Genomic DNA, 72,089 nt, shown 5'->3' on the forward strand with positions numbered 1-72,089 from the left:
TGCTGAAAGGCTGCTGTGCTAATAACTGAGCCACCGTGCTGCGGTTACTTGTAAACGGGTCCATTGTATTATGGGGAATAAATGTACTCAGAAAGCCAGAAATGACAGGAGAAATGAAAGATTCTTTTTTTTTTTTTTAAGTAACTTGAAAAGATCAGAGGATGATCTCGGTTCCTCTAAGTTCAGTTGTGATGTTATAGTCATACATTGGTGCAGGGCTGCAGAGTGGGTTGTATGATGGATTCAAAGTAAAAATCGGCATGTAAACCCATCTGGTGTAAAAGGGGGTGTCCACTACTTGGACATCCCCCTTCTTAACCCCTATGTTTACCCCTTGTAAAATAATACTTATACTCGTAGTGAACAACCCCTTAAAATGGAAGCCATCGTCAGAAAATGTTTTTACATATGTTTTTACATATGCATCTATTATATGCATCTATCATATGCATCTATTATAACACATTTTTTTTGCCAATTTTTTTTAACATTGCAATTGTCAAAGCGACCACTAGTTTTGTTTTTTTTGGTGCATACTTCCTATTTTTCAGAAAGTTTACAGCGGGCTCCACATCAAGTAGAGGCAGGATTACAGCGCCGGGGTAACAACTCCATAAACAGCTGACAACACAGGATTTAGCAATCGCAATAGTTGATGTCACAGTTCCCTGCTCCTCCTCCCTTCTAATGCCACCCACGTCTGTCATCTGATGTCTTCTATGATGGCCAGTCTGTTGTTAGGTATCGTAGACAGTGCCTTTACTATACACAGCAATGCTGCGTCAGTATGGCTGTACATAATGCAATCAATGAAACACTAGCAGGCTCAGGTCCCCTAAGAAGACTAACAGTGTTTGTTTTTTTTAACTTTTTCCTTTACTTTTAAAACATAATAAAAAATATAATCATTTGCGTCACCTCCCTTGTCCCCAATTAGTAATACAGAAATGAAGGAAAAATGCAAACATTTAGTATCGGTGTCCAGAAAATTCAGATCTATCTAAATAGAGAATTAAAGGGAACTTGTTCCCAGTGTTTGTACTGTGTGAACCAGTGCCATCACATTTCTGAGTGCCTGGACTTCATTACACAATTGTGTCCATCATCCCCTAAGGCTGTGTGCACACGCTGCGGATTTTGCTGCGGACCCAAAGCAGTTTTTGCTGCGGTGTACAGTACCATGATTCCCTATGGGAATCAAAAACCGCAATGCAGACGGTGCGGAATTTTCCGCGCGGATTATCTGCGGTCTTCAATCCGCAGAAAGAATTGACATGTCAATTCTTTCTGCGGATTCTCCTGCGGTTTGCCATCTCCTCCATTTGAGGAGATGAAAAACCGCAGGGCAAAACCGCAGAGCAATCCGCAGGTAAAACCGCAGGTCTTTTGACCTGCGGTTTCACATGCGGATTTTACAAAATCCGTGCGGATGAATCCGCACCTAATCCGCAGCGTGTGCACACAGCCTAACTCCCCCTGTATACCACCAAAAATACCTTTTTATTTTCACCGCGTTGTATGTAAATGCTTTTAGTTATATCCTCCTTACCTCGGGCTTTGATTGATGTGGATGACGAGTCCAGTGTCCTCTACATAGCAGATCTTGTGCCTATGCATTAGCATTGTCGGCTCATGCAGGCGCACTTTGCTCTGCCCTGCTGCTGGCAGACCGCAAATAACTGTGCATCAGCCCAGAAGATGTCATTCTGGTGAATAAGTTCCTGTAAAAAAAAAAAAAAAGCTAGAAAGATGATTTTCGGGTGCATGCGCAGTTAAATTTTGTGCTCTGCCCCCAGTAGGACAGAGCAACATGTGCCTGTGCAAGCTCACAATGCTAATGCCTATGCCCGAGAGCTTTCGGCTATGTGGATGATGCTAGATGCATCATCCACATCAATCAGTGCCCAGATGACTGCTTTTGGGAGCAAGGAAGGCAGCACAGATGCCTAGTAAATGACGCCCATCTGACCGAACCAAAACCGTTTACACACAGCACGGGGAAAATAAAAAGGTATTTTTGCTGGTATACAAGGGAATGATGGACACATTTGTGTGGCGCAGTACAGGCGCTCAGAAACGTGGTAGTGTTCACACTAAAAAAAAAAAAGTTTCCTTTAATCAGATCTGTGAAAACTATAAAAGGGGGAAAAAAACGAAATACCAGAATTGCAGATTTTCATGTTTCCACAACTCCACAAAAAATGTAAAATATTTCACTTTATCCACTATAGATTTATCTAATGATTTGCTTGGTTTAATAGTTTAATATCAGGAGAAGTCTTGACGCTTTTTTTTATTTTTTTTTTTATTATTATTATTATTTGGAAAATACAAACCCTACACTTGCAGACTGAACAAATTTGAATTCGAGAGCCTAGGAGGCACGTGTAAATTTTTTTTGGAAATGCTTTTCAAAAGTTTGCATTTATCTGTGTGGGTAAAATATTAACAAAAATATTCTTGTAACATATCTGTTGAAAGCCTCTACAGTTCTGAGTTCAATGATGTTTTTTCCATTTCTCTATCTTGGTTCTGCCCTGAGTTATGAGGAGAAACGTAAACAGCATGCAACTCAGAAATTCATATTTAAAAAAAATAAAATTAAAGATTAATATTTTTCTTCACATTTTGCATTCTCACACACTTTCCAGAGAGCACAATTACAAGATAACTAAAAATAAATAGAGGAAACCTGTGTCTGAACTCTGGAGTGCCTGACCCAGGGCTAATAGGTCTGAGAATTTCCCTTAAAACGAGGTTTTTGAGTTAGCAGTTTTTAGCTGGCATTACATGGGGGTATACGGAGTATAGAGTTGGGTATATGTAATACAGTAATATACCATTTATGGTAATGGTGTAGTAAAGCTCTTTATCTTGCATTTACTGGAGTATGTGTTGTTTTTACAGAAATTCCCTTGGGGAGACGGAGTGAAGAGCCTTTTCCACAATTCCCACACAAATGCTCTTCCCACCGGCTATGAAGAGTCTGAGCACTCCGAGCATTAGCCCTTGGACTCCTTGTTATCTGGACCAGTGTGGTGTATGGGCCCATAGAATGAGCTGGGATCACGCTATTGTATTTAATGCTGTACATGCCCACTAACCTTCTACTGCTGCGGTAGAAGTTGTCTAAATAAAGTGTCTGGTTGGACCTCTATGCGTTGAGTGATCCTTTAACTATGGAGCCTGTGCTTTGTAATGTCTAAATCTGCCTCCTTTCAGTATTCTGTCTCAGTGGGTGCCCGCTCTGGTGGAATAGACTGTAGCAGTTATTTGAAGTTACAGAGACACCAGGACAGACAGCGAGGAGTTACGAGAAGCTGCACAAGTCTGTAAGTATGCACATTATTAATTTTTTTTGGCGCCACTCTGCTCTCGTGAAATGAACGCAGGGAGATGATGTGATGCTATGACAGCTGGACATCAGCTGAAGGCCCCTGTGCCTGTCGTGATCTCTTCCGTGGCTGGCTTCATAGAGGTCTGTGATTTTCACTAAAGATAGTAATACTGTGGTAGAACCGTCACATCTTCAGGTCCCCTAAGAGTAACCAATTAAAGCTTTTAAACAAAAATTTGTATCTCCTCCCCTCCCCCCTTTTCCAATTCACAATAAAATCAAGTTGCCGGTAAATGCTGTAATAAGAGAAACAAAACAGTTTTTTTTTTTTTTTCGCTGTTGCAATAACGCTAAGTCTATGTGCACACATTGTGTTTTTTGTGTTTTCGCAGTGTTTTTCCGCTGCGGAATCGCCGCGAAAACGCAAAAAAAAACCCACGCATCCCATGCAAATCCTATGGGATTCCGCAATGCTGTGCTAATGCTGCGGATTTTTCCGCTGCGGAATCACATAGCGGAAAAATCCGCAGCATGCCCATTCTTTTTGAGGAATCGCGGCGATTCCACACCCATAGGAATACATTGGTCAGCTTACTTTCCGCATGTGGCTATGCCCACCATGTGCAAAGTAAGCGGATCATGTGCGGATGGTACCCAGGGTCTGGAAGAGGGGAGACTCTCCTCCAGGCCCTGGGTACCATAATCCTGTAAAAAAATAAAAATAAAAAAAGTGATATACTCACCCTTCGGCGGCCCCTGGAGTCCTTCCCGCCTCTCATCACGCTCCTGGCATCTTCCGGTCCTAGTAATGCTTTGCGCAAATGACCAGAAAGCATTACTGTGACCAGAAGATGCTGGGAGTGCCGCAGAGCAGATCGGGGCCGGTCTGAAGGTGAGAATAACAATATATTTTTTTATTATTATTTTAACATCCTACCTATCGCATTTCCAAGCGATGCTAATCGCTTCCAAAGCGCAAGCATTCCACAAGCGAAACGCTTGTTTTCCGCGGGAAAAGCGCACGCGAATTCGCATGCGTTTTACCCACGGCGGGAGTGCGGAAATGTGGAAATTTCCGCAGCATTTCTGCAACGTGGGTACATAGCCTTAAAGAAAAAAAAAATGAAGCAATCGAGGTATAGTATGTAACATTTTATTTAAATTCTATAAATTTACCCCTTCCTTACCGATGACGGAATAGTACGTCATCGGTAAGGATCCCCTGCGTTGAGGTTGGGCTCCAGCGGTGAGCCCACCTCAAAGCCGCGACATGTCTGCTGTTATAAACAGCTGACATGTGCCCGCAATAGGCGCGAGTGGAATCACCATCCCCCTGTGCCTATTAACTCAGGGTTTCCCAACTCCAGTCCTCAAGGCACACCAACAGATCATGTTTTCAGGATTTCCTTAGTATTGCTCAGGTGATAATTGCTTCACCTGTGCAATACAAAGGAAATCCTGAAAACATGATCTGTTGGTGTGCCTTGAGGACTGGAGTTGGGAAACCCTGTATTAACTAGTTAAATCCCGCTGTCAAAGCTGACAGCGGCCTTTTAAATAGCATGCCGGGCTGGAAGTGAGCTCATCGCCGACCCCAGTCACGTGATCGGGGGTTGACGACGCGTTGCCCTGGCAACCAGAGGTCTCAGACCTCTATGGTTGTTGCAGGTGGATCACTTTGAGCGCCGTCCGGTGGCCTGTGCTCAAAGCACTGCAGTAAATCTGCTACATATGGGCGATCTGCTCATCGCCCATATGTTGTGCATGCTTCAAGCCTCCTATAGAGGCTATTGAAGCATGCCAAAAGTAAAAAAAGAAAAAAAAAACAACTTTTAAAATACCCCTTTCACCTCAATCAAAATAAAAACATTAGGTATCACCGCTTTCAGAATCGCCCGATCTATCAATAAAAAATACATTAACCCGATCGCTAAACGGTGTAGCGAGAAAAAAATTAAAAAGCCAGATTTACGTTTTTTTTTTTTTTGGTCGCCGCGACATTGCATTAAAATGCAATAACAGGCGATCAAAAGAATGTATCTGCACAAAAGTGGTATTATTAAAAACGTCAGCCTGGCACGCAAAAAATAAACCCGCACCCGACCCTAGATCACGAAAAATGGAGACGCTACGGGTCTCGGAAGATGGCGCAGTTTTATTTATTTTTAACAAACTTTGGAAAAAAAATTTTCACCACTTAGATAAAAGAGAACCTAGACATATTTGGTGTCTATGAACTCGTAATGACCCGGAGAATTATAATGGCAGGTTAGATTTAGCATTTAGTGAACCTAGCCAAAAAGCCAAGCAAAAAACAAATGTGGGATTGCACATTTTTTGCAATTACACCGCACTTGGAATTTTTTTCCCGTTTTCGAGTACACGACATGCTAAAACCAATGGTGTCATTTAAAAGTACAACTCGTCCCTAAAAAAAAAAAAAAAGCCCTCACATGGCCATATAGATGGAAAAATAAAAAAGTTATGACTCTGTAAAGATGGGGAGGGAAAAATGAAAATGCAAAACCTACCCCTGGTCGTTAAGGGGTTAAAGTATTGATTACTAATCTCTGTCCCTCACATTATACAATCTCTAGTGTTGTGTATATGCCCCCCTAAATTTGTTGCCATTAGTTACCATCTGAAAGTTAATTTTTAATTTTGTGTTGTCTCTATAATACAAACTAAACATGCCATATCCAGTGAAGTATGAGCCCTGAATTTAGCATTCATGCACTCTTCTTCCCATTCATGTCTATGAAATTTCTGAAAATGGAGTATAAAAAAAGTCTTATCTAAATGAAGAAGAAAGGCTTAATCGTTCCAAGGTTGAGGGTGCGGTATGTTCTCAAATCTTGCTATTATTTTAGAAATGCTCAAGCTGTGATCTTGATGTAATTTTTCTCTTTCACATGTAATGCCTAAATGCTTCCCATAAATAGTACTAACAAGCGACGCTATAATAATAAGTGTGCTATTCGTTGTCTGTTTCATTATAGGAAAGGACAAACTAAAGTAACGGTAGTGATGAAACTCACAATAGACTCCGTTGACCTTAATGGGCTGGACTTCTGTCACTCTTGCCATTTTAACATCAGCTCAAGTACAGGTGCTTCTCACAAAATTAGAATATCATCAAAAGTTAATTTATTTCTGTTCTTCAATACAAAAAGTGAAACTCATACACTGCGTGCAGAATTATTAGGCAAATTGTATTTGAGAGGAATCTTTTTATTATTGAACAACTATGTTCTCAATCAACCCAAAAGACTCATAAATATCAAAGCTTAATATTTTTGGAAGTTGGAGTGGGGTTTTTTTTAGATTTGGCTATCTTAGGAGGATATCTGTTTGTGCAGGTAACTATTACTGTGCAGAATTATTAGGCAACTTAATAAAAACCAAATATATACCCATCTCTCGTTTATTTTCACCAGGTAAACCAATATAACAACACAAAATTTAGAAATAAACATTTCTGACATTCAAAAACCAAAAAAAAAAAAAAAAAAAAAAATCAGTGACCAATATAGCCTCCTTTCTTTACGATGACACTCAAAAGCCTTCCATCCATAGATTCTGTCAGTTGCTTGATCTGTTTACGATCAACAGTGCGTGCCGCAGCCTCCCAGACAATGTTCAGAGAGGTGTACTGTTTTCCCTCCTTGTAGATCTCACATTTTATGAGAGACCACAGATTCTCTATGGGGTTCAGATCAGGTGAACAAGGGGGCCATGTCATTATTTTTTCTTCTTTTAGACCTTTACTGGCCAGCCATGCTGTGGAGTATTTGGATGCATGTGATGGAGCATTGTCCTGCAGGAAAATCATGTTTTTCTTGAACGATACCAACTTCCTGTACCACTGCTTGAAGAAGGTGTCTTCCAGAAACTGGCAGTAGGTCTGGGAGTTGAGCTTCCCTCCATCCTCAACCCGAAAAGGTCCCACAAGTTCATCTTTGATGCCAGCCCATACCAGTACCCCACCTCCACCTTGCTGGCATGTGAGTCGGAGTGGAGCTCTCTGCCCTTTACTGATCCAGCCTCGGGCCCATCCATCTGGCCCATCAAGAGTCACTCTCATTTCATCAGTCCATAAAACCTTACAAAAATCTGTCTTAACACATTTCTTGGCCCAGTCTTGACGTTTTATCTTATGTTTCTTGTTCAAAGGGGGTTGTTTTTCAGCCTTCCTTACCTTGGCCATGTCCCTGAGTATGGCACACCTTGAGCTTTTTGATACTCCACTAACGTTGCAGCTCTGAAATATGGCAAAACTGGTGGCAAATGGCATCTTGGCAACTTGACGCTTGATTTTCCTCAATTCATGAGCAGTTATTTTGAGCCTTTTGGTTATCAACACGCTTCTTGCGACCCTGCTGGCTATTTGCCATGAAACGCTTGATTGTTCGGTGATCACGCTTCAAAAGTTTGGCAATTTCAAGACTGCTGCATCCCTCTGCAAGACATCTCACAATTTTTGACTTTTCAGAGTCTGTCAAATCTTCTGACCCATTTTGCCAAAGGAAAGGAAGTTGCCTAATAATTAAGCACACCTTATATAGGGTGTTGATGTCATTAGACCACACCCCTCCTCTTAACAGAGATGCAAATCATCTGATTTACATAATTGGCAGTTGGCTTTCAAGCCTGTACAGCTTGAAGTAGGACAACATGTATAAAAAGGATCATACACAAACAGAGAGCACAGAATGACAATTGTGCAGAAATATCCTGCAGTAAAACATATATTACAGTAGTCAGCAAGTGCTGATGAAAAGATAACAAATACAGGGTATTTAGTCGATATACTTTTTTTTGCAAAAAAATGTATCAAGCTGCTTCACCGCGTCAAGGTAACCCTATTGAAGCAGTCCCTATCTAATGTATTTAAAACCTGAACATGTGAACAGTGTATAAATGAACAGGATGAAGATAGGCCACTTCCTAGTATGGGCACGTGGTGTAAGCCAGCTCTTTATGTGCATGTCACACAAGAGAGGGGTGGGGTCTCTCAAATCATGCATAGGCACGGAAAAAACTGGATTAAAAACACATATGAACAAGTCGGTAGGACACTGTTTATACCACCCACGGACTCAAACACAAACCGAGAGCACAGAATGAAATTGTGCAGAAATATCCTGCAGTAAAACATATAACAGTAGTCAGCAAGTGCTGATGAAAAGATGATAAATACAGGGTATTTAGTCGATAGGTTTTTTTGCAAAAAAATATATCAAGCTGCTTCACCGCGTCAAGGTAACCCTATTGAAGCATATGTATAAAAAGGATGATGTGATCAAAATACTCATTTGCCTAATAATTCTGCACACAGTGTATAGTCATTACACACAGAGGATCTATTTCAAGTGTTTATTTCTGCTAATGTTGAGGATTATGGCTTTTGTGTTGAACTGAAATTATCTTTTTGATATTCTAACTTTGTTAGAAACACCTGTATTTCAGCACGCTGCTCTTTGAAGGGTGGACACCTGAGTCTGCGTTCCCAAGATGAGCTTTTGAGATTGCAGGTTTTCTGCACCCATTAATTAAAATGGGTTACTTGCATTCGAAAAAACGCAGCGTCAAATGCTCACCAAAAACTCATCGTGGGAACGAAGCCTAACATTACATAGGAAATTAAAGTTAATGTATTACAGAAGCCCTCCTTCCGTTAGTGTTTTTATCATCTTAATATATTTCAGCCATGGTACTATGTAGCACTGTGTACTGACAATTGCTCATTTTGCCTTTCTGCCCAGTTAATTCTCGCTACTCTATGTAGAAACAATAAATCTCTTTTCCTTGCATTTATCTTTCCCCTCTTCAACTGCTGACCGAGCTGCCTTTTGCAGTGGCTCATAACTCCACAAGTAAAACTTACCTCCTGTTTCTACACAGAGCTTGCAAATTGTCTCTTCAGAGAGGAAGAGTAGAAATCTAGTGTCACTTATAGGAAGTAGCAATTATAAAAGTCAATGTCGAACCTTTATCCAGCCTTGTTACATGACTTAGGATAAAAGCCTAAACCAGAATTTCAATTTGCAGACACTGTTTTGGAGTACTGTCCCTCATCAGTGCAAAGTGTGAGAGCTTAGGATGATTCAGCTTGTCAGTTTTTGATCATGTAAAGGCATAGACCAATGGAATGGAAATGGAAAACAAAAGTTTACTGCTTAGAAAGGCAAAATGAGCAATTGTAAGTACACAGGTCTACATAATATGATGCCGGCAATATATTAAGAGGATAAAAAGTTTGATGGGAGGAGAAGGGCTTCTTTCAGCATACATAGGTGTAATGTACTAGTGCACCTCTAAACATGTTAAATAAAGTTATGGCCACTAGGGGGCAGGATAAAACTATTCCAATACACAGCACTTGGCTATGTGTTTCCAGTATCTTCATATGTGGTTGATTTAACAAATGTCAGCTTGTAGCAATAGCAAGAAAACCGGTCAATGATAAAGTGTGAACACAGCCACTATACACATGAAGGGATGAGTCCTTGTAACTCCAAAGTAAACTTAACTAAAAGTTAAGAGCGAAAGTGTTCCGATAAGGTGTTATCCGAGCACACGCAGGTGCTAACCGAGTGACTTCAGCGTGCTGGAATCGTATGTGTGAGTCCCCTAGGCTGTATGTCTTGCGGCGGTTCGATAATTGCATCACATGCAGGGATTGCATACCGCAGGGGCATCCCTGCATATGTTGCGGCTGTCAAACAGCTGTGGGGCATGCTGGTGCGGGGACTTAAACATATTATTTGCGCACGTTCGATCATCACTAGTTATAAAAACCTTCCTGACCCTACTGATTGGGCCACATTCAGCTGTATCGGAGCATTGGTGGGAGAATGAAATGTGATCATCTCGTTATATGCAGAAAATCATCCTGAAAAGCCTTTTCTGAATTGTTAGATGACCTACTGCACTAGCCTCAGGAGGCCTATATATGCGCACAGTGTAGATCCACTAAGCTCATGCACAAGACTATTCCAAATCAGAGCTTATTGTCCGCTCCATGACTGTTCCATATCTCTGCATGCCTCCGATTATACCTTGAAGCCAGCAGTGTAACTTTTTACCCAAGAGACAATGCAAAAATCTCCTCAGGGTCCCCAACTATAATGGGGTTATTAATAGTATTGGTAGTCACATATGGGCCAAAGGGACCTTTTGGGTCTCCATAATTTCTTCCCCCAGGTGCAACTACAACCCTTGGTCTCACTCTAGTTACACCACTGCTTGAGGCACAGTGTTTTGGCACACAGCATCACAAATCATATTACAGGTATTCGTCCTGTCCATGGGCATTACACAACAGCAAATATTGCCAGATTACAGATCTAATGCAACACTAATGGGCTCAATTACACATTTTATACAGAATGTAAAAAAAAGCACCCGTGTTCCTTAGCTGCCAAATAATTTAGGCATTTCCCCTTAAAAAGTAATTTTATAAGTGTGGTCCAAATTGATTTGAACACCCATCAATCTAAAAATTGAGTCAATTGATGAGGTTGTGAAAGCGTGTGTTATTCTGCAGAATTACATCCTGGTAAAAGAGCGACCCAACGTGGAACCTCTTCATTCCATATTGCAGGATTACCAAGGTCACCCACTGAGGACAACAGTGGAAGTTGCCTGAATGAAGGACAAATTTGCTGCCTACTTTGTTTCTGATATTGGACGTGTGGCATGGCAAGATGAAATGGTTTAAGCCGCTAATAAGTAAAATGTACCTGTAATGTTTGCTGACTTTAATACTAAACACCTTGACTATATCACCTGTTAATACGTCACTCAACAATACACACATACTAAAATAAAGAGATAAAGAAAACACAGGGATTGTGAAAAATAAGAATTATTAACAAAAAAAAAAAATTGTTTAATTTAACACTTCCTGGACCTGCTCATTCATGAAGAACGTTCCCATAGACAGTAATGTGTTTTGACGCACTTCATCTGCATGCGTATGGCTGCACATATTTGAAGCCTCAAAAAAAATGCAACATGTTGCGTTCGCCGCACACCGCGAAACGATGCATGCATCCGCAAGCAAACGCATGTTCCTGCGTACACCATGCTAAAGATATGTACGCATGATGCATGCGGATCAAATGCTGCGCAGATATGCAAATGTGAAACCAGCTTGAGGTAGGATATACAAGGTAAGGCAGAGGAACCACAAGCACGTCATCATGCCCCCATGCACTTCCAGACTTAACTTCACAACATGATTTCTCACTGTTTCAGCAGCACTTTGGGGGTCATAAAGGGATAATTACCTCATCTTTTAACCCCTTCCCAATATTGTACATACCCCATGTATCATAGCAATTTTGAGCGCTCAGAAGCTGACACCTGGCTCTCACTGCCAGGAGCACCACACCCAGCAGTTTAACCACCTAAATGCTGCATTCTACATTAATTTTAGCATTTAGAAGGCAGGGAGCTCCTTATCCCCTCCAATTGTTGCCCCCACGATGTCGAGAGGGTCCAATTGTTGCCATGGTTACCCCGGGTCACGAGGCTAGTAAGCTTGTTAGGTTGAGTTCATACTGCGTTAGGGGGGGTGCGTTTAACGCATCCATTACATAGCAGCGTTAACGCTATGTAACAGATGCGTTAACGCACCCATAGATGGCAATAATGTAGCGCATCGCTAATGCATGTCATAAGCGGCACACAATAGCAATGTGCTGTCTTTTGGTGACGGACCCTCGGACATGGTCTGCAGCGTTCGAGGGTCCGTCGCTGCTAGCGCGATCGCGTTAGAGAGTAGCGTCAATGCAGTCCGTCAACGCTATGTGTTGAACGGACTGCGTTAACGCTATGTGAACTCAGCCTTAGAGCATGTTCAGAGAAAGGTCTAACAAGCTTGTGTGTCAGTGCACAACCGAGTTATAACACATTGTAATGCAAGTGCACTGCTGTGCTTTATAACTGCGAGCAGACTGAAAATAGTTCTAATACAAACGTAAACTTGTCCTGCAAAAAACAAAGCCCTTACATGACTGTCAGCCAAAATATGTAGACGTTATAACTTTTAAAATATGGTGATGAAGTCTTTGTGTGTGACAGGTGCCAAACAGAAAAAATCCGAGCTTAATCTGGTATCGCTGTAATCGCACCGACCCGAAGAAAACAGTTGCCTAATCACTTATACTGCAGGAGGAACGGCGTAAAAAATAAAACCAATTCTTCACCTGCTGAATTGTTCATTCTACCGCCCAAAGATCACAAGTAAGGCTCGGCGTACATTTATCCTGTGCTCTCCGCTGAGTGCTTACACCGCGGTTTTCGTGTAAATCTCTGAGATACGCGATTCAGGCGGAACCTCTGGCGGAAGATTCCCTATAATGATGCAGATAATGCTGTCTGGCCTATGAGCATGCGATGTCCGTCTTTATTAGATGAGCATAAAGTGACGTTGGCTACAGTTTTGTGCTCTTCTAAAAAGGACAACGCTGAACAGAGGCCAATCATGGTCCAGAGTAAGGCTATGTGCACACGCTGCGGATTCTGCTGCGGTTCCGCAGCGTTTTTGGCCCTGCGGATCCGCAGCAGTTCTGCAGACATGGTACAGTACTATGTTATCCTATGGGTCTTCAAAACCGCTGTGCCCACGCTGCGGTTTTTTCCACAGTTTTGGTGCGGTTTACAGACCGCAGCATGTCAATTCTGCAGATTCCGCAGCGGTTTGACACCTGTTCCATTGTCCAGGTGTCAAACCGCAGGTCACTTTACCTGCGGATCCACGCGGAAAAACCCGCAGATGAATCCACAGCGTGTGCACATAGCCTTACTCTGCTGCCTCATTTCAGTGAGTGCCTTCCTCAGGGGGGTTTCATCTAAATAACGTCACTGGGAGACTTAGCGCGGGATAAACGTGATCCAAAATGTTATGTAAAATGTTCCCAACAAAAGCTTCAATTCAATCCACAAAAAAAAAAAAGCAAGCCCTCACTCAGGTCCGTCATCTGTTAACAAAAATATAAGGGGCTTCCATGTTAATGATCATACAAAGGCTCCTCACCGTTCAGCAAAATTCTACACTCCCAAATCCAAATGCCCTCCTCCCTTCTGAGCCCCAGTGTGTCTAAACCATATTTAGCATACACATTTTTGAAGTGTTAAGAGTCCACCAGATTTATGGGTGCGTATCTCCAGAAGCACGGCTGCGTATACTCAATTCCCAGTAGAGAATGTAAAATCTGGGGCCAAAACAAAATTTTGGTGGTAAAAATGTAGTTATTTTGTCTTCACTGCCCAATGGTATAAAATTCTGTGACACACCCATGGTGTCAATATGATCACTGCACCCCTAGATGTATTCATTGAGGTCACTTATTTGGGGGGGGTTTCTGCTGTGTTGGCACCTCAGGGGCTCTGCCAATGTGACATGGCACCCACAAACCATAACAGTAAAATCTACACTATAATATGGTGTTCCTTCCCATTGGAGCTTTGCACTATGCCTCAAAAGTAGTTTACAAGCACATATGTGGTAATGGTGTACTCAGGACAAATTGGACAACAAATTTTGGGTTCAAATTTTCTTGTTACCCTTGTGAAAATAAAAAAATTTGCTGATCAATTTCTAACCTTTCTAACTTCCTAACAAAAGAAAAACTATGTTTCAAAAATGAAGATTTAAAATAGACATGTGGTAAATGTCAATTAGAAACTATTTTGTGTGACATTTCTGGTTTAAGGGCTTAAGAATTAAAAGTTTGGAAACTGCAAAATATTCCAAATTCCCTAGATTTTCACAAATAAACGCAAGTCAATGTGAACAAATGTTACCACTATCATGAAGTACAATATGTCAATAGAAAAAAAATCTCAGAATCAGTTGAAGAGTTCAAGTTATTACCACATAAAGTGACACTGGTCAGAACTGTAAAGTTTGGCATGGTCATGAAGGCGAAAACAGGCTTGGGGGCTGAAGGAGTTAAAGGGCTACATTGTCAAATTTTTTGGTGGGAGTTGGGCAAGCCGTCTTCCCTTACACCTGGTCGGGAGGCCTCGATACACTGAATGGTTGGCGGGTTCAGATGACTTGGGAGAGTTGCTTCAATTTGCATTTAGAAAGAAAAAAAAAAAACTTAACACATCTGCTGTACATATGATCCTCCTATACAATATTACTAAATAACAGCACTAGTAAATAAAACACCGAATACTAACTTTTAGGTTTCTGCTGTTCAGAGAATTAGCTGTAACAACCCCTGATGTGTATTCGAGCATGGGAATCAACCGTTCAATCTAAAGGAAGGATTTCACAAAGGAAAGCAAGTATATTCAGGGGGCTCTGGAGCGGAGACCCCTCCACACAGGGCAGGTCCCACCTCTAACAGCAGCTACCAGAGCTAGCTCGGATCAGCGCAGCTTAACCACTTAAATGCCACTGTCAGGAAAAAACAGCAATATTTAAGAGGCAGATCTATTCTGGTGAGAAGTTATGATTGACGCCTCCCCATCCCACCCATTGCAGTGATTATGCCCCCCCAGTTAATTTGTCAGGGGACAAAATCCCCCCCCTCCATTAGCTGGGCAGCCTACTTTTATCTAATACACAAGGGGGTCTTTACCAAAGGGGTGACCCTTCACACACTGTTGCTTTGTACAGTGCTGTGTGTTACCCGGACGGTAGTGACACGAGAAATAGAGAGGCAAGGACTTACAGGATGCCGGGTCCAGCATCCACTCTGGTACCCTATGGCAGCCGGGCCAGAGAAGATTCCTAGGTTGGCACTCAAATACGAAAATCCTGGGCCGCTCTGGGGTTTACCAGACCCCTGCAATGTCGCAATGTTACTAAGCGTTGCAGGGGTCTTGTAATCGCCACAGGCGTCCGGGAGGAAAGATCCGGCCACCATGGATTACTGGCGTGGACGCCGGACCAGGGTAGTGCGAATCTTAGGAAGGGGAGCAGGAGCGGCAAGATTCTAGAGAGGAAAGAAAAAGTGCATAATTTATGTATTAAGGAAGCCACCAGTACATAAAAAAGTAATTTATTCTTATATACAGGGAGGAGTAGAAAGCTGCGCAGTACGAGGAGGCCGCCCGGCGGCGTGACCTTACATCGGCCCCTCCAGAGTGACCTCAATAGGGGACAATCCACAGCCCCCATTATAGTGTGTACTGGGGGCAGGCAGAAGCAGGAGGCTGAGGCCCCAACACTAGGACCCTGGTGCCAGTCACGACCCCGTGTTAGACTCCGGTTTGTCTTTGCTCGGTTCCATGAACTCCACTCCGTCTACAGGGATCTCCTTGTCCTTAATGGCTTTCTGGAAGAAAAAAAAGAGACAAGTTCTAGACAACTGGGCCGCCGCCACCGCCGCCGAGAAGTCAGCACCGCTGCCCTCACCTGCACACAATGCCGGTACCGCTGGAACAGCTCGCTGCACGGGTCCCCGCTGCCTTCCCCTTTAAGGAACTTCTCCGCGAACCACCGGTTGAAGCACTGGTCGTACTCGCGCTTCATTTCTGTGCATTCCTCCCCAACACTGTTCATAATGTCAGGAGAGCCCACGGCTAACAGGCAGCACTTCAACTATCACCGACACCGCACTCATGTAGGTCAGGACGCTGCGGACGCCATCTCATGTGAGGGCGAGGCAGAAGCCGCCCTTAGTAAACATGGCCGCCGCGCTCATCAAGGTCACGTTGGTGTAATGGTGGCGCATGGGCTCTGACGTCACAAAAAAAAAACAAGCATGTGGCTGCAAATGGCAGCTGCTCGCTGCTGGCGGCCGACGGCGCTGAAGCGGTTGCTGTCCCTGCACACTAAGGTAAAGGCTTGTCGGGTAAGCAGTGTGCCGCCGGCAGGGAGCAGCAGTCCGGTCACCATGTGAACTTTGCCTTTCAGGTACCGCAGAATCCGACTTGGAGCATTGAAGCCGACACAAGCAAGCAGGTAATGGCTTCCTTATGAGCCCAGCCTCCATCATAACCGGGGCATGGACGGATAATACAGATTGCCCAGTAATCACCTCAGTGTGCTGAATAACATGACAAATAATCTAGACTTACTGCTTCCACCAATCGGTATCTTATGTAAACTTCGTCAGATTCTGCTCCTGGAAAAATGCTTATATTGCTTGTATTAGACCAGCTGGGAGCATTGGCACTTGTCTGGGAGGCAAATATTGTTTCTCCCCTTTATCTAGCAATCTGGGCCATTAATATTGTGTTGTCCAGAAATTGACAATCCCCAAAGAGTAATAAAATGATCCTCGTCACATAAAATGACAGCATGTCCTAGTCACTCGTCAGAATGGGCTGGAGTCAAAACACAGCTCCCGAGACCCGTGTCTCAACTGTCAGAGGAGCTGAATCTAAGCACATACCAGTCAGCGCTGTGACAGGAGAAATACATGTCTTCGGCTGGGTGAAAAACTCCTTTGTGCCCAGTCAGCTGAGAAGATTTATGTCTTCTCTTCAATACGTCCAGCTTGCCCTGGAATTGTGACTAAGATGGGCTACTAGTTGAATTACATGACTCTGGCCATTTTATTACATTCTTGGAGACCCCTTTTAAGGTTTTTCTCTTTTTTTTTTCCCCATCTCATCTTTTCATGGACAAGATGGGAATAACTGCTTTTAGGTCCTGGCTGCACGAAGCTGTCTCCCATAGAAATGAATAGTAATTGTGGAAACAGGGTAGCGCAGCGAGCGATGTGATTGCCTCTCCTGAGCAGATATGCCAACTGCATGCTTTGTGGCAATGTTTGTATAACGCCCGATCATTTCTATGTGTTACGCCAGCAGTGCTCTACAATGTTTGTATTGCCGACTCTGGTGGTCAGGACATAGAAGCAGTTATTCCCGTCTTGGCCAGGAAAGGCACAGATGTGGTTAACCCTTTATCACAGAGATCACAATTTGTTACTGACAGGACTTCAGACGTCTTATGTGTCATGACCGCCGTTCTTCTGACCCACACTCAGCAGCCTCACATACCCATGATCCCGTCAGGAGACCCACAGCCCGTTCATGTACGGTGGTCCGGACGTCTGAACTTCGCCTTAGCTAGCTTACACTAACTTGTTCTGGAAGTTACTTCAATGGTGCTGCTTTGTAAAACGAAAACCAGCTGATCTGTAGAATGTGAAAATTAATAAAAACTGAGGCGAGGTTCTTGTACCAGTGGAAACTTCTCTTGCTCGCCAACCTTATCAGACGGCCCCATTCCCCCGAGAGAGGCAGTAAGTGTGGTTTTTGCCTCCATTAGGCTGGTATACCTTTTCCGCCGTGTGGAATTTTGCAGCACACTGCTCTAGTGTCAGACGCATTCTGAAGTGCAAGGGGGAAAAAATGCGTAAATATAATATATTGTGCTTAGCGGTTTTTTTAAATAGCCAAAATATAAATGTTACAAATGTTTGTGCCAAACAGATGTGAAAGTTGCATTTTTTTTAACCAATAAAATGTATTGCGTTCAGATTAGTTGTCACTTCTTCCTCTGTGTGATCGTTCAACTCAAGTTAACCGTAAAATTACCACCAAAAGTTAGAAATGTTAGTTATGCTTTCCTGATCTCCACCACACACACACACGGCGCATGTCAGGTGTGGGAGTATGAAGTGGGCTCATGAGCGGAGCCTGTAACAACCGACATAGGAGCTGGGCTCCAATCGCTACTGTTAACCCCTTCAAACATCAATTTCTGATGGCAACATTTTAAGGGAACTTGTCACGTCTAATGATGCTGGTAAAGGAACTCTTCTCAACTCAGGATGACTGTTGAAACAAAGTACTTCTGCTCGGTGCTTCACAGCGAGGCCAGTCATTTATATACACCTTCCCACATGCTTCTGGCTTCATAGGGCCGTAGGACGGATATGGAGTGAAAATGTATATAGATGATTGGCCCTGCCGTCAAGCACTGCATGTCTGAACGTGATTAAACAGTGAATGTCCCTTTAAATGATTGGCCATGGCATGAAGCATTGACCAGCGGGATTTCATAAGTCATCCTGTGCAGACAGTCCTTTTAAAGGGAATCTGTCACCCCCTGGGATGTGTATAACCTATTGATATGGGCATATAGGTAATAGAAATGTTACACTAGTCCTACCTGTCTGCCACATAGTAATGGTTTTGATAAGAAATGTTATTCTTTGTTATTGATTTCTTCCAAGCTGCGGTGGCCTTGATGAAATCCCTGCCTCCAGTCTTCATTGTAATACTTGCCCCCTCCCATTAGCATCGGTTATGGCCCTGGAATTCCTCAAGAATAGATACCTCATCCTCCCTTCTATGAGCACTAAGTATTACAATGAAGACAGGAGGCAGGGATTTCTTCCAGGCACCATGCGCCCCAGAGCCTGTAAGAAATCATTAACAAATATAACATTTCTCAGTATCAAGACCAATGAGGCATACAGGTAAGACTAGCTTAACATTTCTATTACCTGTATGCCCTTCATTTGCACAAGGAAAGACTAGAAGCAATGGGATGAAACTGACTGGGACGAGACAGATTAGATTTTAGAAAAAAACTTTTTGACAGGGTGATCAATGAGTGGAACAGGCTGCCATGAGCGGTGGTGAGCTCTCCTTCAATGGAAGTCTTCAAACAGAGGCTGGACAGACATCTGTCTGAGATGATTTAGCAAATCCCGCATGGAGCAGGGGGTTGGACCAGATGACCTAGGAGGTCCCTTCCAACTCTACCAATCTATGACAAATTTAAACTACATATGGATCTAGCTATTTGTAGCTACATAGGTGTACAGCTTAAATAGCTTCAGGTTGTGTTACAATCCCTGATGGTTAGATAATGTCGGCAGTCCTTTTGCTTGTCACTACTTATACAACTTGAGGCTATTTGAGCTGTACACTTATTTGTTGCCAAATAAGGACTCCACTAGTGCAGCAATTTGCTTATGATACATTTAACCAGGCAGGACCAGTAAGTTTAATGTGCACCTTTATGTATAATTTGCACTCTTGACTCATTTTAAATAAGCAGTTAAGTGTTATTTTGGATTGGCTACAATTAGATTTTTTGGGCCTCTGGCTACTGGAAAGTGCTGTGGAATATGTTGGCGCTATAGAAATAAAATTGGATTTAATTAGTCCCTACAGACACCATTGAGCAATTTTGGTGTGATGAAAATGACAGCTTGCGCTGTAAAAAAAAAAAACCTCCTACAGCTCAATTACCAGACGAGTAAAATAGTTGTCTTTTTCTAACACCTTAAATATCAATTTCAGATTTTTAAGTAGATGCAGCTTGGTAGCAGCATGATCACATGGAACTGAAAATCATGATTTTAAGTTACTTTTACAATACAATGAACACAATGTCTGCAATTGCATCATTGCTTTTTTTTTTTTCTATAGATTAGTGCTATTTTTCCCTGCATAGTATTTGATTAAATCGGATTCAAAACCTCAACTCTTGCTTGCTGCAAAATACAAGTCCTTGTATTGCTGGGAAAAAGTTGCTTAAAAAAAAAAAACTGCAGTGGGAAGGGGTTAAAGTTAGTATTAGATGGTATAGCATTTTAAAGGGAACCAGTTAGAGTACTAAGCATTAGACAGACCGGAGTTTGCCTTAGTGGAGCAGTGAGTACAGGGAGAAAATGAAATTTTACTCACCCTGCGGCTGCTCGCTACCAGTTAGTCGCCGCTCACTATACACTTAGCACATTACCCCTATATCCACAGGTTTGTGATCACTGCAGGTTCCCTTTAATTGGATCTATTTTAATGAACATCTGCCATCTTGCTCACTTATGGCAGCATAAGTACAAATACTATCTTACCCTTTTCTATCTATAGAGAAAACCAAAAGCAAAACACAAAACAAATATCCTGGAATAAAAAAGTATATTGCAAAAATTGCATGAAGGTAGTAATAATAGTAATAAGGGTATTTAGTTAACATAATTTTGATCAAAATAATGTAGAAGCCATCCCGCCACGGCAACCCTTGTGGGACAGTCCTAACTCTTGTATTTAAAACCTTTCCACTTGTCAAGTGACGTAAATGTGAACAAGGACAGAGGGACTGAACCACCAATAATAGTATAGGCCAGACAGGATGGATTTTCCAACTCAGAAACAGGGCGGTCACACCCTTATATGCACAGAATGCACAATGAAACAAGTGAGAAACTGGGTCTGAGCAGAAAAAGTAAATTAATGTGCATGCACATTAATTTACTTTTTCTGCTCAGACCCAGTTTCTCATTTCCCTTTTCTATCTATATAATATACTCTTGTTCTGTATTAAGTCTATCCAGCATGCTAATGCAAGTCATTTCAGGAAACCTTATTAGTGTGAAAAAATACTTATTTTTTTTAGGACTGTCATGTGTCTACAGCTGTAATAGATCACCTAGAACGACTGGCATTAGTTGACTTTCGCAACCAAGAGGGAGTAGAGCGCTTGGAGAGAGCAATTCATTTTGCCAATCAGCTGCACCATGTGAACACAGAAGGTGTTGAACCACTGTCATCAGTGTTAGAGGACAGGTATAGTATAAAGTAGGGTCCTCCAACCTACCAAATGAGTTAACTAAAAATCCTGCTTCTTTTGTAGGATACTTTACATGAGAAATGACGCAGTCACAGCTGGGAACTGTACAGACCTACTACTAGAAAATGCAAAGACTGTTGTTGAAGATTATTTTGTAGCACCTCCCGGTATTCATATATAATATACTATGTAAATGTAGAGATGTAATTGTGCAGTGGAAGCTGATATATTCTTCTATGCCAACAGGAAACATTCCTTTGCCACCCCAGGACCATGTATACCTCTCTTCCACCAAAGATGATCCGTGACTTGTGTGAAAACAAAGAATGCCGCACTAGGAAACCTCACTGTTTTATTAGGACAGCTACAGATGTTTATTTTATCCAACTGAAACACTTTCATAATAAAAGGAAACACATACAAACTTGATCGGGGATTAAAAGTTATTTCAAATAATATCGTTCTAACAAATTTGTGGGAGTAGATCTATATAGAAGACAAACATCAACATTCCCTTATGTTTGTCTCAGCGCCACAGCATTCCACCTTGCTATATCCCGTATACCTATCATTCACTGCACACTTACTCAAACATCAGATCAGGCAAAATACTGTGTTGCCTCCTTAAACGATGACAGAAATTGAAAGAAACCATAAACGTCTGATGTACAGAGCACACGACTCCTAAAAAATCAAATAAAAACAAAACGTAATACGGGCAGAAAATAATGGTATAAAAGACAGTTGATGAAATCCATCAGTTGTGGAATGTAAGAGCAGATGGTCTTCAGACTTAAACGCATAGAAAGTGTCCCTGCGTGGCAGCTCAGTACTGTCGGAAGGGGGAGGCATAACGGGGGGAACGACGACTTTGATAGGGAGAATCACGGCCCCTAGAGCGGGATCTGGATCGGGAATAGCTGGCATTCCTCTCAGCACAGACCCGGATGTAAGAAGTTTCACCCTAGAATGGAAAAAAAAAAATCATAAGATTCCTCTCTGTACAATGGTTTACAATATAAGGAAATACATATAAGCCACCTTACTTCATGAGAACGAAACTTTGTGTCATCCAGCTTCCTCAAAGCATATTCCATGTCTTCCTTGCGAATAAACTCCACAATCCCCATTCCATCCTTGTGTACATCAGCATAGCAGACATCTCCAGCTTCTCTCATATGATCTTTCAGATCCTGCCAACTCCCTGATGGGGGAAGCCCTGAAACAAGAGAATTATATTGTTTTTATGGGTGTGGAAAGAACAGGGGTTGTTACAATGGGAATATAGGTAGATGCCAAACAGGAAGGATAAAAAGATGGCTGCGTCTACATAACAATATTCACTCATGATCACTTGTATGCTACAATAATAATTTGCACTTAAAAAAAGTACTGGTCTGGTCTCTAGTCAAGAACTCAAGAATCCATGGCATCTCTTCTGATTTGTAGAGTCAGCATGACTTCATAGTTGCTGGCATAATAAATAATCAGACGAGGCACTGGGGATGGCAGCAGGTAAGAGGTCAATCACAGGGCTCCAGGCCAGCATCCAGACTACTGATGTGACCACGGTCTACCTATCAAGAGTGCAGTTTGAACTGTGAAAACTGACAGATTTAGTTTAAACAGAAAAAAAACAAAACAAAAAAAAAAAAAAAAACACATTTGGGCTTCTAAGGGAGTGGTTTTGCCTTCCAAATAATTGCTGTACTGTGTATACTTGTAGGAGTAGTAGAGGTAATTTAGGACCATGCCAATGACACTGCCAGTGAGCACAAGCAGCAGAGGGATGCTACCAAACAGACCATATTTGGAAATTCTCTATCCATAGAATAAGGGATAGCTTGTTGATCGCTGGGGGCCCAGGCACTGTGCTCTGCCATCTGTGGCAGTCCCATAGAGAATGAATTGAGCAAAGTTGCGTATACTCAACCATAGCTTCATTCAGAAGAGGCTCAGCGGTTGAGTACGGTAGTTATTTGACTTCCAAACTTTAAAAAAGGCGCATTCAGAATATGTACAAAAACAAAGGAAAACCTGATAGTCAAGCTGTTATAACACATTTAAAGACTTATATGGGAGTCAATGGACATCTTGTCCTGATCTGTTCTAATATTGCTGAATTTATTCTGAAATTTACATTTCATTCAAATGTTTACATGGCTCTCTCCTCTACTGTAATGCCTGGTGTTTGGGGAACCTCTAGTTTAAGCTCTAGGGGCTAAGATTTACTCCAAAGACAAACACCACACAGACAGTACATCTGCTTCCTTTAACACATTACCACCATGTGCGGTGAGCAAAATAAAGAAGAACCCTGGGGAACCCTCCTACCAACAAAGCCACTAATCAGAAGTGAACACTTGGCAACAGAAAGCTTTATAGCAGGAGTCTGCAAGAAGATACATGCAAATTCCAGGTGACTTATGCAAGATGGCAGGACAAGCATGCCTGCTAGTTTAGGTGGCTGTGCCAATCAGCAAAGCCACCTTAATCTAAAGATCTTCAACCTTGCAACTTAAAGGAAAGCCATAATTAGAAAAGGACTTGGTGATTAAATCAGGTTTTTGGATTACATGTAATATAAAAAGGCATTTTTCTCATATCATGATCTTTATTTAAAAAAACAAACTGGCTGCTGAGGCTTGTTTTAGATTCATACTCCCTGTTCTTTTGGAATTTTCAGCAGCCTCTTTGCAAGAAGGATTACAATGTAAAGCGACACTTACACACCAGTGATAACACAGGCTCCATTAATCACAATAGGCCATGTCACAGCTGACCCTGCTCCCCTGCCTTCATAACGACCCTTGCACAGGCTCATTAGGTGCTTTAATACAAAAGCTAGGGTCTGGATGTGCACATTGTGCCAATGTATATGTCTTGTCTCCTGAAACATGAGTTATCAGTCCCAGTGGCCAGTGCGAAAATTGATAATTGTTATTTTTTATACAGATTGTGATATGGAGAAAAAGGTAAAACCCTCATTTAAACAAGTTAAATTTTGATGATTTCTTCCCTTTACGATGTAGCTTTAAATCACCACAAATGTTATTTTACCCTTGGAGTGGTGCTTCTAATCTAAGGTCCCTGACCCTACTTTTAGAACTCCCCTCAACTGCCTTCATCTTTTCATCGCTCCTGTAGACCTCTGGCAGTTTGTGGCCTGCAGGGTCACTCCAGTGTTCCATGGAGCGATCCGGAGATTACTCCTCAATGCTAGACTATGAGAGCCTTGTTCTGGCCTCATTCTGGCTCTCAGACTTGCATTGAAAGCTTGTGACAATTTCTGACTTCTCGCCAGTCAGAAGCTGCAGTCACAAGATGGCGCCGCAGGATTGGAGCCAAAAGGTGAAGATGTCGGAGGGAGTGTATGAGATCAGGGGGACCTTACATTAGTAGCACCACGCCATTGCTGAGAAAACGCTGGAGTGGTGTTTTAGGCATTAGTAGATATCCTTCAGAAAGTCAGTGCAACTAAGCATGTAGTCTCACTGGTCATTGAAGGGATTATTAACACAAAAAAAGGAGTAAAAGTCCAAAATATTTTAGAAACGTAAGAAATTTATTATACATGAAAATAGTACTGACAATTATAAACATCTACAATGAAGGAATCGGGTAATATCCGCTGCTAATTGTCCTGTCCATATAATATCAAGTAAAAAAGAGCCAAGTGCTTCTTGTAATGATGGGCCATAAAACCGGGACACAAGTGTAGGGAAAAACCCAGGTGCGCATCCTGAGAAACAACCCCGTTATCCCATGCTAAAGTGCTTACCCGCTGCACTTGTCTTGGAGCATACGATGGGTAAGCACTTTAGCACGGGATAGTTTCTCAGGATGCGCACCTGGGTTTTTCCCTACACTTGTGTCCCGGTTTTATGGCCCATCATTACAAGAAGCACTTGGCTCTTTTTTACTTGATATTATATGGACAGGACAATTAGCAGCTGATATTACCCGATTCCTTCATTGTAGATGTTGTTTATAATTGTCAGTACTATTTTCATGTATAATAAATTTCTTACGTTTCTAAAATATTTTGGACTTTTACTCCATTTTTTTGTGTTAATATGTTATGTGGGAGTGTCCATCATCGATCCCCTGAGTCATAATTTTACAAATGGTAACTCGCCTGGGGTACATTTCAAATTGTTCCATATGGTATTGTTTTATGGTCATTGAAGGGAGTCTGTTAGATGATTATTTTCATAGCATTCTAATAGTATCCTCAAATATCCTGAAAGGGCTGCCCAAGCCATATGTAACGTTTATTGCGGCATCATGCCTCACTTTCTTGCTGTAAACTCCAGGACAATTCAGAGTCGCGTGCCGGCTAGTCAAGCGTATGTAAAACAAAAGTAAATATTCACCCCTACCCACACCCATAATCTTTCCCACCACCTTCGCCGGCATCAGGGATAGTTAGGGTGCAACCAGGCGGCCATCTTACATGCACGAGGATCGCATTGAAATGCTAGGACTTGCTGTTGGCTCTCCTAGCCTGACAGCATACATGCAGCTGACAGCAAATCATGTATAAGGGCTATGGACACGTTTGGGATATTTTTTACCAAATGCATACATTTAATAGAGTTTTATTACAAATGTGGCTTCTACAGCCTTTGTGTACTACAATGAGTGAAGTCAGGAGAGGAGCTTATTCTGAAATCGGGGTTCATAGCGACTGGGTTCTGCAGACATTATTGGGGGCCAATCCCCTTGTTCTTCCTGAGATAAGGAGAACTTGGCAGAACAAGAGCTGGTGTATCGTAGACAGCCATCCAAGCCAAATATACATAGATTCAAATGGGCACTGTAATTTTAACAGTAGGAGCCATTATACTTTCTTTTGAAGGGAAATAAATAGCTTAAGTCGATCTAGTCTTGCAAGAAGGACAGGCAGCACAGTAATGTGTCAGGTTAAAAGTATACTAAAGCCTATAGAAAGGTAAGAACCAAACAAGCACAAACACTGCAGGTGCAACTTTCTAGCATGCATACAAGCTCATCCCTTTGCTGGACTCACAGCTACACTGCAGTGTAATTTTCTCCATGACTGCTACTTCTGTCTGCGAGTTTCCCAATTAAACAGCAGGAATCCTGTATGATTAGTATACATCACAGCAGATGGTAACCTCCCACCAACTGAAAGACCAGTGCAAATTAGAGGTAAAGCCTGTAGAGGGGCAAACTGGTTAAAAATGCAGGACTTAAGTCATAATGGCGAGAAAAGAGGTTATTTATTGTGTACACACATGACAGCTTATGATTAAAAAGCTACTTGAAAGTATAATTACCCATTAAGTGAAAATAAACGCCCATAAAACGGTACAATACATTGCATACATTTAAATGCAAGCAATTGGGGCTAAAAAAAGTCATGTTTGCAGTTTTCATTAAAAAATGCTGCACAGTTCGCCCTCTATAGCCTCTGTATAAGGACAAATTCAGACAGCTCTACAAATTGGACTGAGATCAAAACACAGTCTAGCCAACCCAAGCATGACAGTAGCATAGAAATACATGAAGCCGTCATGCTCGGGGCGGGAGAGCCACCAGCCAGTCCATGGACTGTGTTCTGATCTCAGCCCAATTCATATGGCTGTGACTGCGCACTTACACAGTATTGCTGGCTGCAGAATGAGTTAATGGGCTGTCTACATTCTCTTTATATTTTATCAGATGTGTTGGGGACATGATTTTGTGGTACTTACCATTATGCAGGTATGACAGGTTCTCCCGTTCTTGTTACTGCAGTTTCCTCAGACTGCACAGCTCTCGTGTCCTTACAATGGCGGCTGGTGGAGGAATATGTGACCAGTCCTGTCCATCAGTCTCCTCCAACAGAAAACCAGTTTTCATGCGAGGCTTTTAATTGGACAAGACTGGTGGACAGGTTTGGTCACGCGCTCTTCCACCAGCAGCCATTGTATGGACAGAAGAGCTGTGCAGTCTAAGGAAAGCTGCAGTAACAAGAGCAGGAGGAGAACCTGTCAGTCATACTTATAAGTGCTACAAGATCATGTCCCCAACACAAAAATAAAGCATGGTGGCTCAGTGGTTAGCACTGGGGTCCTGGATTCAAGTCCCACCAAAGAGTTTGCATGGGCTTCCTCTGGTTTCATCCCACACTCCAAAAACATACAGATAGGAATTCTAGCTTGTGAGCCCCAATGGGGACAGTGACTACGTCGTCGACAAATAATGTGGAATTAATGGCGCTATACAAGTGAGTAAAATAAATAATGTAGCCATCCCAGCTACCTCATTCAGCAGTCAGAAATAGACAGTGTAATACAGAAGATTTTGGAGGCAAATGGTGCAAAAGTTAATGCGACCCAATTGCATGGATTTACAGAAAAAAAAAAAAAAAGTGACCACAAACCCCTTTAACCCCTTCACTACCAAGGGTGGTTTGCACGTTACCTACCGGGCCAATTTTTACAATTCTGACCACTGTACCTTTATGAGGTCATAACTCTGGAACGCTTTCATGGATCCTGGTGATTCTGACATTGTTTTCTCGTGACATATTGTACTTCATGTTAGTGGTAAAATTGCATTCAAATAACTTGCGTTTATTTGTGAAAAAAACGGAAATTTGGCGAAAATTTCGCAATTTTCCAACTTTGAATTTTTATGCCCTTAAATCACAGCGATACGGCACACAAAAAACTTAATACATAACATTTCCCACATGTTTACTTTACATCAGCACAATTTTGCAACCAAATTTTTTTTTTGCTAGGAAGTTAAGGGTTAAAATTTGACCAGCGATTTCTCATTTTTGCAACACCATTTTATTTTTAGGGACCACTTCACATTTGAAGCCACTTTGAGGGGTCTATATGATAGAAAATACCCAAAAGTGACACCATTCTAAAAACTGCACCCCTCAAGGTGCTTAAAACCACATTCAAGAAGTTTATTAACCCTTTAGGTGCGTCACAGGAATTTTTTGAATATTAAAAAAAAATGAACATTTAACTTTTTTTCACAAAAAAAATACTTCAGGTTCAATTTTCTTTATTTTACCAAGGGTAACAGGAGAAATTGGACTGCAAAAGTTATTGTGCAATTTGTCCTGACTACGCTGATACCTGATATGTGGGGGGGAACCACTGTTTCGGCGCATGGCAGAGCTCAGAATGGAAGGAGCGCCGTTTGACTTTTTCAATGCAAAATTGGCTGGAATTCAGATCGGACGCCATGTCACGTTTGGCGAGCCCCTGATGTACCTAAACAGTGGAAACCCCCCCAAGTGACCCCATTTTGGAAACTAGACCCCCCAAGGAACTTATCTAGATATGTGGTGAGAACTTTGAACCCACAAGGGCTTCACAGAAGTTTATAACGTACAGCGGTACAATTAAAAAATCATATTTTTTCCACAAAAATGATCTTTTCACCCACAATTTTTATTTTTCCAAGGGTAACAGGACCCTAAAAGTTTTTGTGCAATTTGTCCTGAGTACGCTGATACCCCATATGTGGGTGTAAATGACTATTTGGGCGCATAGCAGAGCTCGGAAGGGAAGCAGCGCCATTTGACGTTTTTGGCTAGAATTGAGATCGGACACCATGTCGCGATTGGAAAACCCCTGATGTACCAAACCAGTGGAAACCCCCCACAAATGACACCATTTTGGAATCTAGACCCCCCAAGGAACTTATCTAGATGTGTGGTGAGCACTTTGAACCCCCCAGTGCTTCACTGAAGTTTATAACGTCCGGGCGTGAAAATAAAAAAATCGTATTTTTTCCACAAACATGATCTTTTAGTCCCCATTTTTTTATTTTCCCAAGGGTAACAGGAGAAATTGGACCCCAAAAGTTGTTGTCCAATTTGTCCTGAGTACGCTGATACCTCATATGTGGGAGAAAACTACTGTATGGGCACACGTCGGGGCTCGGAAGGGAAGTAGTGACGTTTTGGAATGCAGACTTTGATGGAATGGTCTGCGGGTGTCATGTTGCGTTTGGAGAGCCCCTGATGTACCTAAACTATTGAAACTCCCCACAAGTGACCCCATTTTGGAAACTAGACCCCCCACGGAGCTTATCTAGATGTGTGGAGAGCACTTTGAACCCCCAAGTGCTTCACAGAAGTTTATAACGCCTGGGCGTGAAAATAAAAAAAACATTTTTTTCCGCAAAATTATATTTTTGCCCCCAGTTTTTTATTTTCCTAAGGGTAACAGGAGAAATTGGACCCCAAAAGTTGTTTTGTAATTTGTCCTGAGTAGGCTGATACCCTACATGTGGGGGTAAAACACTGTTTGGGCACATGGCAGAGCTTGGAAGGGAAGGAGCACCATTTGACTTTTTCAACGCAGAATTGGCTGGAATTGAGATCAGACGCCATGTTGCCTTTGGAGAGCACCTGATGTGCCCAAACAGTGGAAACCCCCAATTATAACTCCAACCCTAACCTCAACACACCCCTAACCCTAATCTGAGCCCTAGCCCTAACCCTATCCCTAACCCTAACCCTAGCCCTAACCCTAGCCCTAACCCTAGCCCTAACCCTAGCCCTAACCCTAGCCCTAACCCTAGCCCTAACCCTAACCCTAACCCTAGCGGGAAAATGGAAATAAATACATTTTCTTTTAGTTTTATTATTTTTCTCTAACTAAGGGGGTGATAACGGGGGGTTTGATTTACGATTTATGGTGGTTTTTATGTTTGGCGGCTGTCGCACGCTAAAAGACGCTTTTTATTGTAAAAATAGTTTTTGCATCACCACATATTGTGAGCTATAATTTTTCCATATTTTGACCCACCGAGTCATGTGAGGTCTTATTTTTTGCGGGACGAGTTGACGTTTTTATTGGTACCATTTTCGGGCACGTGACATTTTTTGATCGCTTTTTATTCCGATTTTTGGGATGCAGAATGAACAAAAACCAGCGTTTCATGAATTTCTTTTGGGGGGTGCGTTTACACCGTTCTGCGTGCGGTAAAATTGATAACGCGTTTTTATTCTTCGGGTCAGTACGGTTACAGCGATACCTCATTTAGGTCGTTTTTTTATGTTTTGTCGGTTTTTTGCAATGAAAACAATTTTATATAAAAAATAATTATTTTTGTATCGCTTTATTCTGCGAGCTATAACTTTTTTATTTTTTTGCGGATGATGCTGTATGGTGGCTCGTTTTTTGCGGGACAAGATGACGTTTTCAGCGGTACCATGGTTATTTATATGCGACTTTTTGATCGCGCGTTATTGCACTTTTTGTTCGGTGGTATGATAATAAATCATTATTTTTTGCTTCGTTTTTTATTTTTATTTTTTAAGGGGTTCACTAAAGGGGTTAACTAATGGGACAGTTTTATAGGGCGGGTCATTACGGACGCGGCGATACCAAATATGTGTACTTTTATTGTTTTGTTTTTTTTTTATTTTCAAAAAATGGATTTATTGGGGAATATTTTTTTTTTTTAACTAATTTATTTAGCGATTTTTTTTAAATTATTTTTAACACTTTTTTTTTTTTTTTTTTTACTTTATTACCTTGTCCCAGGTGGGACATCACTGTCCTGTGACAGATCGCTGATCTGTCACATCACAGATCACTGTGACAGATCAGCGATCTGTCACAGGCATTGCTGCAGACTTCCTCATGCCTGCGCTTTGCAGGCACTGAGGAAGCCAGCTTCCGAAGGCCCCCGTCGCCATCTTGGATTCGGGGGCCTGGAGGAAGGGAGTCCCCCGCAGCAGCGCTGCACATTGCGCTGCCGTGGGGGGCTCAGGGAAGCACGGAGGGAGCCCCCTCCCTGCCGATGCTTCCCTTTAACCCCCGGTACACCGCGATCGCGTTTGATCGCGGTGTGCAAGGGGTTAACGTGTCGGGGGCGGTCCGTGACCGCCCCTGACACATTGTGCCGGGTGTCAGCTATGATAATTAGCTGACACTCGGCCGCGATCAGCGGCGCTCACCACGTGGGCGCCGCTGATCGCGATGACGTAATATTCCGTCCATGGTAATTAGGTCCATGGTCACATGGACGGAATATTACGTCAATTGTAGGTAAGGGGTTAAGTTTGGCAATCTGCACATTACCACAGGTCAGGCCTCAACCCCCCAATGATCAGCATGTTTTACCATTGGAAGCTGCAGCAGAAGGGAAAATGTAGTATTGCATGCTGGCTTCAGACTCTTAGCAAAGTATGAAATACACCTGCAGAGCATGGACCTGTATTACAGTCTTTGTGCTGCCTCCGATCTTTACCAATTCTTATACTTGTTTTGGAAAATTGAAAGGGTTATTAAGCCCTGGTGGCATTTTCCTAAGGATAAAGTAGTGGACAAGCTCCAACACAATCAGTCTGTGTGCATAGGCCGTCATTGTTCTCGGTAGCTCAATGACACAGTTTAAAGGGAACCTGCAGATATAGGGTTAATCTGCAGGTTAATAGCGTTATGAAGTTGCCCAGTCACAGAAGTAAAAACGTGGTACCCAGAAGAATGTTAACTATTTGTCCTATAAGTCGCCAGCTTTCAGTCATCCAGGATTGCCCAACACAGCTACAATCACTGCTGTAATGATAAATCCTATCTACACAGAATCTTATCCGTAGCTGCTGCCACCTAGCTCAGTAATGGGAAAAGGTCTCCACCGAATACAGACTGTACCACAGTATGGAGAATTCTGATAATGAGTGATCAATCCTGGCATAGAAAGAAACAGGTCTCTGAGAAGATATATTAAAAAGTTGCTTATTTTCATGCGTACTCTGGATTTACAAATGAGCAACTGTCATTTTAATTACCAGAGTGAAGACTGCATGATTTCAAAAAAAAAAAAAAGAGGGGGGGGGGGGGGGGGGATTCACAATACCACTTGTTTCTTAAAGTGGCAGCAATTCATGTGAGTTATCAGACTGAACTGGATTGTGTGTACAAGAGGAGGAGTATAACACTATTTCTGGTCATTACTTTTTAATTGATGGTCTGGGTCTGACTCCTGGCACCTCCGCCGATCAGCTGTTATCGGCCAGAAGTACTAACTTGTGGAGCTGGCCATCTACACATCCGCCTGCTATTCAAATCAATAGGAGGCGGATGTGTAGTTCCCTTCGGCAGCCACTATCAGAAGATGGCCAGCTCCGAAAGCAAGCACTTCCAAGTTCCGGCGGCAGCCAACGATAACAGCTGATCAGAAGGGGAGCCGGGTGTCGCTCTCAGACTTTCATAACCAATCAAAAAGTAGGGGGCAACCTCTTTAAAGCACTTATAAAGAGCTTATTCAGGACTTTAACAATGTGCCGAAGAACTAACAGACAGGTAGTTACCAACTATTGGCTAGCACAGAGCTGTTACAAACCACCACTGCCAGCGATACTGTGGCTTCTGCTGTCGTCACGTCAACAAAGCAGCTTCTTGTCTTCCGCTCTATTGATGGTGCGGAACTGCCTGAAAGAAGCCGGCTGTCAATCAGCATGATGTCGGCAGTCATACCCCATCAACAGCAGTCTTCAAGGAGAGCAGCTGAATTGGTGGCACGAGTGGTTGGCGACTGCTTTAAGCTGGCAGAGGTACAACAGGTAGGTTCCTTTGTCAGCAACTACCCGCTTGTTTTTAGGCACTTAAGCAAATAAATCAGTAACACTGAGCTCTGGAGTGAGGTAGAAACGGGTTAGAAAGCCCAATATGATACTTCTATGCACTCGTATGTCCCTTACTCCTTCTCGCTCCACAAGTTTGTGCTGGTAGTTCATCTGGTCTTGAACAAGCCTGATTTATGCTATTTCTTGAATCAGATTTTTTATTAAACATTCAGGAATCAATACAGAAAGAATATGACATCTTATATAGCTAGTAAAAATTACATTGAGAGCAGATATTTAAAGGGTAAAACTCTTCCTGTGTAGATTTATGCTATTTCTCAGTGTATATGGTGAACTCAGGAGGCAGGAGGAGAGCAACAAGTGGCTAAAACTTATCAGAATATCAGGACTCTTCAGACATACAGATGACTACCCATTCCTGCTACTACATGTGGGGACAAATGACACCGCAAGAAACGACCTGGAAACCATCTGCGGAGACTTTGAAGACTTAGGCAAGAAAGTGAAAGAACTGGGAGCGCAGGTGGTCTTCTCTTCCATCCTCCCAGTGGATGGTCATGGAACAAGGAGGTGGAATAAGATTCTGCAGGTGAACAACTGGCTACATCGATGGTGCCGTCAGCAACGATTTGGATTTCTGGATCACGGAGTGAACTACTTATACGATGGACTACTTGCTAGAGATGGAGTGCACCTTACGAAGACTGGAAAGCATGTATTTGGAAGTCGCCTTGCTACACTTGTAAGGAGAGCTTTAAACTAGAACAACATGGGAAGGGAAGCAAAAGACCAGAAAAAGCCATACACCTGACAAATGCTATTGAGAACTCTGCTATTAGAAGTGGAAAGGAAGAACAAAGACGAAAGAATCTAATAAAAATATTGGAGAAAGAGAAACCAATCACAAACTAAAATGTTTCTATACTAATGCACAAAGCATGGGCAACAAACAAGGAGAATTGGAACTACTAACACAGGAAAAGAAATATGATGTCATTGGAATCACTGAAACTTGGTGGGACAATACACATGATTGGAATACAAGGATAGAAGGATACAACTTATTTGCAAGAAACAGACTTGATAAACGAGGAGGGGGTGTCGCATTGTATGTTAGAAACACGTATATCTGCACAGGGATTGAAGCTTCAGAGACTGGGAGTTCTGTGGAAACTGTTTGGGTAAGAATACAAGGACAGAACAATGGAAAGGACACCATTGTAGGCATTTACTACAGGCCGCCTGTGCAAGCTGAAGATATGGATGAACTCTTTATGCATCAAATGGCCAAGTTCTCCAAAAAATATGACATAGTTGTCATGGGAGATTTCAACTATCCAGACATTTGTTGGGAATCTCTCTCAGGCAAAACTAACAGGTCAAGGAAATTCTTATCCTCTCTTGCTGACAACTTTATCTTCCAAAAGGTAAGGGAGAAAACAAGGGGAACTGCTACCTTGGATCTAATCCTTATAAACAGGGAGGAAATGGTTGAGGAGGTAAAAGTGGCTGGGACCCTAGGAGGTAGCGACCATGCTATTTTAGAATTTTGGATAACTAGAGGCGGAAGACCTGTGAAGACTCAGACGTCAAGGTTAGATTTCAGAAAGGCAGATTTTAAGGGATTCAGAAAGAGAATTGGAGGGATCCAATGGCTGGATATCCTTAAAGACAAAAATGTCCAGGAAGGATGGGAAATCTTGAAAAATGAAATTCTCAAAGCACAGTTGTTATCAATTCCGAAAAGAGGGAAGAATAGGAAGCATTTAAGGAAACCAGGATGGATGAACACAGAACTTAAGCACATGCTAAAAAGGAAGAAAAAAATGTTTATAAAATGGAAAGAGGGAGGCATATCTAAAGAAGAATATAATGCTGTCTGCAGAACCTGCAGGGCACAAATCAGATTATCTAAAGCTGAAAATGAATTGAGGCTTGCAAGAGATGTCAAAAGCAATAATAAAGGATTTTGGGGATATGTCAAAAGTAAAAGAAAAGTCAAAGATGCTATAGGATTTTTACAGGATGAAAATTATGAAATGGTAAGACAGGATGTTGAGAAGGCTGAACTTTTAAATTCCTATTTTGCATCTGTTTTCTCTCAGAAAGGAAATGTAACATCAACTGTTATTCACTGTCCTATTAAGGGAATAGAAGAATCCAGGATATCTATAAACAGAAAGATAGTGAGGAAACACTTAGCTAACCTAAATGAATTCAAGTCTCCAGGTCCAGATGAATTACACCCCAGAATACTGAAGGAGATAGCAGAAGAAATTTTTGAACCCCTCTCCATAATCTTTGAAAATTCTTGGAGGAAAGGAGAAGTGCCAGAAGACTGGAGAAGAGCAAATGTTGTTCCTATCTTCAAAAAGGGGAAGAAGGTGGACCTAGGCAACTATAGGCCGGTGAGTCTGACTTCTATACCAGGAAAGATCTTTGAACAAATTATTAAACAACATGTATGTCAATACCTGGATAAGAATGAAGTGATCAAACAGAGTCAGCATGGGTTTGGAACTAATAAGTCATGTCAGACTAACTTAATTTCCTTCTATGACGGTATCACTGATTGGGTGGATCAAGGAAATGCTGTAGATATAGTATATCTTGACTTCAGCAAAGCATTTGACAAAGTCTCTCATACAATCCTTATTGAAAAAATGACTAAGTATGGAATGGACAAGGCAACTGTTAGGTGGATTCATAACTGGCTTAGTGATCGGACCCAAAGCGTGGTTGTAAATGGCTGCACATCCAGTTGGAAGAATGTCTCAAGTGGGGTACCACAGGGCTCTGTCCTGGGCCCTGTATTGTTCAACATCTTTATCAACGATTTAGATGAAAGAATTGAGGGTAAACTGATTAAATTTGCTGATGACACAAAGCTAGGAGGGATAGCTAATACTAGAGAAGAGAGAGAGAGGATTCAAAACGATTTAAATAAACTGGAGAAGTGGGCAGCAACTAACATAATGGTTTTTAACAGGGAGAAATGCAAAGTACTACATCAGGGCAATAAAAATGAAAAAAAGCATATATAGAATGGGAGGAATAGGGCTAAGTGACAGCACATGTGAAAAAGACTTGGGTATACTAATAGATCACAGACTGAATATGAGTCAACAGTGTGATGCAGCAGCAAAAAAGGCAAATGCAATTCTAGGATGTATTAAGAGAAGCATACAGTCTAGATCATGTGAAGTCATTATTTCCCTCTACTCCTCTTTGGTCAGACCTCATCTGGAATATTGTGTCCAGTCTTGGGCACCACATTTTAAAAAAGACATCAACAAACTGGAGCAAGTTCAGAAAAGAGCGACCAGAATGGTGACCGGTCTGCAAACCCTGTCTTATGAGGAAAGGTTGCAGGATTTGGGAATGTTTAGTTTGCAAAAGAGAAGACTGAGAGGAGACTTAATAGCTGTCTACAAATATCTAAAGGGCTGTCACATTGTAGAAGGATCAACTTTATTCTCATTTGCACAAGGAAAGACTAGAAGCAATGGGATGAAACTGAATGGGAGGAGACACAGATTAGAAAAAACTTTTTGACAGTTAGAGTGATCAATGAGTGGAACAGGCTGCCACGAGAAGTGGCGAGTTCTCCTTCAATGGAAGTCTTCAAACAGAGGCTGGACAGACATCTGACTGGGATGATTTAGCGAATCCTGCTTTGAGCAGGGGGTTGGACCAGATGGCCCAGGAGGTCCCTTCCAACTCTACGATTCTATGATTCTAAAAACTGTCATTCACCTCAACAGAAAAAAATATGCCACGTTTCTTATATTCGCTTGCATAATTTACTTAAAAAGGTATTCCCATCTTCGAGATCTTATCCCAATATGTAGTAAGTGTGATAATATTAGCAAGTGCCTCCAATTAGAAATGTACTATAGTTCGTCAGATTCGCTATGTCACTTACCTCAGGTAGGGCATTGCAGTAGCTTAGGTGTCCATGTTTCCGACCACTAAAAAGTGAGTTTTATAGTCCGCAAAATACGGCAACTTAATTTTCTCCCTGTAATTGCTCTTTTAGTTAGACAGCTGAACAGGTAAAGGGAATCTGTCATTAGATTTTTGCCACCTAATGGGAAATCAGCATCCGCTGATTCCAGTGGCTTGTCACTTATTGGGCTGCTTAGTGTAGTTTTAATAAAATCACTTAGCACTAGATTATGACTATAGAACTAGAAAACCTGCTGCCATGTAGTCCTCCATATTCACAAGCTCTGTATAAACTCATCCCTGCCACTGATTGGTAACTTTCTGCCTATACACAGTGTACACAAAAAGATGTCAGTGGTGCGGTCAGGGCTATACAGAGCTCAGTACAGAGAACTGGCATATCTACAGCAAAGAAAATTAGACTAAACAAAATATAAAAATATGTTCAATTCCTCCTTTATTCTCCCTTTTCTTTCCATTTAGCATATACTTCATATATAATTATAATGAAACCTTCTCAGTGTTACCAAAGATCAGCCATGTCCACCTCACCTCCTCCCTGTCCTGTGTGTGGCTGTAAGACAACTGGCTGCAGCAGAAGTCTCCAAGATGTGCAGAGTCTGCAACAATTAGCTAAAAGGGTAGATCTTCAGTGGGCCACCAGCAAGCAATGGACCCCATCAGCAGATTCTCCATTTGTTCTCTGCATGATTTCTACTAGACTGACTGCAGACAACTATATACAGTATGTATGGAAAGTATTCAGACACCTTCATTTTTCACTCTGTTTCATTGCAGCTATTTGGTAAACTCAAAAAAGTTCATTTTTTCTCATTAATGTACACACTGCACCCCATCTTGAGTGAAACAAAATCAGAAATTTAGACATTTTTGCAAATTTATTAAAAAAAAAAAACAAAACTGAAATCTCACATGGTCATAAGTATTCAGACCCTTTGCTCAGTATTGAGTAGAAGCACCCTTTTGAGCTAGTACAGCCATGAGTCTTCTTGGGAATAATGCAACACGTTTTTCACACCTGGATTTGGGGATCCTCTGCCATTCTTCCTTGCAGATCCTCTCCAGTTCCGTCAGGTTGGATGGTGAACATTGGTGGAAAGCCATTTTCAGGTCTCTCCAGAGATGCTCAATTGGGTTTAGATCAGGGCTCTGGCTGGGGCAGTCAAGAATGGCAACAGTTGTTCTGAAGCCACTCCTTTGTTATTTTAGCTGCGTGCTTAGGGTCATTGTCTTGTTAGAAGGTGAACCTCCAGCCAAGTCTGAGGTCCAGAGCACTCTGGAAGGTTTCCATCCAGGATCTCTCTGTACTCTGGCCGCATTCATGTTTCCTTCAATGGCAACCAGTCATCCTGTCCTTGCAGCTGAAAAACACCCACATAGCATGATGCTGCCACCACCATGTTTTACTGTACTGTTGGGATTGTATTGGGCAGGTAATGATCAGCTTAGAATTATCACCAAAAAGGTCTATCTTCGTCTCATCAGACCAAGGAATCTTATTTATCAGTGTCTTGGAGTCTTTCATGTATTTTTTTTTTATCAAACTCTATACCTGCAGGCTTTCATATGTCTGGCAGTAAGGAGAGTTTTCCATCTGGCCACTCTGCCATAAAGGTCTGACTGGTGGAGGGCTGCAGTGATAGTTCCACAAAGTCAACTTTCTCCCATCTCCCTACTGCATCTCTGGAGCGCAGCCACAGTGATCTTGGGGTTCTTCTTTACCTCTCTCACCAAGGCTCTTCTCCCACAATTGCTCAGTTTGGCTGGACTGCCAGGTCTAGGAAGACTTCTGGTGGTCCCAAACTTCTTCCATTTAAGGATTATGGGTCACTGTGTTCTTAGGAACCTTGAGTACTGAAGAAAGTCTTTTGGCCAGATCTGTGCCTTGCCACAATTTTGTCTGAGCTCTTTGGCCAGTTCCTTTGACCTGCACTGTGAGCTGTGAGGTCTTATACAGACAGGTGTGTGCCTTTACAAAGTCCTATCAGTTTAAATAAACACAGCTGGATTCCAGTGAAGGAGTAGAACCATCTCAAGGAGGATCAGAAGGAAATGAGGAAATGGACAGCATGTGACTTAAATATGAGTGTCTGAGCAAAGGGTCTGAATACTTATGACCATGTGATTTCAGTTTTTTGTTTTTTTTTTAAATCTACAAAAATTTCTACATTTGTTTTTTTCTTAGTTAAGATGGGGTGCAGAGTGTACATTAATGAGAAAAAAATGAGCTTTTTTGAATTTACCAAACGGCTGCAATGAAACAAAGCGTGAAATATTTTAAGGGGTCTGAATACTTTCCGTACCCACTGTGTCTAATCTGAACATCCACTTCTAGGTTAAGTGTTCCTTTAATACACTGTTTTTAAAGGCATTATATTACAGAGAAAGGGTTGTGTCCCTTGTAAGAAAGACACAGAAAATGCTAAACCAAACAGTTTTTGGCTAATAGGAGGCCTGAACTAGCAAAGAGGACTCAGTTTTGAGTATGATGCATGTATGTATGTGGATAGGTGCATGCATGGCAGCATGACAGTCACCTCGGTGTGGAGCGCTCCTCTCAATTCCCGCAGCAGCCAGCTGTGGCAGCATAGTAGATAGGCTTTCAAGAAATCCCATGTCCACTATGCGTCCACAGATGCCTGTGGATCACCTGCAGAGATGGACATGCGGCATCTCTTTCCAGGCCGCAGCATGTCAAATTCTCTTACTTCACCAACAGACTGTATTGGATATGATAAATAAGCACGGTTCAGTGAACTCATGTGGATTTACCTGTGTTCAATAGACGGCAGCACTTTGGACGCAGCGAACATGCGTCGATTGTGTGCACCTGACCTTACTGATTCTGCTATTTCACGGTGCCTAGTGGCCAAATATTACACTGTGCTATCTTGGGGAACAGGAATACGTAGATGTTATATGCTGCCCACCGACTTACTAAGAAATTAAGCCTATACTTATCTGACAAATCTGTCACAGCTCAGTTTACAGTTGCTGCAATTACTACATCTTTGCCTATACATAACTGGCTGCAGCAAATGACCTGGGGCCAGTGACTGACTGCATGTGGCTAGACCAGCACTGCGATTAGGCAAAGCACTGGAGTTACAGCCGATGGCAGGGGAGTATAGGTTTGGTTACGCCAGGTTAGCCAATTTTCTTCCAATTAAAAAAAAAAAAAAACTTCAGTTTAATTGTAGAGCAAGGCCAAGACTTTACAGAGCACGGCGCAAACGTGGTGGGAGCTGGAATTTATGCCAAAAGCTGCAGGACTGAGGGGCTTATGTGCCAATCAAATTGGGGACTTAAGACACACATACATTTATATATGGTGTTAGATGCTGAAAAACTATATATATATATATATATATATATATATATATATACACACACACACTACATATACGTTTAGGTATATATGTTCCTTACGTATAATAGCTAAATGACTGGCCCAATTTCCCCATATTTGCCACACGAGTAAATCAGGCATTTACGCAGGTAAGAGACACGCTTGCAAGAAAATAAATGAAAAAAAGGCCCTTCCTCGTAACATACACAGTTTACACAAATGCACCCCCTTCTCATGCCACGTTCACACACACTTGTACAGTTCTTACGCCATTAGCTCGGGGGTCGCCTCATCAGGCCCTAGTGACCACACCGTGGCTCCCACCAGCACATGACCACTGGCCTTGTGAGGCCCCCTAGCGGGCAGCTCCAGTGCATTACCTGAGACGAGGACTCTGTATTCAGATCGCCGGGATGGGGGCCCATTTCTCCCGCGGGGGCCTCCGTATCCGCCCCCTCCTGATCCCCGGTTTGACCTGGGAAACTCCACGCGTAACCGGCAAGACCCGAACTCGTATCCGTTGCGTCCAAACACGGCGTCCTCCGCATCCCTGAGAGCAGAAGAACAGAACAATGAGGCGGCGCTCTCCCTCACGGAGTGCCACAGTCAGTCTTTTACCTCAGTATTTATAAGCCGGGACACTATACTAGAAGCACGGCGCCACTTGTGGATCATCACCCACGCCTGGCTGAGGCTTCCACACACCGAGCGCAGGCACGTGGCCTAACAAAGCCGCAGTCGGGCCTAGGACCCGGAAGCCTCCGCCCCCTCCCGCAACACGCGGTCAGCGCCTGCACCACGGAAACACGCCGCACACTCTGGGGGCGCCACTCACCGAGGATCCTGGAAACTGATGAAGGCGAACGGTGCGGCGCCGCTGCCCCCGCGATTCTTCAGCTCGACGGTACGGATCCGCCCGTATCGGTGGAACAACTCCTCCAGCTCCTTCTCCCGCACATCGGCAGGTAGGTTCCCCACATAGATGCGCCCATCCCCAGAGCCCCGTGCGTTCTCCCGCTCCCAGCTAGACATCCTGTCGCTTCCTGTGACCGGCCGCGCGAAGCACGGCGGGAGACCACCGGAAGTACCTAGAAGCGGAAGTGCCAGCGGGGTCGAGCCTTAAAGGCAAAGTTACAGCGGGAGCGCGCAGAGCAGAGATGGTCACGACGGAAGCCGTGGTGTGCCACATGCAGTGCCTCATCCTTCACCCGAGCTTTACTATAGCGCACAGCCATGGGGGAAATGGCGGCGTGATGGCTGGAGTGTACTATGGAATGTAAATCATGTGACACCTGCCGCTGTCCGGTAACAGTGTGCTGCCATGTACAGGGGTGCAGTAATGGAGGGCGAACGGTGCCACCCTGCTCCCGGTGGAGAAGCCCCTCACATCTTCGGAAGAGCCCCCCACAGTATACACTAAAGGGGCTTCTTATAGATGCCTTTATTTACTGCGTCACTGACTGACAGACTGTGGAATGTCACCATGTCACAAGCCCGCAGCTCCATGTCGGGGGACGGCACAGATCTCTGCTCTGCACTGGTGGAGGGGTCTGTGTCATGTCCACTCATCCATGCTCTCACCCATGTCATCTCATCCATGCTCTCACCCATGTCATCTCATCCATGCTCTCACCCATGTCATCTCATCCATGCTCTCACCCATGTCATCTCATCCATGCTCTCACCCATGTCATCTCATCCATGCTCTCACCCATGCCATCTCATCCATGCCATCTCATCCATGCTCTCACCCATGCCATCTCTTCCATGCTCTCACCCATGCCATCTCTTCCATGCTCTCACCCATGCCATCTCTTCCATGCTCTCACCCATGTCATCTCTTCCATGCTCTTACCCATGTCATCTCATCCATGCTGTCACCCATGTCATCTCATCCATGCTCTCACATGTCATCTCATCATTGTCCTCTCATCCATGCTCTCACCCATGTCATCTCATCCATGCTCTCACCCATGTCATCTCATCCATGCTCTCACCCATGTCATCTCATCCATGCTCTCACTCATGTCATCTCACCCATGTCATCTCATCAAGATCCTCTCATCCATGCTCTCACCCATGTCATCTCATCCATGCACTTATCCATATCATCTCATCCATGCTCTCACCCATGTCATCTCATCCATGTCATCCCATCAAGATTCTCTCATCCATGCTCTCACCCATGTCATCTCATCCATATCATCTCATCCATGCTCTCACCCATGTCATCTCGTCCATGCTCTTATACATGTCATCTCATCATTGTCCTTTCATCCATGCTCTCACCCATGCTCTTATACATGTCATCTCATCTCTCATATATGTCATCTTATACATGTCATCTCATCCATGCTCTTATACATGTCATCTCACTCATACTGTCACACACATGCTGTCTCATACATGTCTTCTTATCCATGCATACTCATAGGTGCCGTCATAAACCTATTCCAAGATTGTCGCTGGTATCCAGACCCTTATACTCATCTAATCATAGTGTTGAATAAATGTTGAGCTGTGAATGGTTGCTATGGGTCAGTTTTCTCTTACCAGTTTTTGAGGCCAAAGAATGCTAAAAAAGGGGAAATGTTACTAACCTACTTCAAGAGTTTGGAGTTTTTTATTTTTTTCTAAAAGTGACAAAAACAACATTTTTCCATGATGTGTATTAGAATTGAGCTAAAAGTCAGTAGCACATGGCTGCTAGGTCACAGTCCTGCATCTTTACATTGCAGCACAATGCATGTATGACGTTGTGGCAGCCACTAACCAGAAGTGCCAGTGATGTCGCAGGTAGTTGCTGTGTCTCAGGGCTCTGTTACGGTGGCTACGGGCTACCAGTGTTGCAGCTAGATCAGGGTCCTGCTAATCTTTTTACTCAAATCTATTTTCTCATACACATAGACGCCAGTAGGAAATAACATTACAATCAAGACCAGTTCTGACGATTCAGGGACTCCATGGAATCTCCTGTCCTGTGGTATCTGGCCCCATCATCTGTAAGCCATGAGGTTGGGCCTCCATGGATCCGACTTGTTTTGACAGTATTTCTTTTCCTGAACCATTGTACTGTGACTGCAGCGAGTATTACTCTTAAGGAGGCCACTAACAATAGGAAATACCCATGCCATGAAGGGGAGTACTTGCTATGCAACTATAGCTGGTGGTATGTATCACAGTGAGGCTAGGGCTACAAGGTGACTTTGCTCATGACACAGTTTGCTACTGTTCACAGCTATGTCATAGCAAAATACAAGTGAATGGGGTTGCATTGTGATCCTGAGAGTACTGTGACAAACAAGACCCCAAAAAATCCAACCGGGTCTGATTCTTGGCGACTTGCTTGTCACAGTACTTCATTCATTTGTATTGCACTGCAGTGTAGCAGCGACACATAGCAATCTTTGGCTACGTGACCAAAGTCGCTGTGTAGCCCCATCCTAATATTCAGCTGAATGCAAGGACCAAAGGTTTCCCTACAGATCAGTGCCTACAGCAGCACACTTCCTGCACCAACGTGCGTTCTTAGGCGCAGTCACACTAGTGTATAACACAGCAAATGCTTTGCAGTGTTGGGGCCCAGTGTTATACTATGGGGCAGCTCGTAGCAGCGGTTATTTTCTTTTGCCGATACGTCATGAGAGAACAATTGCAGCATGCTGTGATTGACAGTGAGATTCAACTCACTCCCATACAAGTCTTTGGCAGCTTGTTAAACATCGAGCTGCACTCGGATGTCATCCCAGTGCAGTCTGATATACGCCGAGACATGCAATGGAGATGGAGAAGTTACTTTCTCCCTCTCCTCCGCACCTGTGCTGCGATCCTCTCGTGAGAAGATCGGAGCACTGACACTCGGCTCCCACTTGAAGCAGATCAGGAGCCGAGGGTCATTAGCTCTCGCACTGGATGCCATACGGTGGTCTGTTTTCAGCCTTATGGCGTAGCTGTTAATGCAGAGATACTCAGCCAGCCACCTAATGTAAAAGAAATTGTGATTAGACAGACCAGGCTACCTTTGTCCTTTTCTCATGCACCCATTTTAGGTGCTTTTGCTGGTGGGCAGAGGTCAGCATGGGCAGCTTGAGGGGTGTGTGCCTATACTGGCCTATGTACAGCAAGCTGCCATGCACTAGATTTTGACACCTGTATATCATAGCCAGCTCTAAGGCCATATGCACATATTCAGTATTTGGTCAGTATTCCACATCAGTATTTGTAAGCCCAAACCAGGAGTGAGTGATAATCCAGAAGTGGTGACGTGTCTCTATTATACTTTTCCTCTGATTGTTCCTCTCCTGGTTTTGGCTTACAAATACTGAGGCAAAATACTGACCACACACTGAACATGCGCACGTGGCCAAACATAACCCTTCTGTGGATTAAAGTAAGATGACAAGTTCTTGATCCCAATGCGTGGGGAGTCTTGTATGGCTATAAACATATTGTCAGTTCACTCTACTCCCTTGGGTCACTTTTGGCAGGTGCTAATCGCTGCATACCAAGAAAACCCCTCAAGACCTGTTTTAATGATGCTTTAGTCATATTATGACCCTTGTCCACATCACAGAGATCGTGCTTGCCTATTTTTATGCTTCCAACGCATCACCATAGGCCGGGGTCAGACTTGTGAGAAACTCACACGAGTCTCGCACGTCAATACCCGGCACTTCTGCCGGCACTCAGACCGGAGCGTTCAGCTGCGTAGAAATACATGCAGCCACACACTCCGGTCCCGAGTGCCGGTGGCAGTGCCGGGTATTGACGTGAGAGACTCGTGTGAGTTTCCCGCAAGCCTGACCCCGGCCTTAAAAAGAGTGAGTGGTTACTAGCCCTAAATACTCTGACCACTAGTGATGGGTCGTTCGCAACCATGCTGAAACAAAGAGCTGGCTCCCTTCTGTGACTGATGGGAGCAAGCGCAACCCTCCTCCCTCTCCCCCTCCCCCTCCTCCTCCTCCCTCTCCCCCTCCCCCTCCTCCTCCCTCTCCCCCTCCCCCTCCTCCTCCCTCTCCCCCTCCCCCTCCTCCTCCTCCTCCTCCCTCTCCCCCTCCTCCTCCTCCCTCTCCCCCTCCTCCTCCTCCCTCTCCCCCTCCTCCTCCTCCTCCCTCTCCCCCTCCTCCTCCTCCCTCTCCCCCTCCTCCTCCTCCCTCTCCCCCTCCTCCTCCTCCCTCTCCCCCTCCCCCTCCTCCCCCCTCTCCCTCCTCCCTCTCCCCCCTCTCCCCCCTCCCCCTCCTCCTCCCTCCTCCCCCTCCTCCTCCCTCTCCCTCTCCTCCCTCTCCCCCTCTGAAATTTTGTTTCGGTCGGGTTTCACGAAACCCGATCCAACCAAAGTCGCTCAACTCTACTGGGTATCTTTATGGCTATTGGCCCCTTCCCAGAATATTAATACCAGCCCTCAGCTATCTGCTTTTCCTAAGCTGGTTAGGAAAATTTAGAGGGACCCTATGACTTTTTTTTATTTAATAAGCTCGATAGACAGCGGGTGCTGACTCCAACTCTCATCAGCGTTGCCTGGTTGCGCTGATCACAGGGAGACAAGGTGGCAATGATGAGAGTTGTAGTTAGGGCTATTGCCAGGTGGTGTGTGCGGACTACAACAGTCAGCAGCGTCACCTGGTTTCTCTGATCGCAGGGAGATCAGGAGACAATGATGAGTTGGTATCAGCAACTGGCATCTTGGAATAGCGCTAATTGTACTGCTTTTTCCAGAAGCCATACTGATGGTGCACATGGACACAGATATTTCCAGTACTAGAAAAACTAGTACCGGTGCCATTAGGACGTGTGAAAGATGCCTAACTTGGGGCCTGCAGATTGGACTGCATTTTCATGGTGACAGGTTCCCTTCTAATCCACAGACCACTCCTCTATAAATCCAAGCCAGTACCCCAGAACAGCACTGACTTCTGTACACTAATGGTTTCACCAGAGCTAGCAGGCACAGAAGGTACATGTACAGCACACTGCCATTCACTTCCACAGCATCTAGCACCCTCTGCAGCCTACTTATTGTCCTTGGGTGTTCCCGCTCATTCTCAAATCACTGAGAAAACCTGATTAGACATGTTGAAAGCCAATATTTCTGTTCCCTCTTCCCACACAATCTGCTGTCATCTGAACGACAGGAAGAGTCATTTTCAACTTTTTTTTTTCTGACTGATGTTGAGAACTGGAGCGTTTTTGAACCCCGCAGCGTTTCAATTCTTTTCAGTGTTTTTATGCAATTTTTTTCATCCATAGAAAGCAATGAGAAAGTGCAAAAATGCTGCAAAACAAATTTTTTGGCAGCTTTTTTTTTGTTAATAAAACTAATTTTATTAAACATGTACTGTAGACGAATAATGCATGTAATCTGTGCCAAAAAACCCATAGCAAAACCTGTGTTTTGAACTCAGAGGTTTTACTGCCAAGAAAGCAGGTGTTGGCTGCAGAAAAAAATAATTGCTGTGTATGAACATAGCCATCATGTTTCAGCAAAAGTTTAGATCTTTGCTTAAATGGGTTGTCTGTGACTTTAATTTTGATGGCCTATCCTGAGGATCAATGTCTGATCTGCTGGGGTCCGACACCCAGCACCTCTGGCGATTGGTGGCTGGAAATGCCATCAATGTTAATAAAGTCCCAGACAACCCATTTAAACTATTGGCTGTAGTGCTGCAAATATTGCTGCCTTACAGAAGGTTTTCATTTCACATGCACAGTAAGACAGGATCTACTATATACCCTGAAGTATATGTCTATAGCATGCACCTGATGGCTGATTTGCAGACACATACAACCATATGGCCATTTAAGGTTGCCAATACTCCCACACCGCAAATGTGCCCAGATTACAGCTATGTCCGCACACAATCTGTGCCCACGCAGCAGATATGAAAGCACCGTATTTCTGCTTATAATGCAGTCGCCCAATTACAACTTTCCAGGCCGTTCGGTAGTGTATGGATATAAGATATAAGCTGATGGCTCATCTACTGAAAACTGCAGTTCCCCCACTTAACCCTTTCTGTGCCAAGCAACTAGTAGCATTTTATAATATGTCATTTTGGCCTGAACAATAGTCTCATCACAGAGGTAGCAATCATTATTGTTCCTTTAAAGAGCCCTGCCATATGACCTGGGGTATAAATCCAAATCAGAATCTTCTCATTTGCAGACAACTGTTTTGGGGGTTCTTGCCGATAGTCAGTGCAGGAGACAGTTGGCGGGGTGAGAGGCCTTAGGCTGGGGTCACAGTAGCGTATAACATCGGATGCGATCTGAACTCGGCTCAAACTACTGCGTGCATGGACCTATTGTCATGCTACGGTGATCCGATCCTCTCCCATGCGAGAATCTGATCACAGGTGAGAATAGATGAACCCCTTCACGACATGCACGGTACATGTAGAGCGCATGTCGTGTCTCTCCCTTTAATGTGGGCTCCGGCGCTGAGCCCACGTTTCCCAGCACATGTCAGCTGTTTCGAACAGTTGACATGTGCCCCAAACAGCCGCAGGTGGAATTGCGATCCACCCGCGACTGTTAACCTGTTAAATGTTGCTGTCAATCTCTGACAGCGGCATTTAATGTGATCGCGCCTGAAGCGCGTCACTAAACCCACTGTGGGTTGCTGGTGGGTTGGCATAACAACTTGGAGTCTGCAGTAGACCCCTGTAGTTGTCATTGCTGGATTGCTATGAGTGCCACCCAGCGGTTGGTGCTCATAACAAGTGAGCATTTCTGCTACACACAGGAGATCTGATCATCGCCTCTGTGTAGCAGAGGCGATCGGTTTATCGTAGCTTCTAGTCTCCCATGGAGACCTTTGGAAGCAAGTGAAAAGCAAAAAATGTTTTTTAAAAAATAAACAAATATAAAAGTTTAAATCACTCCCCATTTTCCCCTTTCAAAATAAAACAATTAAAAAAAAATACACATATTTGGTATCGCCGCATTCAGAATCGCCCAATCTATCAATATAGAAAAAGAATTAATCCGATCAGTAAACTGTGTAGTAAAAAAAAAGTAAAAACGCCAACATTACATTTTTTTTTGGTTGCCGCAACATTGTATTAAAATGCAATAACGGGCGATCAAAAGATTGTATCCACACCAAAATGATATCATTTAAAATGACAGCTCAGCAAGCAAAGAATAAGCTCTGACCCAACCCAAGATCACGAAAAATGGAGACGGTACAGGTCTCGGGAAATGACGCAATTTTTTTATTTTTTAACAAACTTTGAAATTTTTTCACCACTTACATAAAAATGAACCTAGACATGTTTGGTGTCTACAAACTTGTAATAACCTGGAGAATCATAATGGCAGGTCAGTTTTAGTATTTGGTGAACATGGTTAAAAAAAAAAAAAAAAAAGTTGAGGAATTGCAATTTTTTTTTCCAATTTCACCGCACTTGGATTTTTTACCCGGTTTCCACTACACAATATGGTAAAACTAATGGTATCGTTCAAAAGCACAACTCGTGCCACAAAAAACAAGCCCTCACATGGTCATATTGACAGAAAAATAAAAAAGTTATGGCTCTGGGAAGAAGGGGAGTGAAAAACAAACACAAAAAAGGGCGGTGGCATGAAGGGGTTAATCTCCCCATCTTATCCATTGCATGTCTCAGCGTATATCAGACTGCACTCAGATGACATCCGAGTGCAGTCCAATGTTTTGCATGCATAGACTTGTATGGGGGAGTGTGATCCAATTCTCAGATGCAATAGCAGCATGCTGCGATTATTCTCATTTCAAATCAGCATGAGAAAATAATCGCATTTCTGAGTTGCCCCATAGATTACCAATGGTCCTCCAAAGTGCTATGGGATAAAACATAGCAGTCAGCCATGCTCTACACTCCGGCCTTAGATGAAGAGTCTAAGGAGTAATATTTCTCTTTATCTTTAACAAATAAGTGGTCTGTTTAGAAAATGTAGTGAGAAAAAAAACTGTTTAACGTCTATTGGCGGGAAAATCCCTTTAAAACACTTGTGCCTTCTGGTTTCGGTTTCATACATATTCCATGCTGTTCGTCCACTATCAATAGCGCCACCTAGTGTCACAAGTAAGTAAAGATCCCATGGTGTACGTTTTGTCTTGCTTTAATACAGTATAAGTACTTCTAATAACAATCCAAAATAACCGGGGTTTTTGCCTTTTTTCCAAATTGGCCAGAAGTAAGGGATTGTCAAAAAAAGAAATGAAGAAAGAAGTGTTACTAGCATTGAGCAAAAGGATTTCTACTAAGTCTTTTCTCTCAACCCTATTAGTTACTAGTCCATCTCTGTGCTGCTCCTGCTCCATCACTCCTCCATCTCTGTGCTGCTCCTGCTCCATCACTCCTCCATCTCTGTGCTGCTCCTGCTCCATCACTCCTCCATCCCTGTGCTGCTCCTGCTCTATCACTCCTCCATCTCTGTGCTTCTCCTGCTCCATCACTCCTCCATCTCTGTGCTGCTCCTGCTCCATCAATCCTCCATCTCTGTGCTGCTCCTGCTCCATCACTCCTCCATCTCTGTGCTGCTCCATCACTCCTCCATCTCTGTGCTGCTCCTGCTCCATCACTCCTCCATCTCTGTGCTGCTCCTGCTCCATCACTCCTCCATCTCTGTGCTTCTCCTGCTCCATCACTCCTCCATCTCTGTGCTGCGCCTGCTCCATCACTCCTCCATCTCTGTGCTTCTCCTGCTCCATCACTCCTCCATCTCTGTGCTGCTCCTGCTCCATCACTCCTCCATCTCTGTGCTGCTCCATCACTCCTCCATCTCTGTGCTGCTCCTGCTCCATCACTCCTCCATCTCTGTGCTGCTCCTGCTCCATCTCTGTGCTGCTCCTGCTCCATCACTCCAATGGTCTCTGTGCTGCTCCTGCTCCATCACTCCTCCATCTCTGTGCTTCTCCTGCTCCATCACTCCTCCATCTCTGTGCTGCTCCTGCTCCATCACTCCTCCATCTCTGTGCTGCTCCTGCTCCATCACTCCTCCATCTCTGTGCTGCTCCATCACTCCTCCATCTCTGTGCTGCTCCTGCTCCATCTCTGTGCTGCTCCTGCTCCATCACTCCAATGGTCTCTGCTGAGATCGATAGCGATCACAACTCATCCATACAGTCAGTTGTTTGCTGACACAATTAATTGGTTACAAGTTGTCTGATGGATTGGATACCATCACTTTCACTGGAGGATATTGTTGATTTTAGGGGTGAGATTATGTGGAAAGGTCATGCTTAAAGTGTACCTATCATTAATCTAGGGTTGACTTTTTTATTTCACAAAAGGGTAGGTATCCACAAACTGGTGATTTTACTAAATAACACCTTTTAACAAAAGTGTGCAGAAGTGCCCCTAATGTCCCCAGAAAGGGCCTGACATTTTGCTAAAGAGTTGGGCCCATGATCCAGTTTGTGGGATCCTGGCATGTAAGGCGGCATCCCACAACCCTCTGTGGCCCCATCTCGCTCTTTGCACTAACCCAGCGCTGCTCTGTACTTTACTAAGCTGTTATCAGAGATGTGTAGACTCATAAAGAACACCACTCCAACATGGACACCATATATTGATAATGATCAGACACCACCAGAGGTCCTCTAAAATAATAGTGTATTGGTGAGGAACAATAATTTGTAAAATATATGGTGAGGGGAGCAGCATAAGGGGTGACAACTAGAGTTGAGCCACTTTGGTCGGATCGGGTCAATGGGGATTATTAAACAATATTCTTTTAAAAACAATTAATACAAGAGGTGTGCACATATAATGCCAGCAGCACGGTATGAGCACATTTTGGGCCCCGCTGTTAATGTGTTGTGGCGGGTCTGGCTGGGTGTTATAGTCCGCACCCCATGGCATGCATGCTTTCTGCTATGGATTGCTGGGAGCAGCCTTGTTGATATAGTGCAGCCTAGATTTGGGAACAGCTATTTATAGTCAGTTTTTTACTGCTGAGTAATTTGAGATTAAGCCATTCATGAACGTATTATATTTCATGCTTGTTTGCACTATTAAGGGAATAGGCTTTTTTCTCAAAAATCTGCGTAATTCGGTTGTCCATATACATTTATTCAGCTACTTAATATCACAGCTGCTGGCATTGGGTTGAGATACCCTATTGGTATTTTTGTCTCTCTTGTATATATGTGCACACCTCTTGTATTAATTGCTTTTAAAGAATATTGTTTAATAAAAAATGAATTTTTATTTGTGCCATAATTTTTGGAGCCTATGATTTTTACTCTGCTGTATCCATACAGTGATTTATTTCTGTTGGCATCCCTATCTGAAACCAAAAATGGCACCCTCACTCCTCGACGGCTCTGGTGAGTCCCAGATTCTGTATTAACTAAAATACGCTCATACCCACCAGTTATAGTACAATAGTACACTGTAATAGCCATTTTTCCTCAGAGTACCCATAATAAATCTTTTACTTGCTCATGTTACTTGCTCCTGCAATAGTTAAAGAAGCCCTCCTCCTCCCATAAAATGTTTTATACTAATATATTGCAGTCATCAGATTATACAGCACTGTGCACTTACTTGCTTTTTTTGCCTTTCTGCCCATTTATTTGTTCTGTTTTCCATTAGGTCTATGACATCAAGTGATTATAAACTGACGAGCTGAATCCTTCTAAGCTATATGGAGAAACAGGAGGTCCGTTTTCCTTACATGACTCATGAGTCACTGCAAAAGTCCATGGCAGGGGGAAGAGGGAGCAGCTGGGTCAGGAGATGAAGAGGGGAATGATAACTGCAGGGACCAGAGACTTCCTGCTTCTATATAGAGAGGAATTAACTGGGAAGAAAGGCAGAATGAGCAATTGTAAGTACACAGTGCTATATAATATGATGACTGCAATATATTCTGAGGATAAACACTTTGATGGGAGGAGGAGGGCTTCTTTAATACTACCTATGAGAGATGCAGTATAAAAGCAACTTCAAAAGTCCAGTACCTTTCAAAGTATGAAATAAAAATCATACTTGTCTTCCCACGTGTTTCCACCCTATGATCTGGGTTTATCAGTGGACCGATAGGGCCATATGCACTAAAACATTAGTCCGTTAGATTAACATGATGCACCCACAGTCCATGGATATATATGATGCTGGTGTGCGTCCCACCTTCACTTCCCTTGTCCTCTCCCTTGACTGGTGACAGGCTAATGTATGGGCCTGTTTAAATGGTGACACAGAAAACAGGGCCGCTGTCTTAGGCTAGTTTCACATTTGCGTGTCAGGGCGCAGCGACGGCCTGCGCACGGCCGCCGGTAAGCCCCGCCCCCTGTCACGCCTCCTCCGGTTGCTCCGCCTACCGGCGCATGACGCTGCATGCGTCCTGCGTCCCCTATCTTTATCATTGGGGACGCAGGCCATGCGCAGTATGCTTTTGGTGGCGCATGCGTCCTTTTGACGGTGCACCAACCAGGGCCAAACGCAACCTGTTGCATTTTGGTTGCGCTCGGCGCACCGTCAAAAGGACGCATGCGCCGCCAAACGCATACTGCGCACGACCTGCGTCCCCAGTGATAAAGATAAGAGACGCAGGACGCATGCAGCGTCATGTGCCGGTAGGCGGAGCTACCGGAGGAGGCACAGCAGGGGCGGGGCTTAGCGGCGGCCGTGCGCAGGCCATCGCTGCGCCCTGACACGCAAATGTGAAACTTGCCTTAGGAAACAGGCCAGCTTTACTTAAAGCGGGGGAAATTGTGCTGCTCCTGTAACAGCGATCGCTTTGACTGGCCAGCCAATCACTGTCACAGGGAGCAGTTACAATGCAGTGATTAGGGCACCAAGTGCCAAAGAGGAGCTCAAACGATTGCTGTGATTGGTGGGTCTGCATCGACTAGCCAATCACAGCTTAGGTGACCACTTTATTATTTTGTACTGTGCTGACCACGAAAAACTGTCTGAACTGGTGATCGAAAGATTTTACCAGCATTCACTTAGTTGTCTCTTTTGGAATTTTTTATAGGCTGATATGCAAGTCAGTGTGACCCAGCGATCACATGATCGACTGATTTCCGCCAAGCATACCAGAGCTGACGGGTCCTTGCAGACCCAGATCAGCTCTGCCAGTAACTTGTGTCACTGTGGTGGGCTGTGGAAGTCCCAATTACAGAGGGGTAATAAAAAAAAAAAAATAACAAAGGGAAAAATGTTCCCCCAAATATCTGATAATTTGTTTGTGTAGAAAAAAAAAACGCAAAACATCCGCAAATTAAAATAAAAAAAATCACCACCACAAAAATAATGTAAAAAAATATATTTTTTTATTAAATACATTTTACTACATACATATAACAAGAAACCTGTTCCCATATTAGATAACCACACAATCGTAACAAACTGGAAAATTCTTTCCACAGGTTATTTGGTGTGAAACATGAACAGTAAAAATATAAACAAACTAAACCAAAAATTGTGTGTGTGTGTGTGTATATATATATATATACACACATAACAAAAAATATGAACTAATGGCTAATTTACACATATCCCACATAAAACAAGGCCATGAGTGAGAAAAAAAAGTTATGCCAGTTAAAAAGGGGTTCAGCCGTGGTCATTTAGGGGTTAATGAATAGGAGGAAAAAACCCATACAGCCTGCAGAACACCTTTAATCCCAGTGATATTTGCAGCTGTCCTCCAGAAGTCCTTATGACCGCCCAGGTCTGTGTCATGATTCTGGTTGGATTATGACAGGTTTTGGTATAAGTAACCTTTTTTTTCTTTGAGCTGTTTGCTCAGGGTTGGTTTTGCCCCCGGTGGCCATTAGAGTTATTACACTGTGGTGTCTTTTTTTCTAGTTTTGCCCCCGGTGGCCGTTAGGGTCATTGCCCACTGGTTCCTTTAGTTTAGTTGCACATGACTATAGCAGGTGTGATTGCTCTGGCTCTGCTATAACAGTGTCAGGTGTTGCAATCAGTGTTGGTGATAGTATTCATTTCCTACCACCCCTAGTGGAGAAAGGAGCTGGAGAGAGTTCCTTGCAGCACAGTCAGAGCCCTGGTCTGGAAGGAATCAGAGGGGATTTACTTGCAGCTCTGACAGAGCTTGGTAGCAGATATTCAGGAGGAAAGCTGCATTCTGGTGGTGGACTCTGTTGCTGGGAGCAAGAGCATCAGAGCAAAGCTAAGTGGTGTTTCCCTGTGGGTGCCTTTCCTTTATGTGTGTTTCAGTGCAGTGGTGGGATTAGTTTCTGCACCGGCCATTTCACTAGAAAGGGGTAGGTGCAGGGCGAGCTAGGGTTTAAAGGTATCCTGAGCGGCGCCCGGTGCGGAACCGGCCTAGGGATCGGTAGGAGTGTAGAGACACTGACTCAGGGGAGTGCAGGAGGTCTCCATATCCCCGTTCCCTATCGCAGGGCCCACCATTGTTATTGTTTTCCTGGTGTTTCCCCTTATTATTTAAATTCGCCCTGCTGGAGGCGGTGTATCCTGTTTTACGGGTATTTCTGAAAATCGCCTGCTGGAGGCGGTGTATCCGGCTGCACGTTTTATTATTTAAATTCGCCCTGCTGGAGGCGGTGTATCCAGGGTCGCGTGTGTTATAAATTCGCCCTGCTCGAGGCGGTGTGTCCAGTCACACGTTGATCGTGACAGTCTGGACACAATACTTGGATGAAAGGCGAACTACATAATATACATAACTAAACAAGAACGGTCCTGAAGGTATAGTTACCCTTACACCTAAGCTTACCTTTATGGAGTGCTCCATGCCTGCCATCGCCTCAATGTGTGGACTGATGCCCAGAAGAGGGCGTAGATTAAAGTCATTCATAGAAATATTGGAAAGGAAACAAAATATGATTTATTATGTAAAATGCAAGAAACCTGAATCCAATTGACTGGAGCTCCTCCTTTATTTTGTCCTGGCCACTTATTACATCCCGACCATAGTTCCCCTCCTCCCACAGATTAGCGCGTCTGCCTATAATCCAGGCACAACATCCATGTACAAACAGGTTATACAGATAGGAGTTCCCCCATGACGTCATCAATAAGGAATAACACTATGACAAGTAAAAACATCAATTACACAATAATAGAGACACCAATGAGTACAAAGCGACAAGTCATCAGAGGGCAGAGGTGGGCACCTCCTGCCAATTAGGCAGATTATTTCTAATAATATATTCAGGATTCCTTGTCATGCTCATACGACCCCTCCATTATAATAATTCAGTTACTGCGTAATAACCAGAAAACAAAGATGTGTCAGAGCTGTCTCCCTCCGACGACTATTCGGCCATAACCTTTACTGTGAGGAGACAATGCACTGGTTCACGAAGAGTTGTGCTGCTGGCTTCCGCCGCCTTCGTTGCTCTCCTATAAAGCGGGGGAGACAATGTTAGGCACACATGTTAGTAGCTTTTTTAATAACCGCAGCCTAGAATGCTGGATAAAAGGCTCAGCCAGCGCCCCCGGAGGATCACACTACATGCACAGTCACGTGGCTGCACAGATTTGCAGAATATTAGAGGGAATTAGTAATAAAATGTCCAATCTTGGCATGGAATCAGTGATTAATCCATCTGGAAGTCGGGATTCTGCCATAATAATCCTGCAATAGAGCATAAGGCCTCATTCACACTATCAGTATTTGGTCAGTCTTTTACCGCAGTATTTGTAAGCCAGAACCAGGAGTGGGTGATAATCCAGAAGTGGTGACGTGTTTCTATTCTACTTTTCCTCTGATTGTTCTTCTCCTTGACTTATAAATTCTGAACGTGGCCTGAAAGGGATTGTTTCCTTTCAATTGAGTTTCTACCACGGCTGCAGGTTGTTATAGGACAGCAATCTGAGCAATACTCTCTTTTCCCAGGTCCACTGGTCAGTCTCCGCCATTGCTCCAGGTGTCTGGCATTGACTGAAGTGTTAATGTCACGTCAACAGCGCAGCAGTCAATCCACGAGCTCAGCGTTCCATCAACAATGGCAGAGCCGCTGAGCTCATGCACTGTCCACGTGACATAATGTCGCAGCTGATGGCAGAGACGTGTATACAAATGCATGCTTGGCTTTTTCTCCATATGCATGTGTTTTCTGCCGGAAGAGGAGAATTAGCACAGTCAGACTACGATTTGTGGCTGTAATACAAGTACAGAGGTGTATCCATATTACACTTGTGCGAAATTTGCCTAAGGCCTGTTTCACACATCCGCTTGTCACCATCAGTCAAGATCCGCCGATTTGCAAAAAAAACGGATCCGACATTTTTCTTGGCGGATCCGTTTTTTTCCCCATTGACTTGCATTATCGGCGGATCTTGACTGATGGTCTTCCGTTGTATCAGTTTATTTGCGGATCCGCCAAAATTTTGGCGTCCGCTCACAAGCCTGGACGGACGATGCAACGTTTTTTCCCTGGCCGGATCCGCATTCTTGACATTTGATGGTGATTTAACCCTAAATTCATGTCTCTCTCTCTCCGCGTCCTCTACCCGTATCTCCTCCATCCTGCGCGATCTCCTCCATCGCGCGTCCACGATCTCCGCGCGCCCACAATCTCCTCCATCCCGCACGCGATCTCATCCGTCGCGAGATCTCTTCCATCGCGCACGCCCGCGATCTCTTCCATCGCGCGCGCCCACGATCTCATCCATCGCACGCGATCTCCTCTGTCGCGCGCCCACGATCTCCTCCATCCCGCGCCCACGATCTCCTCCATCCCGCGCGCCATCCTCCCGCGATCTCTTCGACCGCTCCATCCCATCTCGTACTTTACAGAGGCCGCGGTCACTTTAATTAACGTCGCTTTCCTTCTTCCACGGATCCGTAGTCCGCGGTCATCCGTACTTCGCTAAACGGGGACGGATCAGTTTTTTTCCCCCCCTTTGGCGGATTTCAGCTGACCGCCGACTACGGATGTGTGAAACAGGCCTAAGAAGAACACCGCGACCTGTTTCACACATCCGTAGTCGGCGGTCAGCTGACCGTGTCCTAACAGGGCAAATGGATGTTATGCGTGGGACACAACTCTATTGTGATTCATCAAGACCAGCAATCATCATGGTGATTGTTATGATTGATGGGGTAGAGTGTGAGACTCCAGTTCTTTCTGGGGTAAGATTTGTGTCATAGAGAATGTCGCTGCTCATCATGAATTTGACAAGCGGCGGTCACCACGCCAAAAAGTTGAAAAATTTTAGCCCGGCTTTCAGTTGTCCGAAAACTTTGCGACTCTTCTAAGCCTTGTACGTAGAATTCTGGCATAGTAGCGCTTTGATGAATCAGGCCCTATAAGGCCACATTAAATATTTGGTCAGTTTTTTTACCACAGAATTTGTAAGCTCGAACCAAGAGTGGAACAGTCAGAGGAAAAGTATAATAGAAACCCGTCACCACTTCTGTATTTATCACCCACTCTTGGCTGAGGCTTACAAATACTGAGGTAAAAAACTGACCAGATACTGAAGGTGGGAACGTGGCCTATGCCTAAGGGTATGTACACACATTGTGGATTCTGCTGCGGATTTTACTAAATCCGCTGGTAAAATGACCTGCATTTTACTGTGATAATGACTTTTGGGTTTTCATTGGCTGTAAGCCATAATCATCAACATTAACAGAAATAATCACGTGAAATAGATCACTCTGTAATTACTCTATATAATATTTGAGTTTCACTTTTTGAATTGAAGAACTGTAATAAATTAACTTTTTCATGATATTCTAATTTTATTAGAAGCTTCTGTAGATCCTGGATAAACACAAAGCTCACTTCCAGCCTATATTACTGTGAGGCTGGAGTCAGACTAGCATATGGCATCCGATGCGATGTGCTAATGACCCTCAGCTCTTGCTCTGCCGAGTGTCATGCTACTGTGCTCCGAGCCTCTCGCCCAGAGGATGCGGGGAAATCTCTGCTGCTGGCGTCTATCGCACAGCACTCGGATGATATTTGAGTGCTGTGTGTTGTGTCACTCGCACCCATAGACTTATATGTGAGGCAAGACTCAGCCGAGTGTCGGTGCGATTCGGCATGAGCAAAATACTCGCAGATCCGTTCTGCCCCATAGTATAACACTGGGCCGAGCGCTATGTGATGTTTTATCGCATAGCACTCGACCATATTCTACGGTAGTGTGACTCCGGGCTGAGAGACACTACCACAAGAGAAAAATCTCACATATGGGTCAAGCTGCAAATTGCATATCAGGGTCTGAAAATGAATGACGCTATTTAGATTGCAGGCTGAAACTCAGTTCATTTTTGGTAAATAAAGATAACCACTAAGATATGCAAAAATATATATTTTTTTTCCATGTCAAAGGCGTCCGTACTGTATAATTCGTCTCTGAACGTCACATATTCCAAAACGTGTGGCATAAGCTGTTAAAGGGGAAAAAATGTATGCGCCCAACCGATGCTTTGATTGATCCAGCCATCATCCATAGGCTCCGGTTAAAAGAAAATAAAAAAACACAAATACTGGTTAACATAGGCCTGTTTCACACTTCCGTTTTTTCAAATCCGTCAAAATCCGTTGGTTTCCGTAAAAAAACGGATCCGCCATTTTTTTGCAGGATCCGTTTTTTTTGTCCCATAGACTTCCATTAGTGGTTACCGCGGATCCGTCAAAAAAACGGATCCGTTTTTTAAAAACGGATCCGTTTGCATCAGTTTCCGTCAAAAAAACGGAAACGGATCCGTTTGGCGGACACAAAAACGGAAGTGTGAAACAGGCCATACCGTGCATTTTTTTTCACTGGAGTGATGTGATGGAAGCCGTTGAGGAGTGCCATACATTATTCACCTTATTAATGGATTGCATTGGTGTCAAAACAAATTCAATAATACCGTATAAGAAACGTTAAAAATGTGAGGACATCAGTATGGGTGGACACCCTAAGGCTGTGTGCACACGCTGCGGATTTTGGCCGCTGCGGACCCGCAGCAGTTTCTGCTGCGGTGTACAGTACAATGATTCCCTATGGGAATCAAAAACCGCAATGCAGACGGTGCGGAATTTTCCGCGCGGATTATCTGCGGTTTTCAATCCGCAGAAAGAATTGACATGTCATTTCTTTCTGCGGATTCTCCTGCGGTTTGCCATCTCCTCCATTGAGGAGATGAAAAACCGCAGGGCAAAACCGCAGAGCAATCCGCAGGTAAAACCGCAGGTCTTTTGACCTGCGGTTTCACCTGCGGATTGTACAAAATCCGCGCGGATGAATCCGCACCTTTTCCGCAGCGTGTGCACACAGCCTAAGGGTCACTTACACAGCCATGTAATGGATTGGTAATATGAACCTATAATATACCTGCAATTTCAATTTATTTCACACTGCTGTCCTCTCTCCCACTCCTCCTTTATATTACTAAATAATCTATCCATTTTTAATCATTTATTATTTTACACTTGTATTAATTTTATTTAAAATAGACACTGCATCCTGAATGCAATACACTAATATACATTTTTTTATTTTTTTAAATACATAATTATGATTTGTTCCGAAGATTCCTCTTAATGACAATTTCATTGACCGTATTACATCATATCTGTGTATTATATTGTAAGGGGGGGGCATAGTGATTGAAAGGGGGTTGCCCCAGTCGTAAAAATGGATGAAACGCAGATGGATCTTTGAAGAATAAAATATGTCTTCCATTATTCATCCACTTCACACAGATCCCCATAGACTAATGGCGGAGTTTGGTCCGCAAAATGATTGAAAACAGGATACTTTCTGAGTCTCGCAGACCAGAAACAAAGATCCATTTTTTTATACTGATGTCTATATAGATCTATGGGTCAGTGTGTTTCTTTCTTTTCTCATTTTACCTATGAAACTGTGGTTTTGGTAAGGTGACGTATTTTAGCCACTTCACAGTTTTCAAAGCCTGAAGTGGTTAAAAGAAGCTTGCACAGGAGATCTTTTTGACATTGCTGTGCATTAGGTTCATTATTTTTAACATTTATTGAGCAATGTTACTAGCAGAATCCACCTGTAATAGTCACTGTGTGCACATACGATGCATTTGCAATGCATTTTTCTGCTGCAATTTTCTGTAATTGCTGTAAAATGGTTTAATTTTTACTGCGATTTTGTAAAATGGCAGAAAAAAAAACAAAACAAAGGGAAAGGTCAGATGGCGCAGTTGGGACAATGTGGTAAAAAAAGTGAGTGTAGTTTTGCTGCATGTGGTTTTTGAATAAACAAGTGTCGAGGATGCGCTCTATCTATGACTGCATGTCGTTTAGCCGGGTCGTTACCACTGGTGTTTCACTTTCATTAAATTGGCCTTATTATATTTGAGTGATGCAGTCAAAAACATACTATGCAAAAAATACCATACTGTATCAACCACGTCATGACCGTGTCACAACTAATTCCGTCTACCCTTAAAGGGACTGTCAACTACTGGGACAACCCTTCTTAATCTGAATGTTTGCCCTCATGAAAATAAAAACACTCATACTTACCCCCTGGTGCCGGCGCTGTTTCAGCGGTGTCGGCACTCACATTCCCGGGGCTCACGTGTGGTTGTTATGACACACGAGCATTGCGTCCAATCAGCACTGTCGTCACTGTCCACGCCTTTGGACTTATAATAAGTTGAAGTGAGCGGCTAGTTCATAACAACTGCATGTGAGCCCCGGGAACGCGAGTGTCAATACCGCTGGAATGGTGCTAGCACCAGAGGTGAGTATGAGCATTTTGTGCACACATTCAGATCGAGAAGGGGTTGTCATAACAGTGGACTACCCCTTTAACCTCATCTAAACTCACTTAAAACCATCAACCTCAGCAAAACACAACATCGAATGCTGCATTCATACAGTGCTACTATCACGGGGTTACCGAAACGGAGCGGAGCCAGAGGACCGCAGCGTCTGGTTGCTCCTACTCTGGCGATAAGAAGAAGCTCATCTCCGGCTTAGTAAATCTAGCAGAACAGGGGTTAATCAGCCATGTTAATCCCTGTGCTCGGTTAGCCACTCCTTTTCCCTATATAATCTTGGCTCTATTACTAATACTTGTCAGTGTTAGCTTTGTGTTGCATGGCTAAAGGAGTGTGAGAAGTTGGTATGAGACTGGGTGCTGGAGGAGGTATAAGCGACTGTTGTTTGGTTTGTATGCTTGGTAATTCCTTATCCTTCCCTATTTTGGTTTCTTCTCCTTCCTGCACACCCCTTGAATTCCTCTGTTATTTGTGAGTGAATATTTGGTGTGTGTGGCGTTTTCAGTTACCCTTGTTTGTTGGCTTGGTGTACTGCGGTGCACAATAAAGCCCCCTTCTCCCTGGGTGGGGGAAGAGAACAAACGGAGGGCTATTGTAGGAGATAAGGCAAGAGTGGAGGCCATGGCGTCTTCATCTGAAGTATCCCGAGGAACAGTGCGAGCTAGGGCGCCCCCTAGTGTTAGGGCCAGGAAAGGAGCCCCTGGTCCCATGTCACCCGACAGCTGTGTCGTCACAGCTACACTGACAAGCATAAGGCTACGTGCCCACAATTAACTTTTGGTGCGTTTTTAACGCTGCATATTTTTGTTGCATCAAAAGCGCAGCATTTCAGAAAAGTGGAAGGGATTTATAGAAATTACATGCCCACTGTGCTTTTATTTTATTCAGCGTAATCTGACCTGCAGTGCGTATTTCTAATCCAATTTCTCTTGTGGGTACACAGAGTTTTCTCAGACATGCATCAGATGCGGAAAATCCGCACGTGCGTTTTTATTGCGCATCAAAAATGCATTTGTAATCTGCACATAAGTATATCGATAAAGTTTTGCTACATCCAAATGCCAGGAAATTTCCAAAACAAAGCAGCTTAATTTAAAGCATAACATACCAAAAAGAGCCAAAAAAATGCAGCGTTAAAAATGTGATAAAAATTCATGCTAAAGTAACAAACGCAATGAAAAAATGCAAGTTACCTAATAATAGGTGCAGAAATTTTGAGGCTTCAAAAACTCACCAAAAGCTCATTGTGTGAACGTAGCCTAAATGTCACAATCTCCTTCTTCTGTGTTTTGGCTTAAAAATATGGAAGCATAAGGCCGGGATCACACATGCGAGCAATACGGCCAAGTCTCGCATGTTAATACCCGGCACTGCCGCAGGCACTCGGGAGTGGAGCGTGCGGCTCCATGTATTGCTATAAGGCTGCACGCTCCGAGTGCCGGTGTCAGTGCCGGGTATTAACATGCGAGACTCGGTCGTATTCCTCGCATGTGTGACCCCGGCCTAATACTAACCAAATCACTGGGACCCTCTGTTGGCTATTCCTGTCTTTTTACTGCTATGTAACATACTAAATCCAGCATGAAGACAGTCTGGTGTCATTAGTAAAGACCGGGAAAAACAACAAAACAAGTTGTAGTCTCAAAATCCCATACTTTACATTCTATTGTTACTTTACTACAGACATAATCATTATCGCTAACAATAATTGCTCGTAGATCTTTACAAGGAATCTATATGTCCTCGGAGACTTTAGCAAGTCAAAATAAAAAAATCTTGTCAATTGAGGGTAGGTCTCTATAACAAGGGCGTGCTGAGTATTATGGAGAGTCTGAGGTGTGGCAGGTGTGTTATGAACGTCTAGGGTATTAAGTCATCTTCAAACATTGTTACATACCATAAGAACTAATAGACATATTTTTTAACATCCCGAGGCTGAATTGGGACTGCAATGCTTGGGCCAACCTCAGCTATCCTGATCCCAACCAGCAGCCTCATATCTGCCAAAGAGGCTGTTAGTTTGGGTCAGGAGACCCGCCTTCGGTCTAGGCATTACAGCCTGTATACAGACCGCGAAACACGGATTTCATGGACTCAGCCTTCACATGTCTCCTGGACGTGTGGTGTCTGTTTTCACAAGTACCTGATACACACACCCATTATAATCTATGGGGCTGCATACACGTCTGTGTTTTTGAGCTGTGACCCACACGTAGACATGTCCATTTTTTGACTTGCAGCAAACGTGACAAGGACCCATAAAAGTCTATGGGGCCATGTAAATATGTACTGCACACAGGTGGCAAATCCTCTATATAGGTGAAAAAGTCTATGTTACACCGCTCCGCCATACTCACCCGGCCTCCGCTCCCACGCCGCAGTCGCCCTCCGCTCCCACGCCGCAGCCTCTCTCCACCCGACGGCCGCGGCGGTCACCTGAGACAGACCCGCGACCGATGCCTTCCCTGCATGCTATGCGCATGCGCCATAGGCCGCGGCCGCGCCTCCTTCCTGCTTCTTATGCTCCGGCTGTGCCCTGACCCGGAAGCACATTTGGACCAATGGCTGACCAGACGGGGCCATATCAGGCCGCTTCCCCCTGAGGGAGGCGCCTGATCGTTGTGTTTCCTGACACTCTGGCCTCGCTCCATCGTGCACACTCTGCTCCTGCAGTTCCTGTCTCGGCTGCTCCTCACAGCAGCTTCTCAGTCCTGCTACCCGTGTTCCTGTCGTCCTACTCCAGTCCTGCCTTGTGTTTCTGCCGTCCTACTCCAGTCCTGCCTTCACTGTTCCTGCCGTCCTACTCCAGTCCTGCCTTCACTGTTCCTGCCGTCCTACTCCAGTCCTGCCTTGTGTTCCTGCCGTCCTACTCCAGTCCTGCCTTCACTGTTCCAGCCGTCCTACTCCAGTCTCAGTCTTACTCCGGTCCATCCTGAGCCGCCCCTCTCGGTACCGGCTACCGTGGTACTCGAACCCCTGGGCCTGCTCCTAACGGTCCCTGTATAGGGGTCGGTTCCACCTGGCAGCTCGCCCGGGGTCCCTCGGTGCCACGGCCCAGAGGGTCCACTCTCGGAGCTCCCGCTCCTGACCACCCACGCTAACAGTACGATCAGGCCATGGACTCCGCCGGTACTACGGCTGCTACCCAGAAAGAGTTGCTATTCCTACGGGAGAATCAGGGGCGCATTATGTCAATCATGAAGTCGATGGACACCCGTTTGTCGGCCTTACAGGTAGCCGATCCTGGAAATGCCACTCAGCTGGCCAGTCTCCAACAGGAGCTGGGCCAGCAGCAAGATACTCAAACCCACATTTTGTCCTACATGGCCTCCTTTGATAGTCGCTTGTCGGCCCTCCAGGCTGCCGCTGCAGTGCCGACTCCTCCCCCTGCGTCTGCTGCTCATCCGACGCCCCGCCTCGCCAAGCCGCCTCGTTTCACCGGGGATCCCAAGCTCTGTAGGGGGTTCTTAAATCAGTGTAGTCTCCACTTTGAATGGCTGCCGCAGCAATATCCCTCGGACCGGGCCAAAGTGGCCTTCATCATGTCCCATCTGGAGGGAGAGGCCCTTTCTTGGGTAAACCCGCTCTGGGAACGTGACGACCCGGTCGTTTCGAGTCTCCCGGTTTTCCTGGATACGTTTCGTAAGGTTTTCGATGAGCCGGGCCGGTTAGCCTCTCTCACTGAGTCACTCTTTAACTTACACCAGGGCTCTCTCACGGTCGGACAGTACGCTATTCGCTTTCGCACTATTTCCTCTGAGCTCGGCTGGAATAACGCAGCTTTGGTGGGGGCATTCTGGCGCGGTCTTTCTAGTAAAATAAAGGATGAACTCGCTGGTCGAGATACCCCGTCCACCTTAGAGGACCTTATCTCGCTGGCTACCCGCATTGACCTGCGCTTCCTGGAGCGCGCTCGGGAGTCAGTGAGAGACAGGCGCTCCTCCAGGTCAGTTCCTCCTTTCACTCAGTCGGCCAGCTCACGTTCAGTCGGATCTTCTTCCCTCTCTTCGGGTGAGCCCATGCAGATAGATCATCTCAGGTTGGCCGAGTTACGTCAGAGAGAGAGACGGGCACAAGGTCTGTGCCTCTATTGCGGTCATTCGTCACACTATATCCGCACCTGTCCTAAGAGACAGGGAAACGACTCCACCTAGGTCAGGTAAGAGAGGCCTTCCTAGGTGATGATGATGATTCCTCTCAACCCCTTACGATTTCTGTGCTTTTGGTTTCAGGAGGGAGGCGTGGTTCCGAGGTGGCCTACGTGGATTCGGGCTCAGCGGGTAACTTCATTCGGCCGGAAGAGGTAGACAAATACCAAATTCCTGTAGTCACTCTATCTAACCCAATTCAGATTGCCACCGTGGATGGCAAACCGCTACAGGTGACCGTCACCTTGGTCACTGGAGAGGTGGAATTGCAAATCGGAGCCTTACATCGAGAGAAGATAGCCTTTTACGTTTTACCTAAGCTCTCTCACGCCATTCTACTCGGTCTTCCATGGTTAAGGACTCATCAGCCTGTTCTCGACTGGTCTTCTGGGGAGATACTCCGCTGGGGGCACCTGTGCCAAGCTCGCTGTCTGACTCCTGTCCGCCTGGCGGCCGCTCCACGGTCACCTCCAGACCTCCCGGGTCTTCCTCCAGCTTACAGCTCCTACGCCGATGTTTTTGATAAGAAGGAAGCAGAGGTCCTCCCTCCACACCGGCCGTTTGACTGCCCAATTGAACTTGTTTCTGGTTCAACCCCCCCAAGGGGCAGAATCTACCCTCTGTCTCCCGTGGAGACCACCGCCATGTCCGAGTACGTCCGAGAGAACCTCGCCAAAGGCTTTATACGGAAATCCTCTTCGCCCGCGGGAGCCGGGTTCTTCTTCGTCAAAAAGAAGGACGGGACTCTACGGCCATGCATTGACTATAGGGGCTTGAATGAGATTACCATCAAGAACAGGTACCCTCTTCCACTCATTCCGGAACTGTTTGACCGTCTCAGAGGGGCTCGGGTCTTTACCAAGCTGGACCTCAGAGGAGCCTACAATCTGGTCCGTATCCGTGCAGGTGACGAGTGGAAGACCGCTTTCAACACTCGAGATGGCCATTACGAGTACCTGGTCATGCCCTTCGGTCTTTGCAATGCTCCTGCAGTCTTTCAAGAGTTTGTCAACGAGATCTTCCGGGATCTCTTGTACTCCTGTGTGGTCGTGTACTTAGACGACATCCTCGTCTTCTCGCCGGACCTCTCGTCCCACAGAAAGAGTGTCCGCCTGGTGCTTCAGCGTCTTCGGGAGAACCGTCTGTATGCAAAGATCGAGAAATGTCTCTTCGAACAGACCTCTCTGCCATTTCTGGGATACATTATCTCCGACGCTGGTCTAAGGATGGATCCCGAGAAGTTGTCTGCCATCCTCAAATGGCCTCGCCCCGTCGGATTAAAGGCGATACAACGATTCCTCGGGTTCGCCAACTATTACCGGCAATTTGTCTCCCACTTCTCCGCGATCACAAGACCCATTTCTGTACTCACCCGTAAAGGGTCTACTTCCAAGGATTGGTCTCCTGAGGCAGAGGAGGCCTTTCTGTCCCTAAAACGGGCTTTCTCCACGGCTCCGGTCCTGCATCGCCCTGAGAGCGATCGACCTTTTGTACTCGAGGTGGACGCTTCCTCGACTGGTGCCGGGGCGGTGCTGTCCCAGAGAACCGCCTCCGGTCGCCTGCACCCTTGTGGCTTCTTCTCGAAGGCCTTTTCTCCATCCGAGTGTAACTACTCGATCGGTGACCGGGAACTTTTGGCCATCAAGTTGGCCTTGGAGGAATGGCGCCACCTCCTGGAAGGAGCTGTCCATCCTTTTGTCATCTTCTCGGACCACAAGAATCTGGCCTATCTCCAGTCTGCCCAGAGACTAAACCCTCGCCAGGCCAGATGGTCTTTATTTTTTGCCCGATTTGATTTCGAGCTCCGATTCCGTCCCGGCAGCAAGAATTCCAAAGCCGACGCCCTGTCCAGGGTCTTCCAACCACACGAATCCACGGAGGAACCGTCACATATCATTGATCCCACTAGGATCATCACCGTGGCTCCAGTGAACTGGCTTACTCCTCCGCCTGGCAAGACGCTTGTGCCAGAGAATCTCAAGCAAAAGGTTCTTCTATGGGGGCACTCCTCCAAACTGGCCGGCCATGCCGGAACGAAGAAGACCCTTGATCTTATCAAACGTCACTACTGGTGGCCCTCACTTCGCCAAGATGTACTCGATTTTGTGGCTTCTTGTCCATCCTGTGCAAAGAACAAGGTACCACGGAGATCTCCGTCTGGCTTGTTGCTTCCGTTGCCTGTCCCTACGGTTCCTTGGGAGAACATCGCCATGGATTTCATCACCGACCTACCCTGCTCTGCGGGCTGCTCAGTCATTCTGGTGGTGGTGGATCGTTTTTCCAAGATGACTCACTTCATCCCTCTGCCCGGTCTTCCCTCAGCGCCGGAGCTGGCCGAGATCTTCATTCATCAAGTCTTCAGGCTTCATGGACTACCTCGACGCATTGTGTCTGACCGAGGGGTTCAGTTTACCTCCAAGTTCTGGCGTTCGCTTTGTAAGCTTATGAACGTTTCCCTCGACTTCTCCTCGGCCTACCATCCACAGTCCAACGGACAAGTAGAGCGTACCAACCAGACGCTTACGGGATACTTACGCCACTTCTCTAACGCCCACCAGAACGATTGGGTCAGCTTACTCCCCTGGGCAGAGTTCGCTTATAACAACCATGCTGGTGAGTCTTCGGCCAAGTCTCCGTTTTTCATTGTTTTTGGCAGACATCCTGGTGTCCCTCTTCCGATAACCCCTGCCTCTGAGGTACCCGCGGCCAATGCCTTGTCCTCTGAATTTTCTAAGATTTGGGCTGAGACCAACACATCACTCAAGAGATCCGCTGATCAGATGAAGAACTATGCAGACAAAAAGAGGTTGGATTCTCCTCCGTATCGTGTTGGCGACAAGGTCTGGCTCTCCTCCAAATTCGTCCGACTAAAACTGCCCTCCTACAAGTTGGGTCCACGCTACATCGGTCCGTTTGAAATTCTGGGACGTATTAACGAAGTTGCCTACAAATTGAGGTTGCCTGCTTCGCTCCGGATCCCGAACACCTTTCACGTCTCTCTCCTGAAGCCTGTGGTGCTGAATCGTTTCCATTCCTCGCTTGATCTTGGTCCTCAGCCGGTGGGTGCCGACGACGTTTTTGAAGTGCAGGACATCCTCGCTGTGAAAAGGGTTAGAGGTAGGACTTTCTTTCTCGTTGATTGGAAGGGCTTTGGTCCTGAGGAGAGATCCTGGGAGCCTCGGGAGAATATTAATGCTCCCCGTATCCTCAAGAGGTTTCTTGTTAATCTCCGGGGGGGGCGGCTTAGGGGAGGGGGTACTGTTACACCGCTCCGCCATACTCACCCGGCCTCCGCTCCCACGCCGCAGTCGCCCTCCGCTCCCACGCCGCAGCCTCTCTCCACCCGACGGCCGCGGCGGTCACCTGAGACAGACCCGCGACCGATGCCTTCCCTGCATGCTATGCGCATGCGCCATAGGCCGCGGCCGCGCCTCCTTCCTGCTTCTTATGCTCCGGCTGTGCCCTGACCCGGAAGCACATTTGGACCAATGGCTGACCAGACGGGGCCATATCAGGCCGCTTCCCCCTGAGGGAGGCGCCTGATCGTTGTGTTTCCTGACACTCTGGCCTCGCTCCATCGTGCACACTCTGCTCCTGCAGTTCCTGTCTCGGCTGCTCCTCACAGCAGCTTCTCAGTCCTGCTACCCGTGTTCCTGTCGTCCTACTCCAGTCCTGCCTTGTGTTTCTGCCGTCCTACTCCAGTCCTGCCTTCACTGTTCCTGCCGTCCTACTCCAGTCCTGCCTTCACTGTTCCTGCCGTCCTACTCCAGTCCTGCCTTGTGTTCCTGCCGTCCTACTCCAGTCCTGCCTTCACTGTTCCAGCCGTCCTACTCCAGTCTCAGTCTTACTCCGGTCCATCCTGAGCCGCCCCTCTCGGTACCGGCTACCGTGGTACTCGAACCCCTGGGCCTGCTCCTAACGGTCCCTGTATAGGGGTCGGTTCCACCTGGCAGCTCGCCCGGGGTCCCTCGGTGCCACGGCCCAGAGGGTCCACTCTCGGAGCTCCCGCTCCTGACCACCCACGCTAACAGTCTATTGTGGGAGAGCCTGGTCTAAAGCCCCCACACACAATAGATAGGTGTAGGAGAATTAGGGTTTCAGCCATTGTTCGGCAGGCAGCTGTCTCCCAACTCCCCCATATACACAGGGGCGTTTGGCGCTGATGAGCATTCCTGTGTTCTTTACGAGAGAACCGCTGACATATCTCTGATGGTGGCTTCTCTCTGGGAGAACAAGATCAATAGTCCAAAATTGAACATGCTGGATCCTTCTCTCCCTCAATATCATCTGTCAGGGGGCAATCGGGAGGCCCCCCATACATATTGGAGTGTCAGCCAACATCAGCAGGTTCGGCCAACACTTTTCCAAAATATATATATAATTATAGTGCTTTGAAGAAACCGCTATCTTGTAATCCGAACGCTGCTAACTTATTCTTCTTCTGCTTCTTATTATTCAGTTGATTTTCCACAATTAATGTGGCCCGGACCGCTACACGCACAGACTCCGTTGAGGTGTCGTTTCGAAGCCAGCGTCCACGAGTGGTGTGCTAAGTAATTTTTGTGTCGATTAGATTTGTAGTTTTTGCGCAATTTGCGTTTGAAAAAACATTTTCCTCAATGCATTTCAATGGGAAAATGTTGCCACAGGGAAAACATGCCCTGAGGCGATTCAAATGGCAGTTAAGCTCATTGATATGCGCAGGCACACCCAGTTACTATGCCAACGCCTACAAATGTCACAGGACCCCCCCAGGACAGAGCTTCTGCCACATAATATCAGCTCTTAAAGCGAAACCCACAGCACAAATGCAAATCTAGCTTCATCACATGACGCATGCCCCTGAGAGAGAATGTGTGCCAAAGTGGATTTAGAAGCCCAGTGAGCCAAACTGGCTCTTAAAGGGCCGACGCGCCAAAGTGATTCTTAAAGGGCCGGCGCACCGAAATGAGTCTTAAAGGGCTGGCGCGCCAAATCGAAAGCTGATTGACCCCAGGCTCCAAATCGGAGGCTGAGCCACCCTGGCCTCCAAATCGGACCCAGAGTGGCCCCGCCCACCAAATCGGCCCCTGACGGGCCCCGCCCACCAAATCGGCCCCTGACGGGCCCCGCCCACCAAATCGGCCCCAGAGGGGTCCCGCCCACCAAATCGGCCCCTGAGGAGCCCCGCCCACCAAATCGGCCCCTGAGGGGCCCCGCCCACCAAATCGGCCCCTAAGGGGCCCCGGCCACCAAATCGGACCCTGAGGGGCCCCACCCACAAAATCAGACCCTGAGGGGCCCCACCCACAAAATCAGACCCTGAGGGGCCCCGGCCACAAAATCGGACCCTGAGGGGCCCCGGCCACAAAATCGGACCCTGAGGGTTCCCGGTCACCAATTCAAGCCCTGAGAAGCCCAGGCCACCGAATCGGATCCTGAGGAGCCCCACCCACCAAATCAGACCCTGAGGCCAAAGTGGCCCCTGAGAGGCACCCACAGTGAAAACAGATCCTGAGTTGAAAGTCTTGCAGGGGCAGCAGGCAAGTCTCTCTTAAAGGGGCAGCCCGGGCACCATTTCAAAGCACTATCTGTACTTCCTTCAGGAAATACACATCTAGTATTATATATAGGCATTTAGGCATTTTACAAGGAAAAACTCACTTTGCTGCCTAGAACCATTATTGCTGCGTATTTTCCCTGGGGAATGTGGATGAAATTTAGTAAAAACAAAGTCAGTATTTTGGCCTCTTTGAAATGTCCTCAGCCACCTGTTTCCCTTTTCGACATATTTCCCCTCTAGTGGTGAGGTACATCAGGGAACAGAAAAGCTCATTCAATGGAGGGCAAAGAAGATCGAGACAGAGCCTGCTTCCTGCCATGACGCCTTGGTGAAGAGACTTGTTGAGGACAACTCTTCTTGAGCCAAACCGACCAGATTATAGTTTTTTTCATTGGGCAGATACACTCCGTGCAGTATGAGAATGAGATGCAGGAAGCAAGTCTAATGAATGGCTTTGCTCCAGTAGATGCTTTAGTATTTTTCTTTTTTAAACACCATATGATTAATTGAGAATGCTTTTAACGATAGTTTAGATCTCCTTTAAAATAATTTAAGTAGTTCTTTTAAGCATACAAAGGAGGCTTTATAGGGAGATTTGTGGCTCAGTGGTTAGCACTGTAGCACTTCAGCCCTGGGTTCAATTCCCACCAAGGACAACATCTGCAAGGCGTTTGTATGTTCTCCCCGTGTTTGTGTGGGTTTCCTCCCACACTCCAGAGATAGAGAATTTAGATTGTGAGAGCTAATGGGGACAAGCATGCTGATGTCTGTGGAAATGAATGGCAAGGGAAGTGCATACATTCTGTAGTTTTAGGTGGCCATTCATATAAGGCTATGTGCGCACGTTGCGTATTTGCTTGCAAAAATTTCTGCATCTCTTGGCAGAAAAACGCAGTGGATAATCCACGCTTTTTTATGCGTTTTTGTATGTGTTTTTGTATATCCATAGAGCTAAATAAAGATATAATATTAAAAAAAAGAATTGTGATGTCATTTTCTTGTTCAACCTCTTTTTCATTCTCCATTGAACACCATAATGTCATTACATACCATGTTCAAATATAATGTTTACACACATAAAACAAATATAAGTGAAAAATCCCCAACTCCCTCATCTCCTGCAAACAATCAAAAAATAATAAAGCAACATATAATGCTATCCTGTCCGACGTAGTCCATTTAATACCGAGTGTCCCACGGCGATATCACGTGTAGAACAATCACATCAGGAGATGTGACTGCTCTACCCGGCCTCCGGTGATACACTGACAGGAAGTCTCATGGCAGCACAGTGATACACTTCGGGAGCGATTACCTCCTGTCAGTGTAGCGCCGACGGCCGGGTGAGATCGTCATGGGACACTAGGTATTAAATGGACTACGGCGGACAGGGAGTATATGTTTATTATTTTTGATTGTTTGCAGGAGACGCGGGCATCGGGGATTAGGCATTTGGTGAGTGTATATTGTGTATGTGATTATGTAAATGTTTTGATTTTTTTTTTTTTACAACTGAACACAGGCGCTGAATGATATTCTCCCATCATCGGCTCATGTTGTCTCTGCTATTTGTGACAGCAGACATAGCCGGATGGGAGTAGTAGTCCCATCAGACAACGCCACACACAGACAAACACAGACAGACACACATTCTCTGCCAACACACTCTTCCTCCTTCTGACATCATTTCTTTTGACAATTCTGCAGCGTTTTTGGCAGCAAATCTGCAGCAAATAAGCAGTAAATATGCAGCAAAGACACAATCCTTTTTACATCTGCAGATTTGACTGACTCAACTGAAGTCAATGAGTCAAAAACGCTGCAGAAACGCAAAAAGAATTGACATGCTGCAGAAAATAAAACGCTGCAAATACGTACGGAAATTTTACAGATCATGTGCACAACACTTCAGGATTGTCATTGCATTACCTTGCTTTAGGATTCCATTGCATTTTTGGAGCATTTACGTGTGTAA

At 44.7% G+C, this 72,089-nt stretch overlaps 4 protein-coding genes across 4 annotated transcripts in view; 2 read left to right on the forward strand and 2 right to left on the reverse strand.

The window, feature by feature from the left end:
• COX6A1 (cytochrome c oxidase subunit 6A1) overlaps positions 1–3,157 on the forward strand; it is a 7,093-nt gene extending 3,936 nt beyond the window's left edge. The window contains exon 3 of the mRNA XM_073582747.1: positions 2,908–3,157. Within this exon, the coding sequence (XP_073438848.1) occupies positions 2,908–3,006 (99 nt within the window). The 3' untranslated portion in view covers positions 3,007–3,157. The remainder of the gene's footprint in view (positions 1–2,907) is intronic.
• Positions 3,158–15,347: 12,190 nt separating this feature from the next.
• TRIAP1 (TP53 regulated inhibitor of apoptosis 1) lies at positions 15,348–15,987 on the reverse strand. Its single transcript, XM_073582750.1, has 2 exons — positions 15,720–15,987; positions 15,348–15,639 (listed from the first exon to the last, which is right to left on the reverse strand). The coding sequence occupies exons 1-2, from the start codon at positions 15,864–15,866 to the stop codon at positions 15,550–15,552; spliced, it is 237 nt and encodes a 78-aa protein (XP_073438851.1). The 5' UTR covers positions 15,867–15,987; the 3' UTR covers positions 15,348–15,549.
• A 1-nt stretch (position 15,988) lies between these two features.
• Positions 15,989–21,272, forward strand: GATC (glutamyl-tRNA amidotransferase subunit C). The gene is made up of 5 exons (XM_073582749.1): positions 15,989–16,143; positions 16,221–16,268; positions 20,670–20,839; positions 20,907–21,010; positions 21,090–21,272. The coding sequence occupies exons 1-5, from the start codon at positions 16,069–16,071 to the stop codon at positions 21,149–21,151; spliced, it is 459 nt and encodes a 152-aa protein (XP_073438850.1). The 5' UTR covers positions 15,989–16,068; the 3' UTR covers positions 21,152–21,272.
• SRSF9 (serine and arginine rich splicing factor 9) lies at positions 21,179–40,859 on the reverse strand. The gene is made up of 4 exons (XM_073582748.1): positions 40,575–40,859; positions 40,120–40,289; positions 21,890–22,062; positions 21,179–21,807 (listed from the first exon to the last, which is right to left on the reverse strand). The coding sequence occupies exons 1-4, from the start codon at positions 40,769–40,771 to the stop codon at positions 21,670–21,672; spliced, it is 678 nt and encodes a 225-aa protein (XP_073438849.1). The 5' UTR covers positions 40,772–40,859; the 3' UTR covers positions 21,179–21,669.
• Positions 40,860–72,089: the final 31,230 nt, after the last annotated feature.

This window comes from Dendrobates tinctorius, unplaced genomic scaffold (genome assembly GCF_039654945.1).
Source record: "Dendrobates tinctorius isolate UK_male_01 unplaced genomic scaffold, ASM3965494v1 ptg000073l, whole genome shotgun sequence".
NCBI lineage: Eukaryota > Metazoa > Chordata > Amphibia > Anura > Dendrobatidae > Dendrobates > Dendrobates tinctorius.

Coding starts and splice junctions, on each gene's coding strand:
- TRIAP1 (XM_073582750.1), bottom strand. CDS start 15,866: ATGAACAGTGTTGGGGAGGAATGCACAGAAATGAAGCGCGAGTACGAC. Junction 15,640..15,719: donor GGTACCGGCATTGTGTGCAG/GTGAGGGCAGCG, acceptor TTTTTCTTCCAG/AAAGCCATTAAGGACAAGGA.
- GATC (XM_073582749.1), top strand. CDS start 16,069: ATGTGGCTGCAAATGGCAGCTGCTCGCTGCTGGCGGCCGACGGCGCTG. Junction 16,144..16,220: donor TGCTGTCCCTGCACACTAAG/GTAAAGGCTTGT, acceptor TTTGCCTTTCAG/GTACCGCAGAATCCGACTTG. Junction 21,011..21,089: donor TTATTTTGTAGCACCTCCCG/GTATTCATATAT, acceptor CTATGCCAACAG/GAAACATTCCTTTGCCACCC.
- SRSF9 (XM_073582748.1), bottom strand. CDS start 40,771: ATGTCTAGCTGGGAGCGGGAGAACGCACGGGGCTCTGGGGATGGGCGC. Junction 40,290..40,574: donor ATCAGTTTCCAGGATCCTCG/GTGAGTGGCGCC, acceptor TTCTGCTCTCAG/GGATGCGGAGGACGCCGTGT. Junction 21,808..21,889: donor CAAAGTTTCGTTCTCATGAA/GTAAGGTGGCTT, acceptor TTTCCATTCTAG/GGTGAAACTTCTTACATCCG.